The following is a 70,716-nucleotide window of genomic DNA, read 5'->3' as shown; positions in this document are numbered from 1 at the left end:
CCCCTGCGTGTGTGTGTGTGTGTGTGTGTGTGTGTGTGTGTGTGTGTGTGTGTGTGTGTGTGTGTATCTGCAATGCCCATTGCTAACCAAGTACTAACATGTGTTTCTAGCATTTACCTCAATATTTTCGTCTTCATCTTCTTCCTCACCACCAGAAGATTCTTCCTCTGCTTCCTTCAACCATTTAATAAATGGCTCTGCTTTGACACGAATCTCTTTGGCAAGTTCTTTTGAGACATATTTCTTAGAGGCCTGGAAAAGTCCAGAATTTTCTCAGTGAAGATTTGAAGAATTTAAATTACTCGTACAATTAATGAGCTCTCTAAAGAGCTTGGGTCATTCCCTAATTTTCAGTAGACAAGAGATTGTCAAAATAATCTTTGCTGCCTTAACTATAAAGGGACTTACAATTCAACTTAATGTAGACAAGACTAGGTATTTACTAGACACAACTTCTTCTGCCCCAATAGCTGTCTTGATGCTTCTGCAGTGCTGTAACTTATATGCTCCTCACCTTTTCTGACCAGCTGATAATGACCTCCTCCTCTAACAGGTCGGCATCATACATCTCCTTCAGGATGTGTGGGATCTTGGAGATCAGCTGAGCTTGATGCATTGCTACCACACATTCCAAACCATGAAGAAGGTACCGCTGAGCCTTTTTGTTGTTATGACAAAACTGCAGGTAGACAGCATCAACAATCATTTACAGCTCTACAATTCTGTATCTACTAAGCACGTTTACTTTCTCAAAGAATAGCCTATGAAACAATGGCTCAAAAAGGTCAATGTAGACACCCTTACCATTTAGAGATGCTCCCAGAATCGGTAAAAAGTGGGGGTTATCAATTTTCAGGAGGTAATATAATGGTCTGAATTTAAAGCTATAGCCCTAAGGTGACAATCATGGATAATAAACCTAAAAAATGTCTCTTACTCTTAGAAAATGGCGCCTGTATTTCTTGATTTGCTCTCTTATCTTCTCATCAAAGAGAACTTCTGTCAAAACAAGAGGACCCATGGCTTTTACATCCAGTCTTTCTGCCTCAGCCACAATTTCTTTATCAGATGAATCAATAATGCCCTCTTCTTTCTTTTTCTGAAAAAAAAATTTTTAATATAGCCATATTTTGCTATGCTTGAGAGCTGTCCTCCTTCTCTATGATTTCTACCCAATTTATCACTTGCCAAAGACAGTTCAACACCCACTGTAAATCTTCCAATACATTTCTTGAATAATAAGCAAGGACGTAAATGCAAGCCTTCTATTAATATTCAAAGAATGGTAGGGTGTGGTGACACATGCCTTTTATCTCAGCAAATTGGGGGTCTTCGTGAGTTTGAGGCTAGCCTGGTTTACTGGAGTCCAAGAAAACCAGGGCTTAGACAGAGACCCTGACTGAAAACAAAAGACACCCAAAAAATAAATTCAAAGATACCAGAGAAAAAGTTATCTATACAAATTTACCTTAACAAAATCAAACAGGATGTTAACACGCTCTTCTACAGTTCTTTCCAAATCATCACTAAGTGTCAGACCTTTTGCATGGTCACTGATTTCATCCATTCTGCGCCTTTGAGCTTCCTCAGTTGTATCCTCCCCCCAATCATCATCTTCCTCTTCTTCCTATTTACACAAAAGCCAAGATCATTAGGTACAGGAACTAGTCACATTGACAGAATCAAGCACCTCTGCCCACAGACCATGTCAAAAACTCACAAAATGTTACCTTTCACATTAGTGCAAACAAAAACAAATCAAAATGCTAAACAGGGAAAATGGATTCTAAAAATAGTCAGTTTAGTTCAACTCAACCCCCCACCACCCAATAAATAGCACACTGTTTTAATTAAGCGTTGTATATTAAGTTAAAAAGGAATTTTTTACTTTAATACCAGGTTTTTCACACTATTTTAATAGCATTATACTCACCACAGCATGTGGAGGACTAATTTCATTTGGTGGTGGAGGTGGTGGTGTCTCACTGGTAGATACAGAGCCATTTTCCTTGTCCTTGCCCTTTCTATTTTTCTTTTCCTTTTCTTTCTTTCCTGTACCAATGTCACTATTCTCTACAGGGAAATGAAGAGTTAATTTAGCCCTATGGTTCATGTATCACTATCAGACTGAAATCCTACCGTCTCACCTATCATAGTTCTCTCTCTGAAGAAAAAGCCAACATGATTAAAACAAAACGACATTTAGAATTCTGAATGGCGTGGTTGGTTAGCAACTAAGGACTTATTCTTGCAAAAGTTGTTCATTCAGATTCTCAGCAACCATATGGTGGTTCACAACTCTGGTCCCAGGGAATCCAATGCCCTCCCCTCTGGCCTCCAGGGCACTGCATGCATGTGGTACAGACATACATGTACACAGAACATCCACACAAAAAAATGCCTTCCATTCCAGCACTTGGGAGGCAGCAGCAGTTATTTCTGAGTTTGAGGCCAGCTTGGTCTACAAAGTGAGTTCCAGGCCAGCTAGGGATATTACATAGAAAAACCCTGTCTTGAAAAAAACACCCTAAGAATTCTGAGGGGATTCAGGGATCAAATACACTACTATATTTCACAGGTTATAAAATAAGGTGAAGTAGTACTGACACACAGTATTGGGGCTGAAGATTAGAAGGTTAGTATCAGGTAGTTTGCCCCATAAATTTAAACAATACCACATCCAAAACCTGATCAATTCAACAATTAAAAAGTTTGTTAGAGCCTATATAACGGCTTGTCTCATGGGGAAAGAGAACACCGGAATAGGTTAGACTTTCTTGCTATAGCAAGCTCAAATTGTGTCAGACGGTTTTGTTCATCTGCCACAGAGTGTTGCTTGCAATGCTTTAAAGTCACTGTAGCTTAATAGATAAGCCTTGACTCTTAACAACAGACATCTGGTTTAGCAGCCATTTTTCACCCTTATTGCTACATAAAACAGGACATTTTCCAATGTCTTACAGTCAAAGTCACAAAGTCCAGAGCTAGGCATGGTGGTGAATGCCTTTAATCCCTTTTAGATGCAGAGGGCAGCCTGATTCAGAGGTCTGGGATAGCCAGAGCTACAGAAAAATCCTGTCTTCAAAAACCCCATGCACAAACAAACAATAAAATTCACTTATGAGCTCATAGTGTATTCTTATATAGCAACAACAGAAAAAAAAATCTTCTTTTATTCTACTAGTCAATTTATTAAAAAGACTTACCAGGTGGGTTTTTGAGAATGAATGTACAGAGTTTATGATGTGTGTCAAGCATGCCTCGGTACCCACAGGCTTTACAAGAATTACCTATTGTTTGCTTCTTTGGATTGACATGCTATTAAGGAAAGTAAAAACAAGTGTCATCTACAGCCAAAAAGGAAAAGTGGATAGAAGTTTTTGTTACATTATAAAAGTGCCAGAAGACATCTAAAGTACTAATTTAACCCAATTTTCTTCATGATAGTCTTGAAAAAAAACCTAAAAGGCACTCACCAGATCTGTTTCAGGATTCTCACACTCAGGACAGAGAACAAATTTTTTAATGAATCCATCCAACATGTCTTGCAGCTTATTCGCCTCATGAGATCCATTGACAATGTAACGGTCATTCTTAACATCAAACTGGGTCTGTGCTCCCAGCTCACAACCAAAATATTTGGTGGGATCTGTATAAAGACAAGACATTCCATTATAGTTAACTAAAGCACTGGTTGCACGTGAATATACAAAAACTCACCGTGTTAAAATTACAGGGAAACTGAAATACAGCCAGGGTGGCTTAATGACACCCAATCAAGTAGGTCCGCAGTTCCAACTTGCTAATTAACATGATTGAGGAAAGATGTATAGCTCAAAGACTGTAAAAACTATAGCCATAATATACCTTTTCAGGCTTCTCCAAGCTTTACTTACACGTTGGAGGCCGATTAAGCGCCTTTGCAACGTCAACCATGTTGACTATAACTGTCTTGATTCCATTTCCTTTGCCCTCAACCTAAAGGAAATAAGAATTTCAATTTTGCACTGTCTTCCCTGTGAAATGTAATCTTTCAAAACCTATCAAGAGTGTGCGGACCAACAGGCTACTAAAATAAAAACCAGCATTACCTTAGCAATCAAACGGGGCATCTTGTAGCGATAGAACTGGTCTGACACGCTGCGGTTGACGTTGACAGACATTTTGGCTTATTAGTGACTTTATCAATAAGATGAAGAGATCTTTGATTGCAACTTTTTGGTATCTTCTGTCTGGAGAAGAAGGGATGACATAAACGACTGCAAGAGTTCTCGGTCTCTGACATGAAAAAATTTTCGCCACTGAGGCTGTAAGCTTCTTGCTTGTATGCTATGTTTCCCCAATACAGGTACCAATGGCTGCGCAACAGCTCTGAAAGAGAAAAGGAGAAAACACACAACAACCCTACAGGTTTAGCATCACTCCTCCCCGGGACAACTTCCCGTCCCCGAGTCCCTCACACAACTAACACTCCGAGCTCTAACAGCCCGAGTCCTTGTGAGAAAACAGCTGACATCCCCATGTAACAAAGCACAACTCCAGGAACCCAGGAGGCCACCATTTTGACACGGGTTGTGACTGGCAGGGAAACTGCTCGAAACGAGGAGGACAACACGGAACACAAACCCTGCTCCCTCAGCCGCCGGGAGATTGTCACATCAAAGGCCACCGGCGAGTCATGGGTTGCCCCGGCCGAGCGACAGCGTTGTAACTGCCGAAAAGGGGATCCGGGCCCTTTCTCTCCCTCACTTCAGGCCCGGGGGCCACCAACTTCGCCGATGGCGCCTCCCCCGGCTGCCATCGTGGTAAAACGGGAAACGTCGAGCCGGACCTGCCAACCGCCGAGGGGCGGCTTCGGCGACTCCGGGGGCTTCAGGGCGGCAAGTCCAGGCTGGGAGCCATTGGCTCCGTCGGAGCACGAGGACCACGGCCGAAGCCGCGCCCGGGCTCCCTCCCCTCGCTCCCTCGGCGCACGGCCGACCTTCGCCCTCGTCCCCATGGCTACGCGACGGTCGCAGCCCGTCGCCCGGCCTCCCCCTTCCGGCGGCCGGCGGGGCAGAGGTGCGGCCTCCCTGAGTCACAAACGCGCCCCGGGCCTGACTCAGCCACGGCGCGCGCGCGGGCGCGCTCCCGCACGGCCCGGCCCCCCCCAAACTGCGCCACACGCGCGGCGGGTCACGCGGCCGCGCCGCCATCTTGCCGCCGCCATGGCCCGCCGCCCGCGACTCACCGTTTTCGTCAAATAAAGACATAAACCCAACGCGGCTCGCCCGGGACTGGGAGGAAGAGGCGCTGGAAACCGGGTCCGGAGCGGCGGGGCCGGCGGCGAGCGGAGGGGCGGCTGGGCAGGTGCCGCCGCCGAGCAGCGGGAGGGACTGTCCCAGCGACGTCCGCGTCCACACCAGCAGCGCCGAGCCTGGCGACCTGGCGGGGACAAGGCAGTGAGCGGCGGGCGGCGCCTGCCCCCGCCGGCGGCCCGCGGGGTGGAGGGGCGGGAGCGCAGGGCAGGGGCGCGGGCCACCGCCCCCCGCGGACTCACCTCTGGAATGTTCTCGCTCTGACTGAACAACGCCGCCGCCGCGCTCAAGCTACCCTCGGCCCCGGAGCCCGCCCCTTGTACCGGGCAGCCACCGCTTATTGGCCGCAGGCCCTCCCAACTTCTCTTGTCATTGGCTCGCATGCACGTCGATCTCACGCTTCTCCGCCCTCCACTTCCTGGGGCTCCACTCGTGGTCTCGGCCCGCCTCCTGCCTGTCCCAGCTTCCTTCCCTTCCCTTCCCCCCCCCAACTCCGTCCTTCCCAGAGGCCTTCGCGGTCTCGCGATAGCCCGGCTCGCTCTGAGTTTATGCGTTCAGGCACTATGGCGCCTGCCTAGTCCTCTCTCGGGGCGGGGCCGGGCCGGCTATGTCCACGGTGCTTCTCTGTGGGCCACGCGTGATCTAACTGCTCATCTGGACCGCGCCAGGAGGCTCCCGACACTGCGGCTCCCCTTGCCTCTTTCCCACCACCCTTCCTGCTGCCTGGCCCGTGCCTGTCATCCCATATGGTGCCTCTCCCTGAGCTCGGGGAGCCAAGCCGCCGCCGAGCCGAGACTCCGCGGTTGTGGCTCTGAGGTTTCCCACGATAGAAACCTTTTTTTGTGTAGCTTGGGTCCCCGCGCAACTTAGGGTGGTCTCGACCCCAGTCAGGTCCGGCTGTGCCTCGAGGTTTGGCCATCCCCCCGCCTCGGGGCTCAGTCGCCACGTAGGGCCACCCCGTCCAGCCCAGCCCGGTCTGTAAAGGCCAGGCTGGTTGGTGACTGTGACTCCCTGCAGGTGCACCCGAGGAGGCAACAGTGTTTTATTTACTAACAATTTATGTTCGGAAGAGGAGCCCGGACTTTTTCTTTCCTAGACACTCTTCCATTATTTAAAAGAAAAAAAAAACTTCTTTTTTTGGTAAAAGTTTCGACTGAGAGTTGAAATCATCCCAGAGTCCAACTAATAATATAGAAATACCTGTTCCACCTTCCCAGGGCTTCTGAGAGCAGCAGCCTGGCTTAGTCAGCAGCTGCCTGGTTTCCTGGATGGGGAGAAAGAGCAGTGTTGTGGAAGAAGGGCTGCCCTTTGTTCTACGCCAGTAGAATTTGTAACAAGGTTAAAATGGAAAGATCAATTTTATTTTGCCCAAATCCAAGGTTATTTCCCCATGACTTAAAAGCTCTGTAAAGCTAATTGACCATGTCCGTGAGGGAGACTAAAGACAAGATGCAGAACTGAAAGATTTGTGTCTCTTCTGTAGCTTTTATTTCACAGTCCATGGCTCTACAGTTTTTACGGCTCTGTGCTTATCCAGGTTCCCCCTCGTTAAAGTGGAAAGATCTCAGGCAGTGCCTCTGTGAGCCATGGATCATGACTTGGCAGTATTGGAAAAGATTGAGTTTTTGCTTGGCTGAACTCAAATGGCAATATTTTAGAAACTCTCAGAAAAGGGTGTGAAACCAGTCCGAGGTAAGAGGCTTGTCTCACAAAAGTATTTTTGGTAACACTATACAAAGTGGTCTTTTCTGTATGTTCGATGGCCTGATGTTTAACTTCATTTTAAAAGTTTGTAGGAGCCAGGGGTGCTGACACCTTTAATCCTAGCACTCCAGAGGCAGAGGCAGGCTAGCCTAGCCTATATAACAAGTTCCAGGACAGCCACAAAGGAGATGAAAATATAAAAGCTTATGCTAGTGTTGCTTTTAATTTTTAGTGCTGTTATTATGGACAACTTCTAAGAATCACTTTGATGCCCTTTCAGTATGTAGCCCAGCCTGGCCCCAAACTCATAGCTAGCTTCATGCCTCAACCTCCCTAGTAGGGGCTTACAGACAGGTACTAGCACACCCAGCTAAGTGCTTTGTAAAAAATTTTAAATTAATTTTATTTATTTACAATAAGAAGTACTCGTAATCACGCCATTTATCAGATTCTAATATCCTACAGCTTTAAGAAGACCTTGAATACTGAGGAATTTTTACACCCATTTTACAAACAAGAAAACTGAAGCCTGAGGGTAGGGGGGGGGATGAAGCTGCTTTTCCAAGGTCATTTCCTCTGTAACTTACAGAACTAGCATGTGTGCCCAATTCTCTTGGCTCTCAGAGCTTTTCTGGGTCAGCGTATGACATAGCCCTCCCTAGTAAACAGAGGAGTCTAAGTGGGCAGTTTGTATGTAAGTGACTAATAGTCTGGTAAGGGGTGTGTTAGACCTGTGCTTTACAGGTGACAACAGCCCTTTAATATCCTGTAGGCAGCTTCTGAACGCAAGCTTGTGTGACACCAAGCTTATTGCATCATTTCCCTTGCTATTTCTGTCGCCACCTCATTTGGATGTTATTTCCGTCAGCCAGGTACTTACAGTTTGTTAAGCGATGGACACTTGGTGCTTATGAAATCCTTGTCCATGGGCTGTGCATTTTGGCCCTGGATAGCTGACATGAATAGTTGCTGCAGAGGTAAATGAGGAAATTGACTGGCTGGTTGCTTAGACATTGGTGTCTCTGAGTCTCTTTAGTTTGAATTGGTCCCCTGAGTTTTAAAACCAACTCTTCCTGAACTAGAAGTATGCGTTTCTGAGCAGTCAGACATTGTGGGCACTTAGGTAGAGCCACTTTGAGGAGCCCCCTGGTGGGTCAGCTGCTCCACACCCTTTATGACATTTGGGTCTCAGCTCTGAAGGCTGCACACAGTCACTTCAATCACTGGCTCGTGCTGGAGGAGGAGCTACAGGACACGAGCATGTTTTCTTCTGGCACACCAGCCTATACCTAAGTGCGCACAGAGAAGACAAGGTGTCAGAGATGCCAGAAGGGAGTGAGCGTTATCTGGTGAGTGCAGAAGCCTTGGCTGCCTTGAGGGCTGGTGCCCTAAATCACAGCTTCTTAAACTGCGGGTTTTGCAACCGTATGGGATTGTGTAACAGCATAAAAACTATGGCAATAGTGAAAGGCATTGATCCCTAAATGACCAAAAGTGAATTCAAAATCAAATGTAGAGTGAATTTGAAGTGTTGGTATAGCATTGCCCATGCTGCCAGTGACCGGCTACACTGCCACCAAGGCTCTGAGCATGTGACATGTGCAGAGTGCCTTGCATATGCTGACATACCATGCAATGTCAACACAAGTCACCTCTGCTCAGATTAGAGGACATGGTGAGTTATGAAGGGCAGTGTTTTCACTGTAAATACAAAGTTACTGCTCTGGAAACAATGGTTTCATTCTGGCAGAGGAACATTGATCTCCATCATGTGTCAAACTAGTCTATAAAGTCCTGCTCCTTCTGGAACTGACTACCAGGCTAGGCTGGCACTCAGAGAGATTTGACTGCCGCTTTGATTTCTGAGTGCTAGGATTAAATGTGTACACAACCACACCTGTCTAGAATGCTTGCTTTCTTTATTTTTTAACTGTTATCTGGGAGCTAGTGAGATGGCTTACTAGGTAAAGGTGCTTCCGGCAAAGACTAATGACAGAAGTTTGACCCCAAGGGCTCACCTGGTAGGAGAGAGGCTGGGTGTGGTAATTTCACCACTGGGTGTATGTGGTAGGGGAAGGCAGACAGAGCTCTGTGAGTTCAAGGCCAGCCTGGTCTACAGAGCAAGTTCCAGGGCACCCAGGGCTACACAGAGAAACCTTGTCTTGAACAAAACAAAACAATCCCAAAACCTGATTGAGTTGCTTATGTTTCATAAAGCACTGTATAATGAGGTGGCCCATACCTTTAATCCCAGCACTCAGGAGGTAGAGGCAGGTGGATCTCTGAGTTTGAGGTCAGCCTGGTCTACAGATCTCATTCTAGGACAGCTAGGGCTACACAGAGAAACCCTGTCTTGAAACTCCCCTTCCTGGCCCCCCCCCCAAAAAAATTCCAAAAAACAAAACAAAACTGCTTGGTGAATATGGGCTTGGGATTAGGACAAAATTTCCAATTTTTAAAATTCTTGTAAATGTGTTTCTGCTATTTTGTACTACAAATGTATGTAAAATAGCATTCTCTCTCTCTTTTTTTTTTGTTTTTTTTTTTGTTTTTTTGTTTTTTCGAGACAGGGTTTCTCTGTATAGCTCTGGCTGTCCTGGAACTCACTTTGTAGACCAGGCTAGCCCCGAACTCAGAAATCTGCCTGCCTCTGCCTCCCAAGTGCTGGGATTAAAGGCGTGCGCCACCACTGCCTGGCTAAAATAGCATTCTTAGCAATTATGGTTATCAAATCAAAATATTGTTTATCCAAATAAATGTTGATGATGCTCTATGTCCTACAATATCAAATATTTAGCTGAAATCTAGTTCCTTGTGCAAAAGTAGACAAGCATATCCATTCCCTTAGTATGCAAATTTGCTTTTCATTTCATGTATTTGATGTGTATGTATGTGTGTGTGCTCGATTGGCGAACACCCCACTGAAGCTTGTTTCTGACCCTCAAGCACAATGAGTGGCTCTCAACCTTCCTAATGATGCGACCCTGTAACCAGTTCCTCATGACGTGATGACCCCAACCATAAAGCTGTTCCTTCCATTGCTCCTTCTTGAGTGTAATTTTGCTACTGTTACAAATTGTAATTTAAATATCTGATGTGAGACCGCAAAGGGGTCACAGCCCATGGGTTGAGAACCGCTGCCCTAGCAGGCTGCCTCCTGCTTTATGACCTGTTTAGTCCGCCCTCCCCCATCCCACAACCGCTGGGCTGCACCTCATTTCACGGAAGGTTCCGTTCTGTTTACTGGTCCCTTCCACTTTTCAGTCCTCACAGTTTGAGGTCAGGGACCTTGCTTTTGAGAAGAACAAGATAATCTGGTTTTGTGGAGGCCTAGAGCAGGAAGCAGGAGTGTCTGGGGAAAGATGAGCATCCAGGTGAAGTGGTACCCTCCTCTCCCAAAGCCGTGCTCTGACTGCAGCGGAGCCTTGTCTGCCATTCCTGGAAAGAGGAAGAAGTGCAGAATCGTGTGAGTCAGCCCACATCTTCTCTCCCACAAGGATGCTGGGATTTCAGGAGTGAGAACCTTGCCTCTGCTCTTGCATTGGCTGTCTCAGGAACAAGGGAGGTTCCTGGCTTGGTAGTTGCTGCACACTAGGCCAGGTACTGCTGCAGGTGCAGGGTCCCTGGACTGAATCCCCACCCTCACACTGCTAGTGGCCACGGAATGCTTGGAATAAGTACTGTAAGTGCTTGTGGAGGTGTTGCACAGTTTGTTCTGCCTGCCTGAGACCCTGGGATTGCTACTCTATTCTGGGTCTGGCAGCCACCTGCAAGCGTCTAAGAGAGCAGCGTACTCATTCACTCCTATCGTTTCTAATAAGCTAGGAGTGTGGTGATTTGCCCACCCAGATGAAGGCACTGTTGGCCAATGGGTGACCCCTGATCCCTAATGATACATAAGAAGTAGGTCCCCGTCCCTGGAGTCCCTGGAGTATCAGGCTACACCCCCTGGGAATGTGTCTAGATAAATTTTTGCACTTAGGACTACCTGAGGTCTGGGGATCATCTCCATCTGATACTAAGTACCAAAGTGTATGTCTGGCTTCTGGGATCATCTCTCTCCCCACTCCCACCTCACCCCTGCATAGTGTGTGTGTGTGTGTGTTCTTTGCATGTGAATGTGCAGGTCTATGGGGAGGCCAGAAGTTGGAGATGAATGTCTTTTTTTTTTTTTTTTTTTTTTTTTCGTTTTTCAGAGACAGGGTTTCTCTGTGTAGCCCTGGCTATCCTGGAACTCACTTTGTAGACCAGGCTAGCCCCGAACTCAGAAATCTGCCTGCCTCTGCCTCCCAAGTGCTGGGATTAAAGGCGTGGGCCACCACCACCCAGCAAAGATGAATGTCTTTATCACTCTTTACTCTTGAGAGGAAGTCTCTTTCTCTGTCTTTTTCCTTTGGGGGATGGCATTGAGACGAGGTTTCTCTGTGTAGCCCTGGCCATCTTAGAACTCTGTAGACCAGGCTGGCCTCGAATGTACAGAGATTGACCAGCTTCTGCCTTTCTAGTGCCGGGATTAAAGGTGTGTCTCACCACCGCCCTATTGAGAGGAAGTCTCTTACTGAGCTTACCTGTTTCTGCCAGGCTGACCAGCTCTCAGTATCTGCCCATCTCTGCCCTCTAATGCTGGGCTACAGGCACATACACATACAGGCTTTTTATGTGGGTGCCTCGGACCAAACTCTGGTCCTCAGGCTTGCATAGAGCCCCGTTTATCACTGCACACTTCTTCAGCTTCTAGGGTCTTCCTTCCTTCCTTCCTTCCTTCCTTCCTTCCTTCCTTCCTTCCTTCCTTCCTTTCTTTCTTTCTTTCTTTCTTTCTTTCTTTCTTTCGACAGGGTTTCTCTGTATAGTCCTGGCTGTCCTGGAACTCACTCTGTAGACCAGGCTGGCCTCGAACTCAGAAATCTGCCTGCCTTTGCCTCCAGAGTGCTGGGATTAAAGGTGTGCGCCACCACCCCCAGCTCACTTACTTCTTAAAAGAAAGCTCTCCTGTTTGCCTTTGTGGGACTTGGTTTTTCTCAGGCCAAAGCTTATCAAACCACAGATTGGGGGCTAGCAAGGTGACTCAGTGGCAAAGCATCTTGGGCTTCCTGCAACTCAGTTCCTTCCAGTACCCAAATATTTGAAGTAGAGAACTGAATGGCTTGATCTGTCATCTGTAGTGCATCCCTCACAGGCGCATTGCAGCATGCACATGCCCACACATACTACTAAACAAATATAATTAAAAATATTTTTAAATCAACGAATTGGGCCTTGCAGAGGGTGTTTATCCTAGGCAGGATGGAAACTGAGATCTCTGGCAGTCTCCCAGAGGCTGCAGGTGTCATGCGGCCCAGGACAGCAAGAAAGCTCCGTGCATGAAGCTCCATGCATGAAGCTCCGTGGCCTTTAGCTTTGTACCCCAAAGACTACAGACTTAGGAGCTTTGTTTCCAGGTACCTGCTCAGGGCAGTCAGTGTGCAAAGGGAAGGAAGTGAAGGGGCAGGTCTGTGACTCAGGATGCTGTATAAGCAAGCCCCAGGGCCAGTAGTGCAGCGTGGGACTGGCCTATGTTTGTTAGGATTAGCGTGACCCTGAGGTGCTCTGGTCACCATGCCCGGTGAGGTCCGTGTGCACATTCTCCCTTCGCTGGCTCACGGTGTGCTTAACACACACCTGTGCAGGACTGCAGTGTTCTGCTGCCCACTCACTTTCCGGTTCGTCCCATGGTTAGGGACAGGCTGACCTCCTTGGTGCATCCAAGTCCTGGCACTGTTTCTCTTCCCTTACTCCTGATTTGATTGTTCTGATGTTCTGTTTGAGACAGACGAGAGGGAAGGCAGGATCTGGGTGCAGTCCTGGGAGGGGAGACTGGGTGCCTAGTGCCTTACAGTCTGCTACAGACCTGTGAGGATGCATATCCTGTGAGGGTACCACTGATTGTCACCCACCAGCCACTGTGCATCCTGTCCAGCAATACACACAGACATGAGAGGTTTGGGGGTTGGGGGAGGCTAACATGTAAGATTAGGAGGTTTGGGACTAGAGAGATGACTTAGTGGTTAAGAGTATGTATTGTTCTTGCAAGGTCCTGGGTTTGGTTTCTAGCACCTACACAGTGGCTCACAACTATTCTTAACTCCAGTTCCAGGGCATCGAATGCCTCTTCTAGCCTCTGAGGCAGTGCTTCTCAACCTGGGGGTCACGATCCCTTTGGCAAATCTCTATCTCCAAAAATATTTACAAAGCATAACAGTAGCAAAATTACAGTTAGAAAGTAGCAACAAAATAATTTTATGTTTGGGAGTCACTACAACATGAGGAGTTGTATTAAAGGGTCGTAGTGTTAGGAAAGTTGAGAACCACTACTCTAAAGGCAAGCATGTAGTACAATTACATACAGGCAAAAGCACCAATACACATAAAATAAAAAATAGAAATGGGGGAATTTACCTATATATCTAGATCTCTGGCACTTGGAAAATTTGAACCCTCAGCACAATGGACATTCTTATAAAACAACATGTGTAGTCTTGTCTTTTTTTGGGGGGGGTGGTTTTCAAGACAGGGCTTCTCTGTGTAGCCCTGGCTGTCCTGGAACTCACTCTGTAGAGAGACCAGGCTGGCCTTGAACTCAGAAATCCACCTGCCCCTGCCTCCCGAGTGCTGGGATTAAAGGCATACGCCACCACTGCCCGGCTGTGTAGTCTTGTCTTAACCAGATGGTCAGAGAGAGCCCTAGCTGAGGTGCTGAGTGTTTATGCAGGAGCACCACTGTCCCCGTGCAGGTGTGCATCCTGGCCCACACCTGCCTCATCATTCGCTGTTGCTTACTTTACCTTTGTTTATCTTTATTCATTCTATCCATACACTTACATGTCCTCTATGTTCCAGCCTTAGAGAATTTGAACATTCTACATATTATTTCAGTCTGTGAAATAGTATACTATATTCTTACTATAAAGAAATAGCTAAGGCAGGTTAGCTTTTCTTTCTTTCTTTTTAGGGTTAAGAGATCTATTTATTGTGTGGTGTTGGAAACTGAAAATACCAGTGGTCCCCCCAATTCAGCGTCATGAAGGCAACATGTATAAGAGATCACGTACATATATATATATACTGGGATTAGCAGATCACACCTCCGAACAGGAAAACAGAGAGACTGGAGCACCGCGTTAAATTCCTTTCCTGTTGCTGTGAGAAAATCTGACAGAAGCAATTTAAGGGAGGAAGGGTTTGCTTTGGCTCGAGGTTCAGGGTACAGTTTATCTGGTAGAGTGGACAGAATCACAGGAGTCTGCAGTGGGCGGGGCTTCTCATCCTATTAACCTAGTGAAGATGTTTGGGCAGAGGCTTGTATCCCAAGGGATTCTGCACCTCATCATCACGTGGTAAGTCTGCAGTGGGCGGGGCTTCTCGTATTGACCTAGTGAAGATGCTTGCCCAGAGGCGTTTCCCAAGGGATTCTGCACCTCATCATCACGTTGGCAGGTGAGATTAAGCATCACAGGTAAGGAGGCACCACGTGGTGCTGGAATTAAGGCATCAGAAGTGGACTTTCTCAGGCTGGAGCTACCTTAAATAAGTGGGAAGTTGGTCCTAGATCGCAAGGTTGGGATGTCCATCCTGCTTCCAGTAGACGCTGGCGATTTTTGGTGTCCCTTGCTTATATTTACAAAGCTCCTTTTTTCCAAGTTATATTTTATTTATTTACTTATTACATGCACACACACACACACACACACACACACACACAGAGCATCAAGTGAGAGCCAGAGGACAACTTGAGAGAGTTATTTCTCTCCTACTATGGGGATCCTGGGAATCAAACTCGGGTTATTAGGTCTGGTGGCAAGTACCATCTTGTGGACCTATGCAAGCTCTATTATTATTATTATTATCATCATCATTATTATTATTTAAGATAGAGTTTCACTATGTAGCCCTGGCTGGCCTGGAACTCACAGAGAACCACTTACCTCTGCTTCCCAAGTGCTGGGGTTAATGGCATACACCACCTCACACAGCTAAAGTTCTAATTTTGACAACGATGGTATATCCTATGATCCCAGCTCTAGGGAGGAAAGTCTAGCCTGTGCTACAAAGCAAGACTGTTTAAAAAAAAGAGATTAAATTATTGAAAAACCAGCTGTGATCTGCACTTAGGCTGTCACGCGGTTTGTGTGTCCTCGTGTCTGTGTCTTCACATGGTATTCCCTCTGAGTGAGCCTGTCTGTACCTGTCTGTACCTCGCCATCTTAAAGAATGCCCACGGGGCAAAGGCTTCCCCAGCAAGGATGCCCTGTATTTTGTTTAGATCAAGTTAAAAACACAACTAACCTCCAATTGGCTAGTGCCTCTGGGGGCAGCTCAGACTTGTCAAGCTTTCATGACAAGTCTGGTGAGCTCAGTGCTTTGTATGTGTTACCTCATATACTCCCTGCAACAGTCCTCCTAGAAATCCGCCTGCCTCTGCCCACCCCCACCACCCCAGTGCTGGGATTAAAGGCATGCGCCACCACGCCCAGCTGGTATAGATTCTCTTGTTAAAACTCTCTGCAGATAAGGAAACTGAAGCACAGAGATGTTACGAAGTTTGACAAAGATCACTTAGTGTGAACAAAGCGGGTGGCTGCTGAGTCTGAAGGTGAAACTTGGCAAGCTGCATCCTCTCCCATCACGCTTGTCCACAGTGGTAGTGACAGCAGGGAGCCATCCTCCAGTCTGGTGCTCCCACCCTCCAGGCTGGTGCTCACAGCAGGACCTGAAACTCATTTCCAAGCACCCTATGAGGTAAAGTGAGTCTCTTCTGGGCGCTGCAGCCTCCCGGGATCAAGCTGAAGGTGCACAAGCCATAGCTGACTCTCCACCTGGCCAGGGGTGCTGCTTGTAAACGTCCTCTCAGAGCCAGTTTCTGTGTGCCTGTGATAGTCTCTAGTGATGGAAGGACCTTTTGTAAGCTCTAACAACATGCTCTAAATAGCCTTTAGTTTTTGGTACAGCTCTGAATAAATATAGCAAGTACCAGATGGGACTGCAGAATTCTTAAGGAAAGAGTGGGTTCACTTTGAGTTTTCTTAAATTAGGTGAGCTCCCACGTCCAGCTCTCCCAGTGTGGCTTTCTGTGCTATTAAAGGGTGAGTGGAGCTTGAGGTGCTCAGAGCAGTTCTCTGGGTCAGTTCAGGAGGCTGCTGCTTTACTGGGCCTTTTGTTGCTTTTGCCAGGGGTTTACAAAGTCCATGGTTTTTTTTTTCTCAGTTCATGTATTATTATTTTTCAGTTAACATAGAGTCAGGGCTTTTATAATTTTCTTTTTAGTGTTTACCAATTGTATATGTGTGGGTGCCTGTGTGCTACGGTGCATGTGTGGAAGTCAGAGGACAACTTCTGAAAGTCTGTTCTCTCCTTCCACCATGTATGTCCCAGGAACGGAACTTAGGTCACCAGACCTGGTGGCAGGTGTCTTTACCCACTGGTCTTTACCCACCTTGGTGATCCATCATAACTATTTTTAACACATGCTTTGCTGCCTTAAAATCTCAGTTGAGGGGGCTGGTGAGATGGCTCAGCGGGTAAGAGCACTGACTGCTCTTCCAAAGGTCCTGAGTTCAAATCCCAGCAACCACATGGTGGCTCACAACCATCCGTAATAAGATCTGACACCCTCTTCTGGTGTGTCTGAAGACAGCTACAGTATACTTACTTATAATAATAAATAAACAAAAATCTTTTAAAAATTAAAAAAAAAAATCTCAGTTGATTGTAAAGCCATGACAGGCTGTGTCTCCTTAGCAGGTTATCTCCGAAGCTCATCTGTCATGCCAAGAAGTAAGGGATTATGAAAGGACAGAGAAATCTGTCTTGAAAAACTAAAAGCCTGTCTTGTTGAGACAAGACTCCTAAAACAGCAAACTTGTGCAGTATACAGGGCAGGACTGTCCTTTACAGGCTCAGAGCGTTGGTTTACAAGATGAAAAATGGTTCTGGGAAGGAAGGTGGTGCTTGCTGCATAGCTGCACTAACAAGGCAAACGGTGATAAGTACAGGTGGGTGTTATGCATCTATATCTCGATTTATCCCCATCAAAGACCCTGTCACAGCTTCGCAACCGGAGCCAGGATGACTGTAGCCACATCTGCACAGGATGGGAGGTGAGGCTCATCTTGCCACAGTTCACACGTGTACAGTGCAAAGATTGAACAAAATTTGCTTTCTGTCTTGTTTTTTTTTTTTTCAGATTAAATAACTGTTCTTTAAGGAACAGCAAAAAAGCTCCGACTTAGCTCTGTGATTGTGAGGAATCATGTTATTAACACATGCCAATGATATTACTCAAAAAACTTTTGTTTTTCTTTCTTTCTTTTTTTAGATTTATTTACTTATTTAATATATGAAAGTACACTCTTGCTCTCTTCAGACACACCAGAAGATGGCATCAGGTCCCATTACAGATGGTTGTAAGTCACCATGTGGTTGCTGGAAATTGAACTCAGGACCTCTGGGAGAGCAGTCAGTGCTCTTAACCTCTGAGCCATCTCTCCATCTCCCTTTTTTTGGTTTTCCAAGACAGGATTGCTCTGTGTAGCCCTGGCTGTTCTGGAAATTGCTTTGTAGACCAGGTTATCTGCCTGCCTCTGCCTCCTAAATGCTGGGATTAAAGGTATGCACTATGTACACCTCAATTTTTTAAAAAGTATGTATGTATGTATGTATGTATGTATGTATGTATGTATGTATGTATGTATGTATGTATCTATGCATGTATGTATGTGTAAATGAGTGCTCTATTTGCATGAGTGCTTGCATGGTAGAGGAGCGCATCAGATCCTTTTATAGATGTTTGTAAGTACCCATGTGGTTGCTGCAATTGAGCTCAGGACCTTTGGAAGAACAGCTAGTGCTCTTAACTCTTGAGCCATCTTTTTAGCCCCTCAAAACTTGTTTTTAAAGCCATGAAATTTGGTCCAGAGAGATGGCTCAGTGGTTGAAATTACTTGTTACTCTTGTAAAGGACCAGAGTTCAATTCCTAGCACCTACTTGGTGGCTCACAACCATCTATTGTAATCCCACCCAGTTCAAGGGGATTAAATGGGCATGCACATGATGCCCATACATGCACACAGGCAAGACATTCACACACAGAGTAAAACAAATCTAAAACAATGCCAGTAAATTTACTCAGCAACACAAGTAAAATACAAGTGAATTAAGATCAGTTGTAGTGGTATAGATGAGAAATGTCTCCCAAATGCTTAAGAATCTCAGCACTTACTTAGTATCACCTCCACATTGGTGGTGGTGTTTGAGGGAGGTCATGGAAGCCTTAGGTGGTAGAGTCTTGCTTACGGGAGGTGAGCCCCACTATCCGGTTGTTACTCTGCTTCCGATATATGTGTGTGTGAGATACGATCTCTCATCCTCCTGTCCCCACTGCCGCACCTTCCCTGTCATTATCAGGAACATCTGGCCTCCCAGAACTTAAGTTGCCTCTGGCCTTGGTGTTTATTACAACGACAGAAAGTGGCTGATGCATCATCGGTCTCCAGCAAGGCTTCAGTGAGGCTGAAAGAGGCTGAGCCCTGAGAGAGGTCTTACTGCACCCTGTGGTTACCTCACAAACACTCACTTGCTTTCTACAGTTACCAAGTAAAGCTGGCCTTCTTTTCTTAGCCTGAGTTTGGCCACTAGAGGAAGGGCTTGGTTAGTGGCCTCCTAACCTGCTCATTGCATAATATGTCAGGAACTGCGTGTGGGCAAACTATTTCATAATGAGAACAGCCCAAAGAAATAATGGCCTTTATTACTGAGAAGTGCAAAGCTGAGAAACATCTTGTGCCTTGGCCATCAGGGTCAGATGTGCATGACCGACTGAGAAGGCACTCTTCTGCAGGCATGCATTTTTCTCAACCTACTTTAATAGGGTTCAACTTCTCCTCTAGGCTACCACCCACCAGAGGTAGTGGAAGAGAAAAGTTATTAGGACACAGGGGAAGTAGACCTGTTTAGAAATAGTTCTTTGAGGGCAAGTCCAATCTTTGTTGTCAGGATGTCAGCAGTTCAGCACGAGTAGCAACACCAAATGCAGCAGCTGCACAGCCCAGTGCTCTCAGGAGACACCACACACAAACCAGAAGGTGTAGCCCAGTCTCTACTCTGCAGTCACCAAACATAAACCAGCAAGGGCAGCTCAATCCAGAAGAAACCACAAGGCTGGCCAACCTGCCTGAGGCCACAGAAGCAGCAAGAAGTTGCAGGAACCTCACAAGAAGTTCTTTGGTGAGTTCCCCTCTAAGGCATCACCACAAGCAGAGCTCAGCAATGCAATGTAAGGTGAACCAATACGTGAGTGTCATTAGTGAAGAGTGACAAGGCAAAGCCAACCAGTGCTCTAGCTCCCGTCTGTGGGGTCTGAACACCATGTCCTTTCACGTGTCTGCTATAGCAAAACATCTATGTCTGCTTTAGCAAGACATCCTTTCACCTATGTGCCCCAGCAAAACATCATTTGACGAAACTGACTTTCTAAAGAAACCAGAAGTTTCCACTTCACCCATCAGTCAGTGATCACTCAGAAAACATCTCTAGATCAGCTTCCTGGCAAGATGGCTCTTGAGGGGCGAGGATCCCTGCCATCACTGTCAGCTACTCCATTGCGAGATAAAGTTGACCATCAGAGCCTTGCTGCTGCTAACTGGCTTCCATCAGATGGAAAGCAGCAACTTCTTAGAGGGCAGATGCTGTAAACTCAAGTCCTTCCAGGTCTGGGTAGGTGGTGTCAGAGACAGAGAGAATGGGTGTAACAGTAAGCATGTCGGGACAGCAGCAAGCTGGAGGACAGATATAAAGGCGTTACACTTGCCAGGGCAAGGCAGCATATACCAGTAACCTCAGTGCATGGAGGCTGGCACAGGAGGGTCGAGGGTTAGCTGAGCTATGTAGTGACTCTAAAAACATCTAACCAAATAAAACATCACACTCAGGTACTGAAGATAAATCCTCAGATTAAAAATCCACAGACCAAACAAGGTGGGCAGTGTCTAACTGGTGGGTACCAGTTTGCAATTTCTGCTGTGAAATGGGGCACTTATATCTGGGAAGGGGAACAGGAGCCTTCAGTCCTAACTCCTACTTTCCAGAAGAGAAGCTCTACTAAGAGACAGCCTGCTGAGCCAGGGCTGGTGGGGAATCTCAATTTAGACAATTTAAGGGCTCTCTTCTACCTCATCCCTAGCTAGCATTCCCCACTAGATAAAAAATGCCTTCCAAGTTTGAATTTACATCTTTTAAAAACATAGATAAATTTATTTTACTTCATCTGACTGCCTATCATGAGCCTGATACTTTTCTATTTTATTAATAGCTGCCACTTCACAACTAAACCCCAGATTCTGTTTGGCAGACGCTTTGATCTGTATACTTGCTATATGTGTTTGCTAGCTTCTTAGAATTGTGTTTCTTCTTTCCTTCCTTCTCCTTCCTTCCTTCCTTCCTTTCCTCCTCCTCCTCCTTCCTTTTTTTTGGGGGGGGGGTTTCTCAAGACAAGGTTTCTCTGTGTAGCACAGGCTGCCCTGGAACTCACTCTGTAGACAGGTTGGCCTCAGATTCAGAGCTCTGCCTGCCTCTGCCTCTAAAGTTCTGGAATTAAAGGCGTGTCCAGACTTGCACTTATTTTCATTTGTTCTCTGGGTTAAAATGCCAAAGGGATTTGTTTGTCAGCATTATATCAAAATCACGATCCTGTTGCCACACCCACTCCAGTGAAGTCTGCAACACAAGCCCAAAAGCTTGACTGCAGTCCTGAGGCAAAAAGTTTCACTGAAATGAGTCTCCTGGAGTCTTGGCATCCCGTATCAGGAATGCTCCAAACATGTCCTTGTGTCAGTCGGTAAATGGATCTGTGTGCTTTCTTTCAGTATTGTTTTATTATAGGTGCCTCCAAGGAATGATTTGACAAATACCTAAGTTAGATTGAACTTTGCTTCCTGGCCTTCACCAATGTCTTAGGCAGTCCTTGAGCTGACCCTGGGCTTGGAATTTCATAAGAATGTTACTCATTCAGACGAAATGCTTCCAGTGTTGATAGTTAGAAATCAGGCATTGCAGTTTGCTGGACAGCAGGTAGAAAACTCAGGGCTAGTTCAAAATAGTAAACTTAGAATTCTCATTACAGATATGAATGGCAGCCTACATTACATAATAGTAGAAGGAAGGTGGGTGGTGGTTTTAGGAGGAACTGGAGTATTGTATTATTCATGAAAGGGTTAGTAGAAAGGAACTTCCCTTGTGCATGTTTTTCTCTAGGCCAGAGGAATAGCATAATTAGGTATTTACTAAGGGACCCCTGGTGGTGGGTTAGTGTTGCACCTGGGTGTATTAGCCCTTTCACCTGGCTCCTGTGAATAGCTGACTTTAGATAGGGCTGATCGTATCTTAGTTATAAACACTGCCTGGTTCCTGTCAGCTTTTATGTATGCATTTTCTGTGTTTTGTGTAAAGAGCCATTATGCATCTTGATGTACCTTGGCTGATGTATCACCTAGCTTCCTTGTTTTTCTTCTGTATTATAAGTCTGATGCTCACTTTGAGAAATTACACTCAGATCCAACACTCTATCTGGTGTTCATGTCTGTTTGTCACCTCACCAACTCCTTGCCAACCTGAGTACCGGGCCCCTGATTCTCCTGCAGATTGAGGGAGAGACTGAGTCTAGTCCATGGCATCCTGTGACCTTTTGTGAAATTCAACATGTCTTGAAGAAGTCAAAGGTTTCTTTGGCTCTCAGTTTAACATCTATTATGAGATTTGTAGTTAATAGAATTCTGACGTATTTGTGGGATTCAGTTTTGGTTTTGTATGTTCTGTGCAGAAGAGCACTGTTTTGTTTTGTTTTTGAAACAGGGTTTCTCTTTGTAGCCCTGGCTATTCTGGAACTAACTCTGTAGACCAGGCTGGCCTCAAACTCAGGAATCCTCTGCCTTTATCTTCTAAGTGCTGAGCTTAAAAGTGTGTACCACCACCACCTGGCTCAGAAGAGCATTTTCAAAAAAGATTTATTTATTTATATTATGTATGTGAGTGCACTGTCACTCTCTTCAGACATACCAGAAGAGGGTATCTGATCCCATCACAGATGGTTGTGAGCCACCATGTGGTTGCTGGGAATTGAACTCAGGACCTCTGGAAGAGCAGCCAGTGCTCTTAACCACTGAGCCATTTCTCCGGCCCCCAGAAGAGCATTTTTTTAAACAAATGAAATAGGCTAGACACAGTCAGTGTGTGCTCTGCATGTGGTTAGAGTATTGTCCTATAAAACCTTTGATTTAGACTGCCCATGAGACTTGGTGACAAGGAAAACTTCCTTCATTGTGGGTTGGGGGTGACAAAACATTTATGGACAGCTTGGCAGTCCAAGGGTTGGTGAGGGAGCTCTGAGACCTAGGAAGACAGAAGAAGGAGGGAGGAAGCCAAGGAAGGCCCAAGGGTACAGGGTGGGGGTTGTAGGACAGCAGGTATATGAAGGGCATGGGGGGATGGGCTGTGGGCAAGGGTGGGGGATGGGTGGCCGGTTCTTGGATTTCATTCTGTGATTTGATAGTTTATCTACACTGGTTTTGATTGGGTTGAGGGCTGAAGAGGAACTTGCTGAGGCTCCTTCTGGGTGTGTGTGTGTGTTTCCAGAGTTTAACCCATGGATGCATTAAAGTATAAGCGAACCTTTGGGAGGGGGTGGAACTGTGGCAGATGGGGTCTAGTTAGAGGGAGAGGGTTGTTGGGCTGACCCTCACTCCTCCCTCTTTCCTCTCTGCTTTCTGACTGCATGAGGTAAGCAATCTCTGCCATTTGCATCTGCTTCCATGATGCTCTCTGCTTCACCACTTGAGCCAAGAAGCAGAAATTCCAGATGACCTTGAACTCAACCGGGAGTCTTCCTCTGTGTGTGTGTGTGTGTGTGTGTGTGTGTGTGTTTGCTGTGGAGCCACGAGTCGGTTTGGAGGGCAGCTTTTCACTGACCCTAGCATATTGCTAAAGTCTAGTATAGAGGTGGGACAGCAGGAACCTACCTTGGCAAGCTGGTTTGAGCATCAGCGGAGTGAATTTCTGAAACCCTCAACACAGTGACTGACGGGGAAGAGGACACTGCAACTTTGCTCTTATTATGGTCTGGCCTCAGAGTGGCAGCCATCTATAGCCTAACTTTGGGAGGGCAGAGATGGGGTCCATTCAGAAGGATGGTTAGCCTGGGGTAGTAATTGGAAGATGTTGGAGAACTAGTTTTTACAGTGTTCCTTGCAAGGGACAACACCCACCCACTGTTGTACAGGACAACCCTTAAAGTCAGGCAGACACCATCTTCGGGAGGGCAGCTGGGCTTGCGTGAAAAAGATCATCACGGCTGGGCTTGTTTGACCGTAAGGGGTTCCCTCCTTAGAATTTCCCAGCCGGCTCTATGCAATTCTGCACTGATTGCACATGGTTGGGAGTTAGGGAAAGGGCTGAAGTGGAGGGAGGGAGGGAGGGATTAGAGTGTTTCCATGGGGGAGACATCATCCCTGCTGGCTACACCTTCCTGTGAGACCTCTTTAAAGCTTCCCTTCTTCTCTCTCCCCCCTCCCCCATGACCTTTGTGTAAGCCTAATAAAGCCACTCTTCCCAATTAGAATTGAACTTTGGTTTGTCACTGGGACCTTGTGAAGAGAGGGCTAGATGCTTTGTGTCCCTCCAATCCTCTGCACCTGGAGAGCGTTCCCGGACACCCACGGCACAGGGTGGGTGTTCGTGAGCCTGTCACTGGTGAGGGAAGAGGGGGCGGGACTGTGAATGCTTGTGGCCAGCTGGAAGACTCACCCTCCAGCTCCCTGGGTCTTCTGCCTGGCTGTAGACACTGACTGTGTCCTGTTTGGTTCTCAGGCCCCACTGCTGGATCAGAGTGCTGTCAGGAGCTGGGCTGCCTTCATGGCTTTAGGGAGCTCCCCACCATGTGCCTGACAGCGACCTGATACTCCTTTTGAAAACACAGATGTTGAAGTACTCCACCAACTGACCCATGGGAATGAGACCTTTTAGAAACCCAGACCTGTGAAACAGAAAAGTCAGTATCATGCTCTGGGGCAAGACATGGACTCCGTGAACCTGTTGACTAAAGAAAACAAGGCACTTTTCTCTGCCTTGGGTATGTGTGCCTCTGCCTTTGGACAAGTTGTTGGACCTTTTTGACTAGACACTGTATAAGAAGTGTACTCAGGATGGGTGTTTAGTCTTCCGGCTGCCTGGGCATGAGATGGAGTGTGAGGGAGACCAGGGCCCATGGGAAGACTCCCTGCTCACACTGTGCAATCCCACTAGTTGACTTCTGGCAACTGGGAGAGTTCATGTCTTGGGGTTAGCCATGAGGAGGGGATCTGTGGATGAGGAATGGAACTCTCTCTCTGGGGGGACATAGGCAAGCATCAACACCTTCCTTGTGTGGCATCAATGACAAGCCAATGTATAGTTCCACAAAATCTCACTTGGGAACAAGTGCGTTTACTGGGTTTACTTACAAAGCATGGGTGACCCCAAGTCACGTGCATCTGAAAGTCTCACTGAACACGACATAGCTGTGTGGATAGAGTAGTCACCTGCTCCCCAGAGTTCAACCTCCTACAGCCTGAACCTCCTAAGAGCACGAGGCCACATGCAATTAGGAAAGAAGTTATATGTAAATAATGAGTACCTTTAATCCCAGAACTTGGAAGGCAGAGACAGGCAGCTCTCTGTGAGTTTGAGGACAGCCTGGTCTACATAATGAGGTCAATCCCACAGATATCTGCCTGCCTCTGCCTCCCAAGGTTAAAGGCATGTGTTACCATGCCCAGCCTACATAATGTTACTAAATAGAAAATTTTCGAACAAGCTGCACAGTGCCTGGAGCCTGGGGGAGTTGAAAGGCATCAGGATGCAGCCACCAAGGCCTGAACTGTGAAGTTTCCTGGAGTGTGCTTGCCTATTGTGGATCCAGGAAGTACCCCTCACCCAAGACTGGGGTTATAAATGTGATTCTGAAACCCAAAGAGAGTAACAGGCATGAGTGAGGCATCATCGCATTCTGTTTGGCACAGACAACCTGGTGGCATCAGATTCCCCCAGGAGCTCACCTGGGCACAGAGAAGTCTCACGGTCATTTGTGGAGGCCTGTGTGGCCTGCACAGGAATGATAGGGCCTAAACTTGGTGCAGCAGGCAGGTGAGAAGGCTGGTTCTGTCCCTGAAAGAAAGCTGAGAGCCAGAGTCCAGAGCCGGCGGCTGTAGTCTGTAGGAAAGAGTAGTGTGAGCCTGCGAACCTCCATCAAGGTCTGAGTTCGTGGCCAGCGATGGGGCAGCTCTTGTGTTGGGACACGTTCGTTCATCCTGTGATATAAGTGGTGTTGTCATCCAAGGCCTCATTTTCACACCACACACAGCTTCTAATTGTTGATTTGTTCTGGGATAGGAGGAGGGACTTGATCAATGCACCTTGTTTAGAAAGAGGCTCGTTTGTTTATATGAACTGCTTCCAGTGATGGTCAGGACTGGAGCCTCTCTGGGCTATGAGTTCTGTGTACCTTGGAAGAGCCTCCAATGGGGACTACTTATCTTCTCATAACAAACATGTTCTGTTCCCAACCCCCAAACCACGCATATCAAAGCCACACATGCCAGAGGAGGTATCAGCGGGAGGGGTGGCTTTTCTGCTGCTAAGTGTGCATGAATAAACATTTTATCTATCTGCCACCTGGATGATTCCAGCGCACTCTCACTTGCTCAGAATGGAGCAAGCATTTCCAGTTGTACTTAGTAGCCTGGAACACAGGCTCTGTCCCAGGTCTCAGAGTAACAGTTAGGGGGGCTTCCCATGTCTGCATGTTAGTGTCTTTTCCTATCCTCTGCCCCCCCAGTGCTGGGATTAAAGGCATGCTCCACCCACTCTGCAGAGAGGGTTTTAAGTTCATCCGTTGTGTTAGGAACAGGTCTTATAATGGCAAATGGTCTGAGTTCATGTTCCCCATCAGATCTGCTCTCTGCAACGTGAGATCTACTTTTTGTGACTTGTTGAAGTCCAGGAAGCTCAGGGCAGGATTTTGACAGCACCTATTATGAGTGTTCCTTTGTGGATTATGAGATACCCTGGTGACAGACACTAAAGCACTGTGCTGTGCTTTACAGATCTAACTTCTCGACTATAATAAATATCCTGAGTCAGGGTCTCACTGTGTAGACCCTGGACTGGAACTCCCGGAGATCCTCCTGTCTCTGCTTCTTAAGATCTAAGATTAATGTGCTATATACCTTCAATGTTAGAATTAGGTGTAATGTTTGAATGATTGATATTTGAACATTATAGCCGAGTGCTGAATGTTTGCTTAGCATGTACAAAGCCATGGGTTTGAACCACAGCACCACATAACGAAGCCACTGTAGTATGACATGTTGGAATCTAAGCCAGGTAGAGTGAGTGGCTCACACCCATAATTCTCACATTCCAGAGGATGAGGCAGGAAGATTTCTTGAAGTTCAAAGCCATTCTGTGGCCACATGATGACTTCCAAGCCAGAATTGTATAACAAGACCAGGATCAGAAAACAAATAACAAAACCAACAACTTCCCACTAAGTGATGGCTGCGTCCTTGGGGCCTCTTGATATTCGTGTATCTGTGAGGCTGTAACCCTGGGCACATACTGATTTTAAATGACTGCATCATCTTGGGTGAGTTGCATCTGTCCCTAATCAAACTCTGCCAAGGTCTCCTTGAGCTGTCACTTCCTCCTCTGCTTAGCACCTGCTTCTTGCTGACTCAGAACTGTTCACTCCCCCGTACGCATCCTTTAGTGTTCTTCATGTGTGTCTGTGGCCAGTAGTGTTACTGCAGCGGGAGGTTAAAACACTCAGTGTGTCTGCGTCTGTCTGTGGCTTAGTCTACTACTGCAATTATTGAAATATTTCCACTTCTCTACCACATTAACTGTTAGAGCAGTTTGTTCCACCTTTTCTATATATTTTTTTTAATTTGGTTTGTTTTGTTTTTGAGACAGGGTCTCCCTACATAGCCCTGGCTGTTCTAGAGCTCTGTGTAGATCAGACTGACCAGCAACTCACAGAGATTCACCTGCCTCTGCTTCTTGGGATGCTGGGATTAAAGGCCTGTATTACCACAGTGGGCTTCTTTTTTGTTTGTTTTGAGGCTAACATAGCCCTGGCTGGCCTTGAATTCAGACATCCATCTGTCTCTGTCTCCTGAGTTCTGGGATTGCAGATGTGAACCATCATGTCCAACTCTTTTCTGTCGTTCTTCCTGGTCTTCTGGTGTTTAACACCCGTGGGATAACCCATGTAGAGCAAGAGAGACGCCTACCACAGCCTTCCTTTTCCCTCATTGCCTCAGCTTCTCAGTAACACCTAGATGTTTCTCTTTTTGGCCTTGGTCAGGGTTTTTCTATTTCTTCAGTTTAGTTTGTGGGTATGATGGTTAGTCTGTCAGCTTGGCTGAGCTAACAGGCACCTAGCATTAGTGAAACTCCCCTGTATGTCTGAGGGGGACTGATTCCAGAGAGGAGTACCCTGAAGGACAGTGACCGAGGACAGTCCCATAACGAATATGGGTGGCATCTTCCAGCCAGTGGCCCAGATAATGAGTTCTAAGGAGAAGCAGTGCTGAGGGTACCTCCCTTTGCTGCTTCCTGATTGGCTGGAGTGACCGACACCTGCTGACTCCAGACTCCAGCTTCTTCAGTGGTCCAAAGTGGACTCAAAACCAGCCGCTCTCCAGGGACTAAATTCTCTAGGCTTTAAGCACCTCTGTGGGAGCTCTGAGGCTCCCAACTTCCCAGGTTAAGAAGGTTCTGGGTCCTCCGCCTCTCCAGAGCACAGAGAGCCATTGTTGGACTCCAGTCATATTATATAAGTCAACTTCATTCATTCATTCATTCATTCATTTATTTGTTTATTTCAAGATCAGGTCTTACCTAACCTAGGCTGGCCTTAGTGTAAACTCATTTGGATGGCTTTAAATTTTTTTTTCTTTTTTTTTTTTTTTTTTTTTTTTTTCAATGCTGGCTGTGGTGGCTTACAACTTTTATCCCAGCACATGGGAGGCCAGCCTGGTCTACTTTGTGAGATCTTGTCTCAAAACAAAACAAACCAAACCAAACCAAAAATAAACAACAACAACAACAAATATTACAACATAAAATCTTTACCTTAGTGATTGGTAGACGCTTGGAGCAGTGGCTCAGTGGTTAAGCACTTGCTGCTCTTCCAGAGGACCCAAGTCCAGTTCTTAGCACCCATATTAGGCTCCCAGCTGCCTCTTAACTCCAGCTCCAAAGGATGCACTGCCCTCTTCTGGCTTTGGAGGGAATTTTCACATATCACACACACACACACACACACACACACACACACACACACACACACACACACACACACACACACATCTAAAAACCCAAAAGGATTGAGAGAAAGCCTCTATTCAAAGCAGTGTCTCCCAAATGCCAGCCAGGATGAGAGGTGCACGCCATCATGGCTGCCTGGGGCTTGTGTGCCTTCCCTACCACCTTTCCTAGCACTCCCTATGTCTTCTTGTGAGATGGGGCCACATGTAGGTCAAGCTGGCCTCAAGCTCCTCTATCACACCATGCCCCTCTGAGGACAACCTGGGTCACCATGTCTGGTTGGCGCTGCCCTTCTCTCTCCATCTCTTGCATCTGGCACTTTCAGTTTCAGTTTCTGTCTTCGTAGTCCTCCTCCTCCTCCTCCTCCTCTTCCTGTCTTAGTCCTCCTGTTCCTAGGAGGCTTCCTCCCTGCGATCCTCCCATCTGCTGATGTGTGCCTTGCTGTGCCCAGTCGGCCCTTTATTTATTGCATTCTGAATTTCCTGCTGTGTTTTCCGAGGCTGAGCTTTCTTGCTCGGTTCCTTTCTCCGGTCGCCCTCTTTCCTATTGTTATTTGTGGGTTGCTAGTATCTCCCCTCACCCTGCCTGCTCTGCTTAGTCGCCTGGTCCTAGCATTCCACTGCAGCCAGTACAGTGTGGAACACAGTCCATGCTCCATGTCCTTTAGACTAGTCCTGCCCTGTGTGGGCTGGGTACTTGGCTTTGCACACACTTGGAGACATCAGCTACTCTGCCAGGCTTGTTCAGTGGGGTGGGTGGTTGAACCCAGACTATGCCTGCAGGTCAAGGTCTGCTTTCCCTAGGGAGGGAGACTAGGTCAGCTTCCAAAGAAGGATAAAAGGTTGGCAGTATCCTCAGGAGGTCAAGCGGCCTCAACCAGGCCACCAATAAATTATGGGAACAGGATTGACCATCGTGACTCCTCACGGCTGCCAGCCTTAGTATTCTTGCCACACTAGGTCACTGGCTGTGGGAAGTGTGGATTTCCTGGACCATTTACATTCCCTGGAACTCGAGAGGAGGGAGGTGAAACTCATGCCAACACACACCCTTAGATTTGACTGGCCTGGGCCTGTCTGTGTTCCCGTTTCTGCGGTGGTAGATGAAAGGCCAAGGGGACAGTGACCTTGGCTGTTATGTCTGTCACAGCCTCCTTCCTACTTCCTGATGTGTCTGTCTTTTGCTTAAGGGTCATGCCCTCATTTGATGAGTGTTATGATTAAAACAGAAAATTCTCCTTCTACCTTGCAGGTCTCTGAGGATAGAAAAAAAATCAGGTCACGGGGACTGTATAAAATGCAGGATAATTAAGGTTTAAAGCATACATCCTTCTGCAGATGGCCTGGAGCTTGAAGGAGAGGCCATGAGCTGACTGGGTACTGCCAGCTTGGGGCTGTGGCCTTTGGAGAATGTTGGCACCGATCTCCTCACCCAACCCCCCGCCCTTGGGAAAAGCAGCCTGACCTTGCTATCCAGCCTTACTGCTTCAGAGAGTAACATTTAAATTCATCCCCACACTTCCCCAACTGCCCGGGAGATGTCCTCTGTCAAGTCGGGAATTTGGGTCAGCTGTTCCTCAAAGAAGTTCATAGCCCCAGCAGCAGTCAGTGGGTAATGTTTGAGGAGGGTTGTCAGGGGTGTGTTCGGTGGCAGGGGTAGGCCTGGAGAAGGATTGGGTCACAAGCTTAGCCTCTTTCTTCCTTCCTTTCTTTCTTTCTTTCTTTTTTTTTTTTCTTTTTTTTTTTTTTTTTTTTTTTTTTGTATTTTCAAGACAGGGTTTCTCTGTGTCATTCTGGCCATCCTAGAACTCGCCCTGGAGCCCAGGCTGGCCTTGAACTCAGAGCTCCACCTGCCTCTGCCTCCTGAGTGTTGGGATTAAAGGCGTGCGCCACCACGCCCGGCTAAATTTAGGCTTTTTTTTTTTTTTAAGATTTATTTATTTATTATATGTAAGTACACTGTAGCTGTCTTCAGACATACCAGAAGAGGGAGTCAGATCTCATTACGGATGGTTGTGAGCCACCATGTGGTTGCTGGGATTTGAACTCAGGACCTTTGGAAGAGCAGTCGGGTGCTCTTACCTGCTGAGCCATCTCACCAGCCCAAATTTAGGCTTTTGATATCTGCTTTTTAATTTTACTTTTTGGTGAGTTATATTGTTTATTTATTTATTTTTTGTTTTTGAGGTAGAGTCTCATGTAGCCCAGGCTGGCCTCAAATTCACTATGTAGCTGAGGGTGACCTTCAACTTCCTGACCTTCCTGTCACCCTCTCTAATATCGGGATTACAGTGTGCAGACAAACCTAGTCTATACGACCCAACCCAGGGACGCACACATGCTTGCTGAGCACTATCACCTGAGTTACAGCCCCAGCCCACTTTTTCTCAGGCGCTAAGACAAGGTCTCTCTATGAAGCCCAGGTTGTCCTTCAACTCCGGATGCTTCTTCTGCTTTTGCTCCTGAGAGCTCAGATTACAGCAGGCATTACAGGCAGCATTATCCCTTGTTTGTTCCAGCCTCAGCCCGAGGCAAGCATCTACCACTGAGCTCCAAAGACAGCTCTTGGCTTCCCGGCACGTGGTTGCTGTGGTTGCTAAACTATGTTGCCCAAGCTGGCCTTGAACTCTTGACTGCCCTTCCTCTACCTCCCAAGTGCCGGGTTTTTAGTTATGCACACCCATATGAGGCTTGGTATTTGCCCTCTCTGTAATGCTGTTATTGACCTCTCAGAGTGGCATGTTCTAAGCATTGCCATCGCCAGAGGATATAGAGAAAAAGGCCACGGTAAGCCGGGCGTGGTGGCACACGCCTTTAATCCCAGTACTCAGGAGGCAGAGGCAGGCAGATTTCTGAGTTCGAGGCCAGCCTGGTCTACAAAGTGAGTTCCAGGACAGCCAGAGCTATACAGAGAAACCCTGTCTCGAAAAACCAAAAAAAAAAAAAAAAAAAAAAAAAAAAGGCCACGGTAAGGTGTGGCATGTAGGGGGACTTCTGTGACAGTTACATGCCACACAGGTTACTTGACCAACATGTACAGCTCTGTGCTCTGTCTGCACCCCATAAGCTCACTCACGAGTCAAGGCCTTCATCCCCTGTGGAAGTTTCTTCAGCCCAGTGTGTCTTCCTTCCTGGATAAGGAATAGAGACTGAGCCTGGGTGCTAGATTTCCAAATTTCCAACTGACCTGCAAGAGGGGACCCCCCCAGAGGTCTAGGTGGGGAGGGTTGCTTGGCTCCCAATATCTTCCTTCCAGAAAATTGGCCCTATTCATAGGATGTCACTGTGCTGTTGTGCCTGGTAAGAGGCCCAGTTGTGTGACCTCAGACCCCTGTCTGCTACTGTCCTCAAGGCCTCAGTGTCTTCTGACGTGAGAGTGTGTACACGTGATTCTTGAGCGATATTGTAAAGTGTACATCTTACAGTGGGCCACACGCCTTTGAGAAAGCTTTAGAGGGGCACTGCCTTGGGCCCTTCTGTGTGTATGGTGAGGTGTATGGATGCACATCTGTTCTTCGGCAGAGACTTCTCAGGTGGGAAGAATCACTTGGGGCTCCTTGCTTATTGCACATTGCTCTTAGCTGGGTGCAGAGCTAGCTGGTGGCTCTAGAAGGGCCCGAGGCAGATCTCACCACGCTTCTCCAGGGCCAGGCCTCAGTCAGGGCCACCTAAAGGGAGAAGCAAAGCCAGCGGTACTGCTGCCTCAGGTCGGAGCCTTGATCTCAGAACTCCTGGAGGTTGCTCTCCTCCTGGAGGCTGACGTCAAGGAAGGGGCTCAGAGCGAGAACGGCTTAGCTCATTGTGGGCCTTACTGGGCATCCTTTCCTTGGTGGGAGGCGGTGAAGAAGGCTGTGAGGGGCCAAGGCTGGTGAATGGTGTAAACTCATGCTATGTGGGAGTGGGGGAATGGGGTGCTGTGTGTGGGGAGACCCACAAGTTCACATTCCTAGGTGTGTGACTTCCCAGCGCTGACTTAGTCTTTTGTTTTCTTTCTTTCTTTCTTTCTTTCTTTCTTTCTTTCTTTCTTTCTTTCTTTCTTTCTTTCTTTCTTTCTTTCTTTCTTTCTTTCTTTCTTTCTTTCTTTCTTTCTTCCTTCCTTCCTTCCTTCCTTCCTTCCTTCCTTCCTTCCTTCCTTCCTTCCTTCCTTCCTTCCTTCCTTCCTTCCTTCCTTCCTTTCTTTCTTTCTTTCTTTCTTTCTTTCTTTCTTTCTTTCTTTCTTTCTTTCTTTCTTTCTTTCTGATACAGTATCCCTCACTAAATTTAGAGCTTACTGATGGGATGAGCTTGCCTAGCCAGCAACACCCCAAAATCATCCTGTTGTGCGGAAAGAAAACGGTTTGTTTTGGAATTGTGCTGGACATTCACAGGAGCACAGTAAACAGTTGCACTGAGTCCTTTGGTTGTCAAGGTCACCTTTCCTTGGCCTGGCTTGTCATTGAGCCCTGGAGTTCCTGTAGTCCCAAATCTTCTTAAAACCAAGACAGAAGAATCAAATCCAATCTGCAGTTGGAGACTAGCTCGGAAACATAGTCTACCATACAACAAATTTTAAAATCAATATAAGTAAATAGGTGTAACTGCAAGAAAAGCCATTCTTTTAAGTAATGGCAGTGCTACAGTTGTACTTAGAACTTGCTCTGTAGACCAGGCTGGTCTCAGACTCAGAGATCGCCTGCCTCTGCCTTCTCAGTGCTGGGACAACCACCAGGCCACACTCTTCATTCTTAGCATCCCTCTGGCTACCTGGATTCAAATGATCCTTCATGTTTTTCATGGTCTAGCCATTTTAGAAACAATGTACATGGGCTATGGAGACAGCGTAGCAGTTAAGAACACTCACTGCGGCTGGGCGTAGTGGCGCATGCCTTTAATCCCAGCATTTGGGAGGCAGAGGCAGGCGGATTTCTGAGTTCGAGGCCAGCCTGGTCTACAGAGTGAGTTCCAGGACAGCCAGGGCTACACAGAGAAACCCTGTCTTGAAAAACCAAAAAAAAAGAGGAACACTCACTGCTCTCACAGACAACTTGGCTTGGGTTCTCATCACCTACAGGGGAGCTAACACCCCCTTGAACTTCTGTTTGAGGTATTCTTCTGTCCTACTGGCCTCCATGAGCATTGTACATATGTGGTACACCTACAGATATGCAGGTGACACATTCATACATGTGTGTACACACACACATATACACACACACATATATACACACATACATATATACACACATACACACATATACACACATATATACACATACACACATATATACACACATATATACACATACACACACATATATACACACATACACACACATATATACACATACATATATATATACACACACACATACATATATATATATACAAATATGTATACACACACATACATTATGTATATATTTTTCAAGACAAGGGGTTTTGTGTGTTTTGTGTGTGTGTGTGTGTGAGTGTGTATGTGTAGCTCTAGCTGTCCTGGAACTCACTTTGTTGACCAGGCTGGCATCAAACTCCCAGGGATCTGTAAGCTTCTGCCTCCTGAGTGCTTGGGATTAAAGGAATGTACTACGTGCCACCACCACCTGGAGATACACACACACACACACACACACACACACACACATATGTGTATATATATATTTCAATTTTTTAAACAAAGAAAACACAGAAGTAAAATGAAGGGAAGTGACCAGGGTCACTGATGTCTTACTAAGGATGTGAACATTTCAGGGGCTGGAGAGCTGGCTCAGAAGTTAAAAAGTCCTGGCTGTTCCTCCAGAGGCTCTGGGTCCAATTCCCAGTACCCACATCAGGCAGATCACGAGAAATCTGATATTTTCTTCTTCCTTCACTGACATGCACATATCCACACACATCTGCATGTAATTAAAATAAAGTCTTTTTAAAAATTACATTAAAATTAACGGTAAAAGAACCTCTCAAGCCTAGCGTCGTGATTCGCGTCTGTGGAGTCGACAGCAGGGACCTTTGGGCGACACCGTCTGCTCATCACTTGTCTTGTGTGAACCTGTGGTGCTCCATCCTCTGAGTGCTGATCCCAGGCCTCAACACACTTCTCTCTAGCTCCAGCCTTGTATTAGCACTGCCAAGATGGGACATCTGGGAGAAGCCTTTGGAGTCCTTGGGCTGTACTTCTGTTGGAGGCACTATTTTTCCTGCTTCATTTAATCAAAACATTTTTTTTTCCTTTTGAGGTTGTTTGTGCTATGATGTATTAATGATCACATATTAATTATTCTTAATCATGGGTTTACTATGAGATGTTAGCAGACATAGGTGATGCTTGTAATCACATTCACACACTGCATTACCCTTTATTATCCTTGCTCACTCCCACCAAGCCCCTGCTTGACACAAGCCAAGTCATCTGGGAAGAGAGAGCTTCACCTGAGCATGCCGCCATCAGATTGACTGTAGAGCCAAGTCTACAGGGCATCCTCTTGGTTAGTGGTGCGTGGGAGGGTCCCGTCCATTGTGAGCAGTGCCGCCCTGGGCAGGTGGTCCTGGGCTGTATAAAAAGCAAGCTGAGCGAGCTGAAAGAAGCAAGCAGTGAGCAGTATTTCTCCATGGCTCTGCTTTGGTTCCCGTCTCCGGGTTCCTGCCTCAGATTCCTGCTCTGACTCCCCTGTGATGAACAGTAAGATGTCAGGTGGGACAAACCCTTCCCCTCAAGTTGCTTTTGGTCGATGATATGGTATGTATATGCTTGGCCCAGGGAGTGGCACTATTAGGAGGTGTGGCCTTGTTAGAGTAGGTGTGTCACTGTGGGTGTGGGCTTTAAGACTCACTTTAGCTGCCTGGAAGTCAGTATTGTGCTAGCAGCTTTCAGATGAAGATGTAGAACTCTCAGCTCCTCCTGCACCATGCCTGCCTGGATGTTGCCATGTTCCCACCTTGATGATAATGGACTGAACCTCTGAACCTGTAAGCCAGCCCCAATTAAATGTTGTCCTTATGAGACTTGCCTTGGTCACAGTGTCTGTTCACAGCAGCAAAACCCTAACTAAGGCAAACGCTTATCCCAGAAGGCAAACTAGAACAGAACTGGTACAAACCTGACACAAACTCACACACACATATTAATTGGGATATTGCTGTGTTGTTCTGGGAGAGGCTTGTGGAAGGATTTCAGAGCTTAGGGCTGGAAAAGCCCTTGAGCACCCGAGCTCAGATGACAGCTCTGTGGAAGCCTGGAGATGATCTGTGGAGATCAGCACAGATGGAGGCCGGGCTTGTGGCGCTTCAGAGGGAAGCCTGAGCGTCCCGTAATGACTTTTATCAAGGTCGCTCCTATGATACTTTTGATTTAAGGATCTGTGGTTTCTAAGTCAGCTTGGGCAGAGCAATCGGCTGTGATTAACCTGAGACCAGCAGCACCGAAATGAAACCTTCGCCTCTTGTAGACCTGAAGCCCCATCCCTGGAACAGGGAGGTAAATGATCACGTTAGTTGGGTCTCATGTTTTTGTGACTTGAGGGATAGGAGAGAATTTGGACGTACGATCTATCCCGGCATCTCGAGAGATGGCTCAGAAGCTAAGAGTATGACCAAGCCAGCCCAGTCAGTCAACCGGGTCTCAAGCAAGGGAGTGAGGATTGAAAAAGAAAGACAGACAAAACTATAACCTGACTCCAGCCCGTGCTGACGATGAAGCAGCTTTAATCCTCTCCAGCCTGCTTCTATATCATTCTAGGTGCACCCAAAACTCATGGTCGGTTCTTAGATCACAGACAAAGTAATCAAGCGAAGTAGTGAACAAGGAGGTCACACAAGATGGTAACAAAGCACCACCGTAAACAAAGCCCGTGGACGCCATTTCTAATATTCTTGCCATAGCCTACTTCCTTGTCCGGCTCAGTGCCAAATTCCTAGAAGAGGCACCAAAAGCTCTCAACAGAGTGTCTACCGTTCTTGCCGAGGATCTGAGTTGGTCCTCACCACTCACCCATCTGGTACCCCACCATCCCACCACTGCATCTCCACCTCTAGGGAGAGCTGATACATCCGGCCTGTATGGACATTTACACTCAGGTGTACATATTCCACCCCAACACACACGTGAAATCATATAAATAAACATTTAAAATGGATTCTTCTGTAACTTTTATATGTGTGTGTTTTTCCTGTATGTGTGTTTGTCTACCATATGCTCGCAGTGGCCACAGAGGCCAGAAGAGGGCGTCAGATCCCCTAGGACTGGAGCTATAAGAGGTTGCGAGCTACTATGTAGATGCTGGGTATTAAACCTATAGAAGAGAATCCAGTGCTCTTAATCATCAAGCCAACTCCCCAGCCACAACAATAGATATTTTTGTTTGCTTTTTCAAGATAGTTTCTCTTTGTAGCCCTGGTTGTCCTGGAACTTGATCTGTAGACTGGCTGGCCTCAAACTCAATGATCTGCCTACCTCCACCTCCCACCTGGCTAAAATAAAATAAAAAAAAAAAAGACCTGTCTTACACACTAGAGAGTATTTTGTCAGCTGTTCAATTGTATTTAAAGTAATTACATATACAAAAAGATTTAAGGGTTTTTATTTAGAACAGCTGGCAAATGAGACTGAACTTATAAAATCAACTGAACTTGTTTTTAAAATTTATTTATTTTACATATATGAGTGCCCTGTCTGAATGTACATCTGTATACCAGAAATGGGCATCAGATCATATTACAGATGGTTGTGAGCCACCATGTGGTTGCTGGGAATTGAACTCAGGACCTCTGGAAGAACACACAGTGCTCTTAACCTCTAAGCCATCTCTCCAGCCCCTCAACTGAACTTATAAACAGAATAACAAATGTATTTTTTGAGACAGGGGCTTAAGACATGAAATCCTCCTGCCTCAGCTTCTAAGAGCTTGTGCTACAGGTTTGTATTACCTCATCAGCATAAATTATTTGTTTGTATGTGTGTGGCAGAGTTATATATATGTATATCAATGTTTCTCAACCTGTGGGTCAACACCCCCCTTGGGATCACATATCAGATATTTGTATAACAGTAATCACATCGAATTCATAACAGTAGCAAAATTAGTTATGAAGTAGCAATAAACTAATTTATGGTTGGGGTCACCACAACTCATGTGGTAACTGTATTAAAGGGTCACAGCTCAGGAAGGTTGAGAACCCACACTCTCATGGAGTCCCGAAGAGAGATGGTGTCCTCCAGCCCCCAAGAGAGATGGTGTCCTCCAGCCCCCATCACTTACCCTTTGTGGCAGAGTCTCTTTCTGAACGTGGGGTTTGAGTTTTCTTGGGTAGGCTGGAAGTCGGTAAACCCCACCAATCCTCCTCCCTTCTTCCATCTCGCAGACAGGGTTGCTGGCATGCATGGGACACCTAGCTTATCATATGGGTGCTGGAGTATGAACTCTGGTCTTCACGATCGCTCAGCAAGAGCTCTCAAACACTGACCTACCTCTCTGGGACCCTTCATAATTTGTATTTTTGAGACAGGGTCTCCACACATATCCCTGGCTGTCCTGGAACTCACTATGTAGACTAGGGTGGCCTCAAGCTCAGAGATTCCACCTGCCTCTGCCTCCTGAGTGCTGGGATTAAAGATGTGAGCAACCCCCATCACCCCCTACCACCTAGCAGTTATTTTAAAATGAGTACCATTATAGTTGTTGGATGGAACACACACTTAAAAACCTTCAGAAGAGGGCTAGAGAGATGGCTCAGTGGTTAAGAGCGCCGACTGCTCTTCCGAAGGTCCAGAGTTCAAATCTCAGCTACCACATGGTGGCTCACAACCATCTATAATGAAATCTGATGCCCTCTTCTGGAGTGTTTGAAGACAGCTACAGTGTACTTACATATAATAAAACAAAACAAAACAATCCTTCAGAAGGTCCATAAGGGTGGAGGTCTCATTCAAACTTGTGGGTGTGTATTGAATCGCAGTTGATAAATGTGTGCCTTGCTAAAGGTTAGAGTGAATGGTGAGAAGCCAACACACTAGTTGTCTGTGTGGGTTCTTGTGAGACTATGATGGCATCATTTTCTGAACCTTCACAGTGCCAGAAAGTGCTAAGAACTGTCATTTCTGTCTTTGTTCTTCCCCAGAGGGTTCTTCTGGAAAGAATTCCGAGTCTTTTGATGTCCACTGTCCTGTTTCCTTAAAAATGTTCCCTGCGGCTGTCCCTTCCCTCCAAGCCTAAGACACAGCCCAGCTTTCTGAGTTTCCCTGGACCAAGTCCCGGCCAGGTTGACAGTGAGCCAAACCCCACAGATGCTTCAACCCATCACCGCTAGGTGGCGAACCTGGCTGTGATCTCTGAGTGCTGGTGGTTTCTAGCTATTGCCAGCTGTTGGCTGCTCTGCTGGGAGATGGCGCTTCCCTGGGATTATCTTCCAGGAGTCGAGATCCAATTCTGTGGGTAGGTGTAAGAAGTCGTTCTGGGCTGGAGTGTGGGACCAGGGAACGAATTCCACGACAGTCGTCCTTCTGGCGAAATTGTTGCTGCATTCCGGAGACTTGCTTACCGCTAACTGGGGGGTTTCGTCATCCGGCTTGACTCCAGGACCCACATGCTTTGGTTTATGTATTTGCTTGACAGAATGGGCTTCAGGAGCTTTGGTTGATCGTGACTCCCCGCAGTGACTGTGGGAGGCTTAGGTATCCTTTGAGGAAGGAGCTGAACATCGCTCCCCTCCCTACCCCCACCACAACTAGAGCGTGCGCTTGTGAACCGATTTGTGATGATCTGTGAACAGTGGCCCAAACAAAGAGCGACTACAGGGAGAGCACCGCTGTACTTTCCTTTTTTAGATATTTAAATTTCATTTTATGTGAGTGTTTGCATGAGTGTCTGTGTACTACGTCCATGCTTGGTGCCACAGAGTTCAGAAGAAGGTATCTGATTCCCTCTGGATGCCAAGAACCAAAACCTGGGTCCTCCGCAGGAGCAACACGTGCTCTTAACCATTGAGTCATCTCTCCAGCTCCCAATGCCGTTATTGCTAAGTACACCAGAGTATTAGACCTTGCTATGACCGTCCCAGGTGATCAGGTTGGGAGTCTCAGATCTGCCTCATCTCTAGCACAGAGATGTCTGCACTGAACCTTGTTGGGACGCGCGTGGTCATAGCAGTTGTCATGTGAGTTCTGGGTGGTTGTGGGGAGACAGGGAAGGAGTAACCCCAGCAAAGCTGAAGTCCGGGCAGCTCTTTTCTCCCCATCAGGTAGTTTCTGGATAAGCCATCTTCTGCAGGGCTGCTTCTGTTGCCTGCTTCTGAGAGCGCTGACAGGTCTGCGCACATACCCCCTTCACTGTCTCAGTGGTGTGTATGTGTGTGTGTGTGTGTGTGTGTGTGTGTGTGTGTGTGTGTGTGATGACAGCGGAGGCTTCCCTTCAGTCCACACATGGGGAAGCAGGGATGCCCTGTAGACAAAGGATGGTTAGCAGGACTTGACAAAGCAGCTGACTTTGTGGAAGTCAGGCAAAGCTCTGGATGGTCCCCGGGGAGAGTGGACCCTGTGGGAGGGACCCTGAGTGTGGAGGACCTTAAGGCCAAGCCGACCTCAATGTGCTTCAGCTTGCTGTATAGCTGAGAACGACCTTGAACTCCTGACCTTCCTGCCTCTACCTCCTTAGTACTGGGATTGTGATGTGCCACCACCACACCTGGCTTTGTTTCCCCTTTCATTTCGTTTCCTTCCCTTCCCTTCCCTTTTTAGAAAGTGAACTCAGGAAGTACAAAGAAATCGAAATGACTTAGTCTTTCCCTGTCAGCAGCATATTGGCACCTAAGGGAAATCAATTCAATAGGGCAGAAAAGTCTAGAACAAAAAGTTCAGCCTTCCTTCTTGTCTTTACCCCAGAGCTAAGTTCTGTTCACGTACGAGTCTTTCCAGAAGGGTTCGTTGAAGACCACAGTGTGCACAAAGCTCATGGCTGTAACTTGCTTAGGGATTGGTCCGCCCACAGCCATCGGCAGTTCGGACTCAGCTCTCAGTGGCTGTTTCATCTGTGCTGGGGACACACTCCGTTGTGTGCAGAGGCCGTGTGTGAGCTGCCTTGAAGGCTGTAAACAATTCACTAGAGTCATTTCCTCCTGAAGTATTTTGGGCTTTGCCTTGCGTGAGCCTGGCTGGCAGAACTGGATCACTGGGCTTTGAAGCTTCAGGCCCCATGCTTCCTGCTTCCTGTTCTGTTGTGCTGTACAGAGCATCCTCCAAGCGTCAAGTGTCCTCCATGGGTCTTGCCTCAGCACGTGCGTTTGTCTCAGCTGACATCACTCTGCCAATCAGCCCAAGTCTGAGGAAGGGACAAGAAACTGCAGTACACCACCAGAAGTTTTTTTGGTGCATTCTCTCTATGGAGTCCTAACAAATGCAGCTCAACTATGCAATGTAAGGCAGACCAATACATGTGTGTTGTTAGCAAAGAATCCTTCATCGCGTGTCCTTTCATGTGCTTGCTTTAGCAGAACATCCTTTCTCCTGTGTCTGCTTCAGCTAAATGCTCCCTCATGAGTCTGTCTTAGCCTTTCACCTGTGTCCACTTCAGGAAAACACTCCTTCACGTGTTTGCCCCAGCAAAACACCATCTGACACAACTGACTTTCCAAAGAACCCTTAAGTTTCCACTTGTGTGTGTGTGTGTACCATATGCATGCCTGATGATTCCTAAGGAACTCAGAAGAGGGCATCAAATCCCTTGGAACTGCAGTTATTGATGGTTGTGAGCCACCATGTGGGTGCTGGGAACAGAACCAGGTTCTCTGAAACAGTAACAAATGCTTTTATCCCCGGAATTGCTTTTCAGCCCCACTGATCCACTGCTCAGAACATCGACTTGGAAGTTGAAAAATCTGTAGAGCCCCTGTCAGTCTCTACCTCCCGCTGCTGCTCTTCCCGTGTTCATGTGTGTGTTCACAGAGACAGAAGTCATTACACAATGTACACAGTTCCCGGGGCTTGAGCACAGCGTCAAAGTTGGCTATTGTTTGTCAGTAGAGTTAAGATAGAAAGGGGGCTGGGTGGTGGTGGTGCATACCTTTAATCTCAGCCCTGAGTTCTAGGCCAGCCTGGTCTTCAGAGCAAGTTCCAGGATAGGCAAGGCTGTACAGAGAAACCCTGTCTTGGGGGTCGGGGAGCAGAATAAAAGAAAGGGAGCCAGTGCCTAAACTTGTGGGGGGGTCAGTCTGGCATGCCAGGTTCTACTCCCTTTGCAGTCTGTGGCTTTATGGGGTCTCTAGGGTCCCCTTGGTGGCTCATGGTAGGGATGTTTGAATACCATAGTCACATGGGCATGAGGAGAGAAGGGCCTACCTGCAGGAGCATTGTGAGGCATGTACTCTGCACCGAGACTTACCTGGGACTTTTTTAAAGGCAGGTTCCTACTTTGTAGCCCTGGGTAGCCTAGAACTCACTATGTAGACCAGGGTGGCCTCACAGAGCTTTGTCTGCCTCTGACTCCTGAGTGCTAGGATTAGAGACATGGGCTATCATACCTGGTTACCTGTGCCTTTTTTTTTTTTTTTAATACCTGGGGCAGGAGAGACGACTTAGAGGTTAAGTGGGAGATACTGGTCTTCCAGAGGACCTGAGTTTAGTTCTCTGCACATACTTCTGTGCCACCCTGCATCTGCTTTCCCCTCAGGGTAGCTAGGCTCGTTCTGGAACCAGCTGGACTAGAGGGAGGGACGCTTAGCTGGGTGCAGGTGAGTGCAGTGCAGGATCTAGCTTGGGTAATGAACAGCTGGGAACAGCTTCAGAGAAATGGTTCCATTTACTGAGGGGTACTTATGCCCCTGGAGAGGTGGCCAGAGTCTCTGGGGCAAGGTTTATATGGCTGTGTGTGTACCAGGGCAGGGGTCAGGGCTGTTGGAAGATGCTTTATCTACATACTCAGGGGCTTTTAATGTGTGTGTGTGTGTGTGTGTGTGTGTGTGTGTGTGTGTGTGTGTGTGTGTGTGTGTGTGTGTAGGGACCCTATAAGGTCAAACAAGGAGTGAAGCTTGGTTACTGTCAGGGTAATAAATTCTTACTAGGGTTAGCGGGGCTGGTTTTATGGAACAGATTGGGAAGCAGGAGGGAGCCAACTCCTTCTGTCCTCAAGTTTGAGGTGTCTGGGTTTGAAGCTCCTCTGTAACCCTGGGCCATGAAGGTCCCACAGCTCCTCTCTCTTGCTTTATAAGAGGGCAGTATCATCAAAGTCAGCATCCATGTGGGGGATGGTTTGATACTGGACCAGAACCTGATTGGCAGTGGTTCGTGCACTGCTACTTATCTGTTGTTTTGGAAACTGGATGGGGCAAAGTACCAGGAGGAGAAGGGGAGGAGCCAAGCCATCAGGGTGGGTACCATGGGGTAGGGTGCTGGGTGCATAGCATGTCCTGAGGTCTCCCTGGAGATCTTTGAGCCTTTGTCAGTTTTGTTCCACCAGCCCCATTCATTGACAAAGGAGCCACATTCTTCCCCCAACACAATGCAAGCCACGCCCCTCCCTGCTCAGCAGCCAATAAGTCTAGAGTTCTGTAGAACAACCCTTGCTGGGGGGGGGAGGGGGGAGATCTGTCGATGGAGGGACTAGAGACTGTCCAAGGAGGAAGGTACAGCTGGGTAAAACTTATCCTGGAAATCGCCAGCCAGATGGTGTGTCTGGACGAGGGCTGCTCCAGCGGGGCTCATGACGCCCAGTTGAGATGGTGGACAGAGGGATGAAGACGTCCCTGGTCCCCTCCCAGCTGTAAAGTGCGTTCTTTGGGCTCATAGAGATAAACCTGGGGAACAATCGTTGCAGGGGTGCAGAAACTTTGAAAAGCGGGGTTTAATGCAGGAACTGGTTATGTTATTGCACCGGAGAAGAGCAAGGGGGAAGGGTAACACATACTGGCTTGGTGACCGTGATGTTACTGCAGTGTGTAGGATGGGACCTTGAAGAGGGCCTATGAGGCAAAGGGGGAGGATAGATTAAAAGAAGGAATGTTTTGTAAGTTTTGTGTGGGTAAGGCCCACAGGGTTCATGAATCGAGTCGTTAATGGGATCAGCTGCCAACAGTGGATGGGAGGGGGAAGTGCAAAAGAAAAGGCGTAGAGAGATGACCAAGCCAGCTCAGTCAGTCAACAGGTTCTCCAGCGCAGGAGCAAGGATCAAAAAGAAAAAAGACAACTAGACAACTTTCTAGCATGACCCCAGCTGGTTCTGAGGCTGAGTCAGGTTAATTTTTTTTTTCCAGTCTGCTTTTATACCACTTTAATTACATGCAAATAATAAGGTGAGTTCTAGGTTGAGGAAGAAACAAGACAATAAACACAAATAGTCAAGGAACAAGCAAGGCAATAAACAAAGCCCCATGATCACTTTATCTAAGGGCTGATCAGGATGACCAGGATATCTGAGCCTACGTCTTTTTTCTAGCTCAAAATGGTGGTAAGTGTTTTGTTTGTTTGTCTTTTTTTCTAGCTCCAAATCAGATTCCTGCCAGAGCTTACTTCCCTGTCCTGGGCCAATGTCAGATTTCTGCCAAGCGGGCCCCAAAAGCTGTCCACAAAGAGAGTTAGGGGGAGGGCTAGGGGGAGGGCTAGGGGGAGGAGGCCCGCTGTTTAATGGATACATTGTAGCCAGGAGAGGGTGGCTTGAATCTCCTTTGGAGTTTGATTCTGTTAAAGAATGGTAACTGGGTAAAGGCCAATTTGGAGGCAGGGAGGAGTTGTCGGGAGATGTGCAGGTCCCCTACTGGGTATTTGGCGTAACTGTAAGGGTAGAGCTTACCCACAAGTCCCATTCATCATCATTTGTCCCAGGGACCACCAATGGAAAGCTGAAAATGAGTATTAATGTTAGTGAGCATGGTGCCACCTTGGCCAGGGGCGTGGATTCCATTCAGCATCTCCAAGATCTGCAGCCTCCATCTATGGAGGCTTTCTGGAGGCAGTCACCTGCGTTGTGGTAAGGGAAGCAGAGGAAAGGGCTGGGGGTAGTGGAGGGAGATGGAATTAGGGTGTAGCGGAATCTCAATCCAGGTCCGGCACCCTTCAAGGAGGCAGTCCTGGGTTCCTGTGATCTTACTGTGTCCATTATACACCTCTCTAGCAAAGAGAGGGTCTCCATTGATGGGTATCAGGAGGGTTAGGAATGAAGAAAAAGAAAGGCAGCCATCAGAGCATCGGAGAGGGAAGCCTGTGGGGGGCACGTGGCCTAGGCAGCTGCCACTAGGTCATGCATGTCCTGCCAGGAGATCCTGATCTACCAGTGGTGGTACCTCCTCGGCCTCCTCAGTCCTTCATCTGTCAGGAGGGGTGGGCCATCTTCTTGGTTGGTGGGGTGGTGTCGAGCATTTCTGACTGGAACCCAAATAGGCCTGGGCTGGTCCCATGGAACGACACAAACAAAACTCTTTCTGGTTGTGAGAAGGGGATCTGGTCCCTTTTAAATCCCATCCAAGGGATCGCATCATTGTACCAGGATGAGAGGAGTTGACCTGGTGAGTGCCAATGGAGGAGATGGGGAGGGTGTTTGCCACTCTTGTAAATATTAAATGTGTTTTGAATAGTCAGAGCCATCACTAATTGTTTGTTGGGTGGTAAGTGTTTTTGTTTGTTTGTCTTTAAGTTGCGCTTTTAGGGTTTGATGTGTTCTTTCCACTTCCCCTTGGCTCTGGGGGTTGTAAGAAATCCTGTGTGGTGGGGGATTTCTCATTGTGAGCAGAAGGTTTGAATTGGGAACTGGTAAAGGCAGAGCTGTTTTCAGTTGTTATCTGTTGAGGAATGCCCGTTATGGTGAAGGTGGAAAGCATATGGTGGACTATGGCCATTAGGGTCCCACACTTCTGGCAGCACACAGTCACCCCCAACTCCAGTTTTAGGGATCTAATGCCCTTTTCTGATGTCTATGGTGTGTATGTCATCCCCCCCCCCCACACACACACATAGCGTGCACAGACACAGTCATACCCACAAATGCACAAATATAAAAACAAGTATTTGTTTGTTTGTTTATTGTTTTGGTTTGTTTTGTGACAGTGTTTTTGTTTGTTTGTTTTTGTTTTTTGTATAGCCCTGGCTGTCCTGAAATTCTCTCTGTTGACCAGGCTGACCTTGAACTTGGAGGATCACCTGCCTCTGCTTCTGCCTCCTGAGTCCTGGGATTAAAGGTATGTGCCTCCATTGCCTAGCTTTAAAACAAATCTTTAAGGAACATGCCAGGTTGCACGGGATTTGCCTACTTCTTGTCCTGTGGAGCATCTCAAGCCACTGCTCATGTCACTTTCCACGTAGCCCTCAGTACAAGGTGTTTGCCAAAGCCTTTGAATGGGGAGCAATGTTCTCTCAGGAGCTTAGTTTTCTCTAGAGTCAGTTCTCTTATTCCAGCATCATGAGGTTCTGGTGACTAAACTCAGGCTGTCAGGTTTGTGCAGCAAGTACCTTTACATGCTGAGCTATCTCAGTGTGTGTGTGTGTGTGTGTGTGTGTGTATGTGTGTGGGTATGTGTATGTATATGTGTGTGTACATGTGTGTTTGTGTGTGTATGTATGTGTGTGTACGTGTGTGCACGTGTGTGTTTGTGTGTGTGTATATGTGTGTGTACGTGTGTGTTTGTGTGTATGTGTGTGTATGTGTGTGTATGTGTGTGTATGTATGTGTGTGTATGTGTGTGTATGTTTGTGTGTGTATGTGTGTGTGTATGTGTGTGTATGTGTGTGTGTATGTTTGTGTGTGTATGTGTGTGTATGTGTGTATGTGTGTATGTGTGTGTTTGTGTGTGTATGTGTGTGTATGTGTGTGTTTGTGTGTATGTGTGTGTTTATGTGTGTGTGTGTGTGTATGTGTGTGTATTTAAGATTTAAAAATTTTAGTTATTTTTATTACATGTACATGAGTGTTTTGCTTGCATGTATGCATATCTGTCACATGCATGCAGTGTCCACAGAGACCAAAAGAGAATATCCAGTCTCCTAGAACAGGTGTTAGAGATGGTCCTGCAAGAGCATCAGGTGCTCATAACTACTGAGCTATCTCTCCAGCACCCCCCGATTTATGTATGTGTGTGTATGTTTGTTTTTACTTTGTGTTTAAGTGTGTATGCCTTTATGTATGTCTGTGCACCACATAGATGCAGTGCTTGAGAAGGCCAGCAGAGGGCGCTGGAACTGGAGTTACTGACACTTGTGAGCTGCCCTTTGGGTCCTGGGAACCAAACTCAGGTTCTCTTCAAGAACAGTTAAGAGCTTTAAGCCACTGAGCCATCTCTCCAGTGCTTCCAATTGTATTAAATTAATTCAGAAAATATCAGGTTTCTATTACAGGTTTCCACACACCCTCAATTTTGGTTATTTTCTAGTGTTCTAGGTTAGGCACAGCCAGGAATGTGTTGGTATAAAGTAAACTTGAACTAAAACCTGTTTGCAGTTAAAGAAAACACAAATAAAACCAAAGCCAATGGTTTCTCTGTGTAGCCCTGGCTGTCCTGGAACTCACCCTGTAGACCAGGCTGGCCTCGAACTCAGAACTCCACCTGCCTCTGCCTCCCAAGTGCTGGGATTAAAGGCATGCTCCACCATTGCCCGGCGCCAATGCCTTTTAAGATTCAGTTTTTAAAAGTTTTTCTTGGAAGTTCTCTGATATTATGGACAGTGGTTAATCAATTTTCAAAATTTAAATCCTGTGTGCGTGCCTGCCCAACCTCCAGAGGAGCGGAGATGGCAGCGGGCGGAACGAAGGGAGGATTGGAGGAGTCTGCGCAGAGCGATCAAGTTGGGAGTCCTGAGCGACAGGCCCTCCAGAGGACAGCACAGCGAGCGAGCTCGGGCACTGGTGATTTAGGATCCAATCCAGCAGGTTAAGGTCTAAGAAAACATGTTTAGGGGAAACGTTTGAGATTGGTAACGCAAATAGTGAAGGTTGGGGGTGTAAGAGAGCGTGGATGATGACGACTTAGAAAGAAAAACGCTTCCGATGAAAGACGTTTAAAGTTGGCAAATGCAAGTTCTAAGTGTTGGAGGGTCTGAGAAGATGTTTTATATCATATAAATGCAAATTACAGAGATGTGAGAAATGATTTAAGATATGAAAAGGGGGAAATGTTTCATATTCCCCCCTCATGCTATTGTTATTTCAAAGTTCAGAATTTTAACATTACTCAGTGGAGTTCTGATAAGCTAATGGAACATTTACAACTCAGTCACAAGCTTAAGATTTTAGTTTCCTTTTGGCTGCCTTCTGAATATAAACTTAGAGATGCTTCTCACCATGCTAAAACCATCTCTGTTCACTCTGTGTATCCAGCCCTCTGGACTGAGGGGAAATGTTCTGTGCCTTTTAACCGAAACTTAGAACTTTCACCAGGCCCCAAAGGCATGCGTCTACCCCTGTTGTCTAACAGATACCTCTTAACTATATTTCTAAAATACGGATTTCAATATAATGGTAAATATTAATGTACATCCTTTTGTAAACTAAAGTTCACATAAGCTTTAGGGAATCAAGAGTCCTAAGACCTGGACCTGCCTTTCACAGATCAAATGGACCACAGATAAGTACAGCTGCCTGTTTTGACCCAATCCAGCAGGTAATCCCAAATATAGATTATATAAAACATATATTATAAAGGTAGAATTTATATATATTGAAACATGAATGTAAAATGTGTATTTTATTCATGTGTCATCAGAAGATGACCCATCCCTAATAACTACATACATACTCCCATATGTATGCGTACTTATAAATTATCCACATTAAATTATACTAGTTAGATATAAATTATATTCACTGAATATGATTTAAATACATTAATGTATATTACTTACAATAAATATAAATAATATGCATTAGGTATTAATTATGTACTTTAAATGAAAATTATATATATTAAATATTAATTATATGTGTTAAATATGACTTAAATATGAGCTAAATCTATAAAATGTAAGTTATAATCTATAATATATATATATAATTTCACATGTCCTTAAGGACAGGGGATTATAGAATGAGCCCATGGAGCCCTAAAACAATCAGTTACAAAAGGGGGACATTGCTTGTTCCTTCACCACAACATTTTATTTTGAAGTTTTTGACCTTGGATGCCAAGGAACTCTCTGCTGCTGAGTGTCTATGGCACCCTACAACTCGGCATACTTATGCCCAAGTGAAATGGAAGGATCTGCTTACTGGCATATGGCATGGTCCTGACCCAGTATTAGTATGGGGACAAGGGCATGTTTGTGCTTTCCACAGGATGCTGAAGGGCACGGTGGCTGCCAGAGAGATTGGTGAGGCATGCTGATGCTGGGACAAAGAATGATGCTGACCGTGACCTTGCTGAGTGCCATGATGATTGCAATAGGGAAGCTGTAGAGGACATAAGTGCCTGACCCATCTTTGTTTCTTTCTTCTGTATGGTCGAGGCCAGAAATACTTGTGACTTCTAATAATTCTCAGCTGTTAGAATTCCCTTGGTCTGAGAGTAAGAAGTATTCCAAACTGGTGAATTACACTGCTATGGGTCAGGGCCTCCCCATTTGTTTTACTAGAAATAGTGCCAATGCTGGATGTGTTTCTGTGGACTCTCAGGCTTGGAAGAAGAATATCTCTAAGACTGTAGTGCGAGCATTGAGATGGGAATGCCTGTATCTCAGACTGGACAGGCTGCCTCGCCTCAGGCTTTTGGACATTGAAGGACAGAGAACATGGAGACTGTGGAGCCTGTCTTCAAAAAAAATCAATCAATCAAATGGAGAAGCTGTTTTAATGACTCTCCTCTTTCCTTTCATGTGACTGGTTATCCTGACTCAGTCGTGTACTGGTCTGGAAATTAATACAGTATTGGACAAAAGGAAATGACAGTGGGCATTTGGAGGGCTAATTCTGGAAAATTTCAGAGACATATTTGGAAATTGGCAGCTGTGTTGTATGATGTTACGTTTGCTGTGGATAAAAATGGAGCAGGTTCTGGTGTTAAGGTAAATGTAGCATCCTGCATTACCCCACCCAATCTTTTACTAATTGGGAAAGTTACCTTTGTTATTGGCTCTGATAATGAGTTCAGTGTTTCTTGTTTTAATTGTCTTTTGTCCAATTGTGTTTTTGCGCTCTGTGATGGACAATCTGTAATGATAGCACACCAACCAGCTTTTATTATGATTCCTATAAATTTATCTGAACCCTAGTATTCTGAAAAGGCTTACAAATATTGGGAGAATTAGGTCATCCTCTGGCAAGGAGCACACGTATGGTTGGGCTGATCACTGTTGGTGTTGTTGCTCTCACGACACAGCCAGTGCCACCACTTCTGCATTAGCTTTAATACAAGAGGTGCAAACAGCTAGTTTTGTTAATCATCTTGCAGGAAATGTGATGATGCCCTAAGTATACAAAAAGATTTAGATAGATGGCTAGAACAAAGAATTGACACATTATATGATATAGTGCAGATCATGGGAGGTGAGGTACAAGGAATGAAAGTCAGAAGCCCTTGGAATGCCATGCACAATGTCTATGGATTTGTATAACTCCAAAAATGTATAATGAAAGTCAGCCTAATTGGACCTGAGTAAAAAGGCACCTTTCAATGTATTTTTCAAAATGCGAATACTTCTTTAGCCCTGCATAAGGAGATTGTAAGTTTAAGAAGTGCAAAGTCTTTGTGTAGTATGGGTATTTTGACAGATCCTGGCATGGGGTTTCTTCCTCACCCTTGACCATTTATGTTCCCAGATGAAACACACACACACAGCCTTTAGATTTTAGTATGCCTTAAGCAGCACAACAGCCAGGCAACTGCCTAACTTCCATGCTGTTAGAATCCACCTCCCACCCATAACTCCGCGTTACTACTTACTAATTTCTATGTTCCAGCTTGGCTGCTCTTGACCAGTTGGGCCACATTCTTTTGGCTCTTTTACGTGGTGGCTTTGGTTCTCCCTCCTACACCTCTCCTGAGGCATGGCAGCTCCCTTTTCTCTCTTTCCTCATGGCCCCTAGCCTGAGAAACCAATCAGAATTCACTGGGGTTAGGTTCCTAGAAGCTATGTACTGACTTCAAATGTTGGAGGCCATAAGATAGCATTAGAATACAAGCAGCATTAGGCCAGCCTACTACACCTTTGTCTTTTGATGCTGCTAGCATTGCAAATGATATTTTGAAAAAGTTACAAACTGTTTTCCCTTCATGTTCCTTGTTACGTCTCTCTTATTGGCCATAGCATGACTTGGCTTTTTTATGGCATGTCTATTATCTGTTCTTTTGAGAGAAATCATCAGAGCTTTTATAGATGTCAAAGCAGAGTTACATAAATTCAGGCTCCAGTGTCTTCCCTAGTAGAAGTTGGTAGATAATGACCGGTAAGATTGTCTTGAAAAACCTTCTCAACCTAAGACAGGCCACGAATACAAGATTATTCATGTGCCAATGATTGTTAAGAGCTGAGTTTTCAGATGGCAATAGGCACAACTTTCTGCTTTGTGACTGATAAGGTGTGCTGTTCTTATAGATAAAAAAGACCAGTAAGATTTTCTCAGAGTTGGATCAACCTAAGACAGGGCATGAAACCTAGAATTCATATACCGATGATAGGTAAGGTCCACACTTCTTGAGGGGATGCCTAAAACAGGCATAATCTTTCTGTGCCAATAACTGAGACAGCTTTGGCTTGTATAGATAAATCGGGGGGGGCATGTGGGGGCCACATCCAGAGTTAACTTTGGATGACTTCTTGCTTGTGATTAATCATGAATGAGTCTGCTGACATCTGTCTTTGCTTTTAGTTAAGACGTGTGTTATACCCTGCCAAGTTCCTCCACTTATGTATACATCCTTGAGAGACTGTTCTAGCCCGAAGGAAATGGCCTTAGTGAAACATAGATGCTGTGTACCATAAACTCAACACATAAGCATTTGTGGGCATTGTTTATATTCCTGAAATTGGTCATATTTTCTGTTGCTTGTCTTTAAAAGACACTGAGAAAATACACTTGCATTTGGTTCGATATTGACCAGCAGTCCTCCCATATCTGTCTCTTGCATCTTCTTTCTTCCTTTTCTATAATCATCTTCACTCCCTGTCTTAGTTAGGGTTTTACTGCTGTGAACAGACACCATGACCAAAGCAACTCTTAGAAGGACAACATTTAATTGGGGCCGGCTTACATGTTCAAGAGGTTCAGTCCATTATCATCAAGGTGGGAGCATGGCAGCATCCAGGCAGGCATGGTACAGGAGGAGCTGAGAGTTCAACATCTTCATCTGAAGGGTACTAGTGGAAGACTGTCTTCCAGGCAGCTAGGATGAGGGTCTTAAAGCCCACACCCACAGTGACACACCTACTCCAACAAAGCCACACCTCCTAATAGTGCCATTCCTTGGGCCAAGCATACTCAAACTATGAATTGTGGTTCCTGCATTGACTGACTGGTAGGCTTTGGCAATTCCTAAAGAAATTATTGCCGCAAAATTCTTTTTAGCACGCATGGTGTGGACAATTTCTTCCTCCCACCAGGACAGGCTGTTTATCACAGGTCTTAAGATTCCTAAGGCTTTAGCTCTTAGAATACAAACTTGGTATCTGACCTAACATTCTGATGGTGGCTAGACTTTCTGTAGTGCGTGTTCCATTTACTCTCCCTTGATTCAACACAGCAGACCCTGCCTGCCTAGCTCCCCAGTAAGCAGGGATGGTGTCTCCACTGGGTGGTCAGAATCTCCTACCTCCTTAGCTGGCCTAAGGACCTGAGTCAGTCCCCCCACTGCTTCTATGTAGCCAGAGTTGGCCTGGAGCTTGCTATCTAGACCAGGCTGTCCTTGAACTCATGGAGACCCACCTGCCTCTAAATCTCGAGTAAAGGGACTAAATGCATGTACCAGCATGCCCACCCTATCTAAGTCTCTTTATGCATTCCATGGCTGTACTGACGCCTTGTCTGTGAGAGTTGTTATAATTCTTTCTTTAGAGTCTGTACTCCTGAACCTGTGTCAGTTATATTGGGTTAATAATAAGATATTTTATTTTTTAACACTGTGAGTGTGCATGTGCGTGCATGTGTGTGTGTGCACGCCCTTGTCCTCCCATTAAGTTCAGAGGACAGTTGTGGCAGCCGGTCCTCACCTTCTGCCATGTGGATCCCCAGATTGAACTCAGGTTGTGAGGCTTGCTGTCTTTGCTCACTGAGCCATCTTGTCCCAGACTAAGGTTGTTTCCTTTAAAACTACTCATTTTCCCATGGAGAGCAGCAACATTAACAGGTCAATAGAGGAAGTCTGAGCAAAGAGGGAGACCGGATGGCCAGCGCTGGCTTGTGCTAACATTTTCAGGTTGAAGGCACTGCACAGACTGGACACCCTGGACAGACAGACTGCCTCCATTCCCAGGCAGGAAGTGCAAGATCAGGGTGCCGACAGGGCCCTCCAGAGCCTTCCCGGAGCACCAGCTTTGATTGCTTGTGACTGCTGGTGCCACCGGTTCTTCTCCGTTCTGTGAAAGCTGACTCCACCTTCGTCTTGGGCTTCACTTGCTGGTCTCCACTCAGGCATGTCTGTGTCCAGATTTCTCTCCTGTATGTGTATGCGTGTGTGAGGGTTTGTGTACATGTAGGTGTACATGTTCACATACATGTCTTTGCATGTAGAAGATAGAGGACAATTTGAACATTGTTCCTCAAGCACTGGACACATTTCTTTGTTTCTTTTCTCTCTCTCTCTCTCTCTCTCTCTCTCTCTCTCTCTCTCTCTCTCTCTCTCTCTCTCTCTTTATTCTTTTGAGATAGGGTTCCCCAATGCTCTGGAACTTGCTAAGTAGGTCAGTCTGGCTGGCCTTCAAGACCCAAGAATCTGCTGTCTTGGAATCCTGAGAGCTGAGACTTCCAGTGCAGGCCACCACACCCAGCTTGTGTTATGTAGGTTCTGGGTGTTGAACTTGGGTCCTCTTGCTTTCAAGGCAAGCACTTTACTGATCGAGCCATGATGCCCCCGCCCTTATCAAACCCTAGTTATCTTGGAATAGGGATCCTTCTTCTCCAGTCTGAGCTCGTTTTAATATATCTGCACCAATTCTGCATTCAAAGTTTATATCTGCAGTGTCACCTGAGATCCTGAGGGCTAGAATTTCAGCATATGAATTACAGGAAGACACAGTCCACATGTAACAGTCGGCATGGGAGGATCACGGCATGCCAGAGACAGTGCAGCAAGAAACCTTAATTCAGCGAGCAAGCAAATCATGCAGGCTCCTGAGGGAACAGCACTCCAAAGGAGGGACCAGTGTGTAAGGTGTAAGACAGCCACAGCCAATCACAGTTAAAACAAAACAAAACAAAACAAAACAAAACAAAACAAAACAAAACACCCAGAAGACTGTCTGGATGGCAGAGGTGAGAGAAGTGCTATTCAGTAGTTGGGATTTCACTCCTACAAATCACAACGTTAGCTGTGGGACACTCTTACTTAACTTATTGATTATAAAAACCAAATGCTCATTCCTAATAAAACCTCTGATTTAGAAGTATGCAGTAACACGGTCTTGGGCTGTAGGTACCTTGGTCAGGGAGCAACAATTCGCATCAAATCCACTGCAGTGCAGGAGCATTTCCATCCTCCAGCAGAACATAGGTGCTTGGTTTTGTTTTAGACTCCAGTTAAAGCTGGAAGTTACATCTCCTGTTACTGTGTAACTAAGTGCCCCGACATAAGCACCCGACAGAGAAAGTTACATCTCCTGTTACTATGTAACTAAGTGCCCTAACATAAGCTCCCTGACAGAGACGTCTCCTTTTATACAGCCCACGGCATCCACAGCCATCCCACAGGCCTGTCTCCAGGTGATTCCACATCTCATCACACTGGCAAGTCACACGGTACTCGGCACACCCCCAAATGATGGGGTACTTTTAAAGCACAAGCACTGGCTCAGCCACTTCTATTCTCTTGTGCATTGTATTTGCTCTTGTGGCCAGGTCATGGCTGCAGGAGCCAGCCAACCGTGCAGGTGTGGCCTGCCTGCTCCAACCCAGACTCTCTGCAGCCACTACCCAGACGTTTGTTCTCCATCTCACCCAATGAGTGTAGACTGTATGTGGATGCTTCGAGCAAGCGTGCTCCATTCCTGGGTGTGCAGTGGCAATTTTAAGGTACATTTTACTCTAGTGCCCAACTCAGCATGCATGCTGGCATTGGATTCTCTGTGCCATGCTCCTGACTTGCCCAGGGTCTCCATTCCTGGTCCCTGAATCCACTTCTAAAGACCAATGACTTGTACCCAGCTCACACTCCATGCTGTGAATTCAGGGAGCTCTGACTGGGGAGCCGAGGTCAGGGCAGGGTTGTGGCCAACCGCATGTCTGGATGCTACCTTGTGAAGCCCACTTTGCTGGTGTTGGGTGAAGGATCTGAGGGGAACCTTATCCTGTTAAACAGGTGCAGTGGTGCGCCCAGGTGCACTCAGATGGAATTGCAAGGTGAAGCCTGTGTCTTTATGGCGGGGTTACGGTTTCATTTCATCAGTAACGAGTACCAATAGTAATAGGAATGACTGGGGTGGGCTGGCTTTTATCAGCGGTCTTCAAAGCCTCAGCAACAACAAACCCTTAAACAGCCACCTGAAAATTCAAGACCTTTTCTGCTGCTGCAGGGAGGGCCTTCCTTCCGTCCCCCAGGATGGGGCAGCTGCCGATGTTCCCATCATCCCAGCATCATCCATAACTTCAAGTGATGTTTCATCTCGTCGGCTGTGTTCATGAGACTCCTGTTACAGAAACAGCCGCTCACAGCACTTCCACTGTGGGTGGGGGGTTTCCATACCAAGCAACTCCCCACATACCAGTGAATGAGGAGCTGTTATTTAATTCTGATCCCAGACACTGCAGTTGCTGACTCTGCAAGCTGGGGGACCAGGCCACGACACTGCCTCCAGTTCAGAACCAGTGGCAATCCTGGGCCTCCCACACTTCACAGGGGAGCATCTACAAATACACTCTCAAGGTTCATGGAAACTAGGGAGCACTCTCCATGCGTTTACCTCCTGCCTTAGGAAGTGTGGAGGTGCAGAGGCGAGGTCTCGGAGGATCCTTATTGCAGATGGGCATCCCACTTTCAGCTCAGAAGTTCTTCAAATCCCTTGTGATAAGACTTTCACGGTGGTCCTGTTCCAGTGCCTTGATTAATAAGTCAGTGATCATTAACAGGACTCAATCGCCAGCCCCATAAACACTCTGAGCCTCACATGGGTCTGGGATTCCCAGACTTCTACTCACAGATGGTTCCCTCTCCAGCCATTCAGTTCAAGAACCAGTGAAAGGAGGTGCATTTAACACAGGGACCTCCAAGGCAGCCGGCTGCTGCTGCTGCATGTCTTTGATCCTTGCACTTGATGGTGTTCAAAGCCAGCCTGGTGTAAAGAGTGAGTTCCAGGACAATCTGAAGTGCTCTAGTGAATCTCTGGCGAAAAGTTCATATGTAAATCTCTTTCAAGTTCATGTCTTTGTGTGCTAATAATTCACTCGTGTTTTGGGAGCTCTTCCTGGAGAGGCATAGGCTGTCCACCCCTTCCTTTTCTGTTGCTGTTGGTTTTGCCTTATTTATTTATTTATTTATTTATTTATTTATAGACAGGGTTTCTCTGTGTAGTCCTGGCTGTCCTGGAACTCAGTCTTTACACCAGGCTGGCCTCAAATTCTAGAGATTCACCTGCCTCTGCCTCCTGAGTGCTGGGATAAAAGGTGTGCCACCATCACCCAGCCGTCTACCCCTTCCTTATAGGGCATTAATCACAAACCAAAGCATGATTCCACCAAAGTCAAACCTGGGGAACCAATGAGGTTCACTGACAGAGCCCGGTGAAGGGTTACTTAGAAGAGAGTGTGACCCTAAATCAGCCACCGAGCATAGATAGTAACTTCTCCATAGATGGGGTCCTCCCCTACTTTCTGTTAACCTTCTATACGCTATTTACTTAAGCACCTCCCAAGACCACAAGGCCATGTGCAATTACTGCAGGCTGACAGGCGCAGAAGTGTGTGGCTGGAATCCTATGAAGGAATACCAACAGTCAGCAGGGCAGGATAGATCTTAGCGCTCTTGTGAGCAGTCTCTGATGCACAGATAAAGACGGCTGTTATGTTCAAGGGTGGGGACTGTGGGGGAGTTGGTATCCTCCCTGGAAACTCCTTTGGTGCTGAACCCTGTAAAAGTGGGCTCCTGGGAGAATGAGCTCCACGTCTTTAATCTCTAGCTTCCAGACCCCTCCTAGGCAAAGATCCTGCAAGATATGTATTTCTTATACCACGATATCGTACCTATTGGTTTCCATACTAAAACAAAAAGCTGTATTTTTTGCTTCTACAGAGTTCTTGTGGAATCTTTCCCAAACTAGTCCCCTGAGAATCCCTGTTATTTATTTTATTTCTTCAGACTAAAATGTCATTATTTTGTTCCTGACGATGCCAGGGTCCCAGATTTGGGTGTGGCTGTGCTGTGTGGGGTTTCCTCCCCTGTTCTGTGAGGTTGTAAATTGCTCTGTATTCCTTCAAAAGTTATCTGCAGGAAGCTTTTGAACCTGTATGGAGCTCAAGTGTCTCAGGGGATGTTTAGTTACTTAGTTTTCTTCTTAGTCTCTATATGCCGTCTCAGAATGCCCCATAAGATCTCTTTTTGGGAATCATTGTACGTTAAGGATGTAATTACCGCATAGTTTGTAGAAAAGCGCCTTCCTCGGGTGAACCGCTTCAAGTTCACCAGAGCAGGGCAGGCAGCCTAGGCAGCTGGTTCCCCCACCTCCCCCGGGAGGCAGAAGAGAGTTCACTCAGGGAAACAAATGGGACCCAGAAATGGGACCCAGGCTTTCTCCTCTGCAGCCGGCGAAGGAGCCAGGAGTGGAAGGGGACTGAGAAGGTAGCTATGGGCTTTGCCTGGCGCTTCCCAGTTTCTACGTGCTGTTCGGTGAGTTTTCATTTCTACCAAGTGACACAGTTGTATGGATGGCTGAAGTGAGGCGTCTTCCCCAGGATGGGAAACCACGAAGGAGGGAAGTGGGGGAGGCTGTGTGGTTTGCACTGTACAAAGTTCAGGGAGAAGGGACCAGAGTGAGCGATCACAGCGCCCAAGAGGGAATTGGGGTCCTCTCTGACCAGCTTCATCTGTCCCCCTCCACGCCCGTCCTCCAGAGCGTGGGGTCTTCCCAGCCTGGCGGGGCCAGCGGTAGGGAGCAGAGGCCGTGAGCGGGCACGTCTGCATCTGGAATGCTGCGGAAATCCCTGTCTTTCTTCGGTTGGCCAGGAAGGGATCAGATTACCTTCTGCTCTGTCAACCGAGGGGCTCCCTCATTAGGATAGCCAGCTCAGGACTGACTGAGGGGCCCCAGCTGGTCTGCGGGGTGTGGGAGGGAGGCCGGGCAGGGCTGGGAACCTAGGGGAGAGAGGAGGCTCGGGCGAGGTGCTAGTAGGGCAGGCGCAGCGTGGGGCGGTGGGATCCGGAGCAGCGCGCTCGGCTAGGCGAAGAGACTCGTGGGGCCGAGACCCAGGGACCCTGGGCGGCGACGGGGCCTCTCCTCTCGGGCGCCACGGGGACGCGCGCGTGCCCTCCGCCTCGCGCCCCGCCCTCCGGTCCTCCCCAAGCTGCCTCCCAGCGCCATTCCCCGCGTCCCCTTGTCCGGGCCATGGAGGGCTTAGTGCTGCGCCCCGCCAAAGACTACCGGGTGGTGGTGCTGGGCAGCGTGGCGGTGGGTAAGACGGCGCTGGCCACGCAGTTCGCGTGCGGCCGCTTCCCCGAGCGCTGCGAGCCGTCGGTGGAGGAGCTGTTCAGCAAGGTGATCGAGGTGAACCGGGCTCCCGCGCTGCTGGAAATCGTGGACACGGTGGGCGCCGAGCATCTGGTCACCCTCAAAGACCTGTACATCAGGAACAGCGACGGCTTCGTGGTGCTCTACAGCGTGTGCGACGAGGCCTCGTTCCAGGCCGTGCGGCCGCTGCGGGAGCGCATGGGCCGGCTGCGGGGCTCGCGCGCGGTCCCGCTCGTGCTGGTGGGCACCAAGGCCGACCTAGATGCCGAGCGCCAGGTTCTGACGGCCCAGGGCCGCGCGCTGGCCCGCGAGTGGCGTTGCCCGTTCCTGGAAATCACGACCAAGAGCAAAACGATGGTGGACCACGTGTTCACGCAGGTGGTGCGCGAGATGGAGGCCCTGGCCCCGCCGGGACAGGAGGCTCCCCGCATCCCCGCCAACGCCCTGGAGACGTGGCCCGCCGAGAGGTTCATTGGCTAGCGCGCCACGGTCCGCCGGCTCAGTGCCTTTTCCCAGAAACGTATCCAACAGTGGCTGCTTTTCTGTGTATTCACCGCAAAGGGTGATGGTGCTTCAATCTGCCTGCCTGTCTTTCTTCAATGTTAGGCAAAAACTTTGCAACATCCCCTCTGTTGACCTCCGACTGTGCTACAAGAAGAAACCAAAATTTACATTTTACCGTAGAGAAAATTTACAGCCCTGTTCAATCTGTTTCGGACTCCCACCCACCCGTCTAATTTTTGTAAATAGCAACTCGGGAACTTTTGATTGGTTGGGTAGTGTGCACTGATGAAAGGTTTTCTTCAGCTTTAGGACGGTTTTCTCTCCTTTACAGCCTTGAATCCAGCAGTGAGATTTTCCTCAACATGAATTCCTAAATATAGTTATGACTTATGTCATGTTGGTTTGAAAGGGGATACTGGACGGGAGACAACTGTGCACGCACACTAAGATAGCTCGGCCCTACCTTGTAATTGACATTTAGTTGGTTTCCACATCCTCTGCATTGGGAATAAAATTAGAAGTTGGTGATTTTTAACATGTGCCTTTCTAGCTTGTGTGTAAACCAGTTATTGCTAAAGCTTTACTTTTAAAAAAAAAGTTTCGTTGTGTGCATGTGTGCTGTGAGTGCATTGTGTGTGGGCACGCCCGTGTAAACGGACAGCCAGGCTTTGGTCCTCCCCTCTTGTTTGAGACAGGGTGTCTGTTTTTTGTTGTTCATGGGCTCCTGGGTTCACCTGTCATACCTTGTTGAAGGAGAACTGGAATTATAGACATGGGCTGAGATTTGAACTCAGGGCCTTGGCTTTGCGAAACAAGTGAATTCCCCAGTGAGCCACCTCCCAGCCACTAACTCCTGAAGTGTTTGCATACCTTCTCTTTGGTTATTTTCCAGGAAATGAATGTTTGTAAGGAGGAGGGGAGCAGGCCCCCTGTCTTCTGGTGTATTCCTGCAGTGTTGCTGCCAAGAACCAAAGGGGTTTGTTTTGTTTTTTAGATTCAGATTTTTTGCTGTTGTTGTCTGAATACCTAGCAGGAGATTGGGCAGACATGTAAGGGTCATTCAGCGGTGTTTTCCTGTGACAGAAGTTCCTTTTTTTTTTTTTTTTTTTTTTTTTTTTTGGTTTTTTTGGTTTTTTTGGTTTTTTAAGACAGGGTTTCTCGGTATAGCCCTGGCTGTCCTGGAACTCACAAAAGTTCTTAGTGCATTGGTTTAGTAGTGCAGGATAAGCTTTAAAAACTGACCTTTGAGATATGTGCATGAGTTAAGAAGTCCTCTCTAAGGATGTGCCTCACAGAGACTTGATGTGCCAGCGTGGGGGGAATACCCAAGGGGTCCCCACCCACTCAGGGGAGAAGGAGATGGAGAATGGGAGAAGGCTTGTGGGAGGAGGTGGACAGTGAGCAGAATGTAAAGTGAATAAGTAAATAATGATGATGATAATAATAATAAGTCCTCTTTAGCTGCAACATAGTGTTTTTGTTTTTGTTTTGTTTTGTTTTTCCAGACAGGGTTTCTCTGTGTAGCCCTGGCTGTCCTGGAACTCACTCTATAGACTAGGCTGGCCTCAAACTCAGAAATCCACCTGCTTCTGCCTCCCAAGTGCTGGGATTAAAGGCGTGTGCCACCACTGCCCGGCATGCAACGTCATTGTTGTTAATAATAATAATAATAATAATAATAATCCTCTTTAGCTGCAGCATAGTTTTCGGTTTGCAGCCTCACCCAATTAAATAACCTAACACAAACAAGAAAGCCTAGATCCCACCTCTTCCCTGAAACGGTTAACTTTGTGAACAGAAAGTTCTGTGACCAATGAGGTGACAGGGTCTGTTCACTTTTATTTATATGATATGTAATACTTCCAAAGAGGGAAGTTTTCCCCTTAATGCAAAGAGTATGTTGCAGAACCCACCTACAGATCCGCCTAGAGAGGGTCCACTGGCCACGCTGTCCTGCCTCCACACTCTCGCTCTTTTTCCCCATCCTGAGACAGGGTGGGTCAGGATGCTCACTCTGCAAGGCTTAAAACCCATCACACAGATGTGTGTGTGTGTGTGTGTGTGTGTGTGTGTGTGTGTGTGTGTGTGTATGCACATCTTGTTGGCCCACCCTCCTGCCAGACTTCAACCATCTCTCTAAGGCTCTGTTTCAGAGATGAGGAGGAGTTTGTGGGAACAGTGGGAACACTTTCCTGGCCTCCACATTGTGATCAAAGCCAGCCATGCTGCTGGAGCAGATGAACAATAAGATTCTCCCTGCATTGGACAGGGGCTCTGCAGAGAAAAGATTCCCAGCCTGAGCAGTTGGCCACAGGAGCAAGCAGGGTGACCCCTTCCAACTATCCATCGGCTGGTGCTGAAGCCTTCACAGATTGCTTATAGTCCCTGGGTCCTAGTCCCTATGAATATCAGGCCTTGATCCAATGAAACGTTCCCAGCCATGCTTTTCTGCCCGTGGACTTCTGGGATGACCTCAGATACCCCCAGTTAGATCCAAGTTTCCAGTTGAGCATCCAGGGCTCTTCCTGACTGGCTGGTGGGCCAGACTGAAGGAGCAGAGTGTGAGGCTCACTCCTCTATCAGGAGTGAGAAGGAAGCAGCTTGCTGGGGGACACACAGACATACAGGATTGCACACACAGACACGCACACACAAATTAAAGACATCCATACAGGATTACACAAACACACAGACACATACACACACATATGTATATGGTTAAAGACACACACACAGAATTATATACAAACACAGACATTCCACAGAATTACATATACATATACACAATTAAAGGCATACATACAGGACTACACACACACACACACACACACATTCATGTAGAGATACAAATGCATGTGCACACAGTTAAAGACATACACACAGGATTTTCCTTTGCATATTTCTTTCTTTCTTTTAAGATTTATTTATTTATTTTATGTATGGGAGTACACTGTAGCTGCTTGCTCTGGTTGGCCCTGCTCGCTCAGTCCCTGCTTGCTCCAGCCCAAGATTTATTTATTATATATAAGTACATTGTAGCTGACTTCAGAAGCACCAGAAGAGGACGTCCGATCCTATTACAGATGGTTGTGAGCCACCATGTGGTTGCTGGGATTTGAACTCAGGACCTTCGGAAGAGCAGTCAGTGCTCTTACCTGCTGAGCCATCTCGCCAGCCCCCTTTGTATATATATTTTTAAAGATTTATTTATTTATTATATGTAAGCACACTGTAGCTGTCTTCAGACACTCCAGAAGAGGGCATCAGATCTCATTACGGGTGGTTGTGATCCACCATGTGGTTGCTGGGATTTGAACTTCGGACCTTCGGAAGAGCAGTCGGGTGCTCTTACCCACTGAGCCATCTCACCAGCCCCCTTTGTATATTTCTAACATCTGTAATGTCAGGTATAAGTTGCCTGTGTCCCTTTGGTGACAAGAGTGGCTGGCCTAAATGACTCCAAAGTGAGTGTGCAAGGGGCGGATAGCACTGTCAGGGTGCTTGGTCCTTGCAGGTACTGTTCAGTGGAGTGGAAAGAGGGGAAGAGAGGGAGGTAGTGAGTAGCCTGTCCCTGGGCTTGGCAGAGCTGTTTGAGTGCCTGTGATTAAGGCCATTGTGGTGCTGAGGATCATTTGGGGGAGGGGGAAGAGGAGAGGGGGAGGTGCTAAAATGACATCACTTTCCTCTTCTGAGAAATACCCATTCCTTTCTCCAGTGTTGCATTGCATGCTCTGCCTTGTTAACACAGGACCTCAATGTCATCTTGTAGTGGAAGTTCCCTGTGTTTCTGTCACTTGGTGACCTGAGCTCTGAAGGCTGATCTGCCCTATTAGAGCTCTTTATTTCAGAGACATAATATGTCCTAAGTGATGGGATGCTCCTTTCAAAATCACAAAAGGGTCACCGTCTGCCATGCTTGTCCCCTGAGAAGTGCATATATTCACTGACAGGCCCCATGAGCACAGCAGGGAACTGATGTCTCCAGCCAGCAGCAGCTGCTCAGGCGAGCCTGCAAGCGAGTCCTTCCCAGGTAGGTGAGCATGAACATGATGGAGCTCTGATGACATCTCCAGAGACCAAAGTGAACCAGATGAGACCCAGCACAGCGGGCTCAGCTCAGCATGCCAGGCTCCTAAGCCCCGCAGAGCATGGAGAACCCACACTTACTGTTCACAGCCCGGAGATTGAGACAGTTCTGGTTTGGGTTTATTAGTAAATATCCAAGATTGCCGTGAGTCTGGAAGGGGTTCTGATTGCAAACCTCTGAAAATGTCGACCTGGCTCTGTTCCCTGAGCAGTGTGGTGACTGAAGGCAAAAACTCTCCAGGCAGGCAGGCCATCGTGAGACAGGGCCTTGAGGATGCCAGGGGAAGGCTGCTCAGAAGGAAGGGAAAGGTTTGTTACTGGAATTGCAGAATCATGAACACACAGTTTAGCCCTGTCACCACTCAGTGGGAAGCTGAAGGTGACCCACAGTAGCCAGTGGCCTGGTGGGGTGTCCCAGTAGAAGGCTGAAGGTGCGTCTTGGCTTCTTTTTACCGTGAGAAAAGGAAGAAAAAAGAAGGAAGGAAAGAGAAGCCTGCTAAAGAAGGTCAGACAGACTCCGTAAGTTGTCCCACTGACCTCCATGTGAGCTTGCACACATTTCTAGCGTGTCTCTGGCGGTCCACTCTTTCATTCTAGTGTGCCCTTTCTGTAGTCCACGCTGGTCATGTCTGTGCTGATGTGACTCTTCCAGAACCTTTCCCCACTCCCGTGATTTGAGGTCAACCCATTAAAGGAAAGATACCCCTAAAAGTCTGTGAAATTATCCCTTTTCTAACTCGGGCTTCTGCTAGCTTGGTGGGGACTTGCACCCCTGGCTTTCTACAGAGCCTACTGATTGGGTACACAATCTTTCTAAAGGACCTTTGAAGTTTTAAAAAATATTCATTAACATATATATTTAAAGATTATTTTATTTGTGTGACTGTTTTCCCTCTGTGTACTAAATGAGTGCAGTGCCCATGGAGGCCAGAAGGGGGCATCAGAGCCACTCTATGGAGGTTTGGAATTGAACTTAGGTCCTCTGCAAGAGTGCTGGACTGTGTTAGGTCCTACATGGGTGCTGTTAACCATGCCACATCACACCCCCACCACACACACACACACACACACACACACACACACACACACACACGAATTCTTTGTATGTGTGTGCATTTGTCATTGTGTGTACGTGGAGGTCAGAGGAAATCTTTCAGGAGCTGATCCTCCTTCTACTGTGAGTACCGGGGACTGAACTTCGGTTTGGCAGGTTTGGCGACAGGCATGACCTTTTGTATGACTGAGAACTGTTGAGGCCAGAGCTCCAGTCAGCCAGTGTGAGAGGTGGGAGGAGGGACGGCAGGTAAAGTCATCTCAGCTTCATGGATCTGCAGACCGGAGGACATTGCTCACATCCGGATACATACTGCAGGTGCCGTCTCCTTTTCCGGTATTTTATAGAATTGTGAGGGCTAAAGTTTAGGATTTTGTTTCCAGGCCACAGCACATTCAGCTGACACTGCTTTGGCTCGTGGAGTGATGAATATAGTCTGGAAACTGATTATCAGAGCCCAGGAATGGCTGCAGCGACCACTGGGACCTTGAGCCTCTCTCCACAGTGGAAGAAAACAAGAGCGAGTTCAACTGAGGGAAAAAATTACCTTGTAGGTGCAGACTGCTCATTGAGTTATGAGAAGAAGATGATGTACTCAGGGGCTTAGCAGAGCAAAGCGCTCGCTCTAATCATCCTCCACCTCACCAACTGCTCCTGGATCTGGTGGGCGTGAGGGTGGGACTTCACTTCTTTGTGAAATTAACTCCTTCACCAGAGAACTGGAGAAGCCTGGGGTCAAACACACTGTCTCTAAGGCACTTTCCCAAGGAGGAGACTGGGCAAGCTTAGCTGAGAGTGAAGCCCCGCTTTGCAAGGAGGCCAGACAGGTGAGCTACAAAAGGACCTGGAGCCAGCACTCGGGGTTCTGTCTACTGAGGCTTTCATTGAAGTGGAATGAAAAATGCATTGTGTCCCAGGCGACATGAGCCCTGGCAGGAAACCTGAGCTCTACTTCCTCAGGCCAGCCAAGGAAAGCCTAGTCTTTCATTGTATTTTTCACGTGTGCCCGGCTCTCATCCCTGCTTCTTCTGTTTCAGTTGAGATGAGTGTGCTTGGCCCCTTCATTCTGAGTTCCATTGCTGTCCTTCAGCTGTGCAGTCAGGTAAAGGCTGACCTGTGTGGCTCTAGGCTCCTGATGGATGTCAGGCAGGATGACAGCTGAGTGAACTCGATCAGTTCACTCGAAGCGTTTGTCAGCGTTGGCCCAGGAAGGCACGGCTGACTGTATAAACTGTTATCAGTTCACCCTTTAGCTCCATGGCTACTTCAGGGGCCCAAGCTGCACTTTTGGTCCGTTCAGTTGTACAGCAACAATCGGGTGAGGTTGCTGGTTCAGAGTCAGTGCATGAAGACAAGGCGGTCTGCAATCGTTAATTTTCATTGGAGTAAGAAACGCCTAGAGCGTCAGTAAGGCACACCTTTGGGCTTGTCCGTGAGGTTTCCAGAGAGGGTTAACCGAGGAAGGAGGAGCGTCTCTGGATCGAGTGGTACCATTTAATCGGGCCCAGAGCAGACAGAATAAAATGGGGGAAAGGAGTGCAAGAGCCCCTCTTTCTGTTTCCTAATCGACAAGACAGGAGAAAGCACCCTCAGGCTCTGGCTACCATGTCTTCCTCACCAGGATGGATCCTCCCAGCCTGTGAGCCAGAATCCTCTCACTTTTAAGTTGCTCTCTACCAAGTATTTTGCCATGATGGGGAAACAAACTAATAGACTACATCTTTGAGAATTTGCCTCCTGTAATGGTTTGTATATGCCAGGGAGTAGCACTATTAGAAGGTGTGGCTTTCTTGGAATAGGTGTGTCACTGTGTCTTTAAGACCCTCATCCTGGCTGTCTGGAAGCCAGTATTCTGTTAGCAGCCTTCAGATGAAAATGTAGAACTCTCTGCTCCTCCTGTGTCATGCCTGCCTGGATGCTGCCATGCTCCCACCTTGATGATAATGGACTGAACATCTGAACCAGTAAGCCAGTCCCAATTAAATGTTGTCCTTTATAAGACTTGCTTTGGTCATGGTGTCTGTTCACAGCAGTAAAACCCTGACTAAGACACCTCCCTTCTGGTTCCCTAATGCCTTACCCGATGGAACAGCACCATGGAAAGTGCCTGGGGCACGGAATGGGCCTTTGGATGCTGATGTTAGAGAAAACATGGTAGTAGTAAGGCAAGTCTTCCCACCAAGGAGCTGGCTGTTACACAAGAGAGCCACATAAGAGCTCAGCATTGCTGCCTGCTTTTGGCAGTGAACACTCAACAGTGTAGACACCAGCTTGGTGAGGCCATTTGTGCTGAGTCCAGGCTAAGCCTCCCTCCTGGCTGGGTCCTCCATACAGGCCCTCAATGGCTGGGCACAGGCTCACTGCACAGGAAGGACTGTCTCACACATCTTGTTATTGGCTTCCTCTTCTGCAATAGATGCCCTTGGGGTAACAATTGTGACAAATGTAGTCACCGCTACACCAGTGAAAGACTCTCATCCTCTCTCCCTCTTCTCTGCATACCTCAGCAATCTTCCAATTTTGTTTTAAGTTTTAGCAACTATAGTAAACCTGTACAGGCCTACCATATTCTCAGCTCGGATGTGAAGTGGAAACTTAAGGGTCCTTTAAAAAGTCAGTTATATTGAATGGTGTTTTGTTGGGACAAACATGGGAAGGAATGTTTTCTTGAAGTGGTCGCAGGTAAAAGACTAAGATAGTCTCATATAAGAACATTTAACTAAAATAAACACAGGTGAAAGGATGTTCTGCTGAAGCAAGCCTGTGAAAGGACAGTGATGAAGGAGTCTTTACCAATGACATACGTGTATTGGTCTGGTCTGTCTTAACACTGCGTAGTTGAGCTCCACATGTCAGGACTCCATAGAAAGAAACACACCAAATGAGTTCTGGTGCTGTGCTGCGGTTTCCTGCAGCTCCCTCAGACTAGGGCTGATTGGCAGAGTGATGTCAGCTGAGACAGACTCACGTGCTGAGGCAAGACCCATGGAAAGACTCTGGTATCCACCTGGTAGACACAGATATCATAGTTCACCACTCAAAGTGACAGAGCAAGACAAGATCAGGGTCTCCCTCCAGTACTGTCTGCAGAGAGATGAGGTGGGAACACCAACTGCCCACTCCACAGAAGACCAACATGCAGTGGCAGCCTCTCTCGTCCCTCTCTTCTAGATAAGCCTCATGATGACCCTCAGGGCTTACTCTCCCTGAGCATCCTCTTGAGACTGAAGGCACAGGGGACCACAGAGGTCTGAGAGCACCGTGGCAAGGGCCGTTGGGTACAAAGGAAAGCACAGGGAAGACCAAGGCAGGTGTCCTCCAACATCCTAAACTGTGTGATGTCATTCTCTATTTTTCTGTCTCTCCCTAACCCCCAACCAGGAGTAGCCAGCATGTCTACAGGCTCAACGGATGCTCCGGGATCAGGCGGTGTGGTTTCTCAGATCAAGGTCTCACGTTCTAAGAGGCTAGAGTCCTGGAACCTCGGATAACCCCCAGGCGATTCAGAAGCTCAGACAAAATGGTTGATGGGGGAGCACTAAGCAATGACCGAGGTTTTTAATGCATTTGCAGGAAGCAAGATGCCTCATGCTGGGAATTCAGCAAGCCCCCAGGAGGCAGAGGCAGGATTGTCTCAAGTTCGAGACCAGCCTGGGGGTACATAGTCAGATTTTATCTAAAAAAAAAAATACTAGTTATAGTAATAAAAATAGAATTCACTTGCAGTGTTGGCTATTTCCCGCCTTTCTATATGGATTTTTGTCCCTATTCTGAACTGGCTTTCTTTCTCTTTCTTTCTTCCTTTCTTTCTTTCTTTCTTTCTTTCTTTCTTTCTTTCTTTCTCTCTCTCTCTCTCTCTCTCTCTCTCTCTCTCTCTCCCTCCCTTCCTTCCTTCCTTCCTTCCTTCCTTTCTTTCTTTCTTTCTTTCTCTCTCGGTCTCTCTCTCTTTCTTTCTTCCTTCCTTCTTTCCCCTCCCTCTCTCTTTCTTTCTTTCTTTCTTCCTTTCTTTCTTTCTTTCTTTCTTTCTTTCTTTCTTTCTTTCTCTCTCTCTCTCTCTCTCTCTCTCTCTCTCTCTTTCTTTCTTTCTTTCTTTCTTTCTTGTCGTCGTTTGAGTCCTACCCTGGGTGTGAACATTATTATGCTGTAATTTTAGGGACCGTTTGTTTACATTCTTTTTGGTACATCTGTATATCTTCCCTGCACATACATAGAGGGTGATGGATGCACACTCGTAGTGTCAGAAAAAAACAATTTCAGCGTCAAACAAAGAAACACACGAATGATGTGGAAGTAACTTGGCAAGGCCATTTCTTTTTATAAAACGGGTACATGGGCCAGAGCCCAGACCAGGCTAGCAGCACACATGACTGGGGTGGCCTCTGTCCCTTACCCCAGCACTGGTGATAACCGTGTCTCATTCCTTAGGTGGGAACTCTACTTCACAGTCAGTTGGCTAATCAGTGAGAAGGGTTAGAGGGAAGATACAGGCCCCTGTTGAACTACCCCTTAAGGGGGAAAAAGTCATCTTCCATATACGTGCCAGTGCCTGCCAAGGCCAGAAGAGGGCGTCAGAGCCGCTGGAGCTGGAGTTCTAGGTGGTTGGGAGCCATCAGATGTGGGCACCCTGAACTGGACTCTGGAAGAGAGGCTGATGCTGCTAAAGGCTGAGGCGTCTCTCCAGCCCTCTATCTCCCTCTTCACTGAACCTGGCCTCACGCTCTAGCTAGCCATCTCCCAACCCTGTTTTTATTTTTCTTGGGTAACGCTCCAGTTGTACAGGCCAAGAGTAAGCTCCTGGCTGTCCTCCCAAGTGGCAAGCCTCCCAGCTTCTTGGTTTACAGTCATGAACCACCACAGCAGACTGCAACATGCCCCACCCCCACCCAGGAGTCTCTGTCATTCCTGTTACCAATTAATTCTACAGAGTACTTCAACAGGGTGCAACATCTGCTGAGCCCACACATTGTCAGATGGCACAGTCCCCACCCCACCCCCACACAGGTGTCTTCTCTCAGACCCTTCTGTGAACCCATGAGACTGACTGTTCCCACGAGTCAGACAGGAGCTGCCATTGATCTGTGTCCCTTAGTCACCTGGGTGACATCCAGCATCCATTTCTGGTTCTCCTTTGAGTCTTTGTCCATTCACAAAAGAGGACAAGTTAATATGCTCTCATGAGACTGAGAATTGCTGAGAGCACTCTGGAGGAGCAGGAGTGGAGGCCATTGAGCATGCTTTCTGTGGCTTACACCAAGGAACAATGTGGAGTCCACTGCCAGGGTGGCATGTGTGTGAGTGTGTGTATATGCATATGTGTGTGCACATGTGTGTATGCATGTGTGTGTGCACATGTGTGTGTGCATGGATGTGTATGCATGTGTGCAAGCATAGGTGTGTATGTGTGCATGCATATGTGTGTGTGCATCTGTGTGTGCATTTGTGTGTGCATGTGTGCGTGCATGTGTGTGCATATGTGTGTGTGTGTGCAAGCATATATGTGTGCATGTGTGCGTGCATATGTGTGTGCATGTGTGCAAGCATATATGTATGTGCATGTGTGTGTGTGAAGCCGGAGGCCACTCCCACCAAGGGAAGACAGGGCTTGTGGGCAGTTTCTAGAAGGAGAAAAGTCCAGTGGTCACTGTCCTTGTCATCACACAAACATAGGGTCCTTTCTGCTGTAGGGTTCTCATCCTGGCTCTGCTGCAAGAAATTGGAGTTCAGACCCACTGCTGAACTGCAGGCTCTCCTGACTTTGAACTCAGCAAATATAGCTTTCTCTTGTCTTGCCTGTGCATGCCAGGGCAGGGTGCACAAGCAGAGATATTTCCTGAAAACCTTCTGGTTTTTAACTGACAGGTGTCCTACAAGCAGAAATCCCTGTGTTTGATGGAGGAGACCTGGGCAGGCAGGGCATTTGGCCACATCTTTAGCTGTACATTCTATGAAGAGAGGCAAGGGCAGACGACTACTGGAAATGGGCATAGAGTTATCACTATGTCCCTGAGCTCTGTCCCCACAGGCTTCCCAGATCCAACCTCTTAGGTAGGCTGTGCATTAGAAACCCCCATGGTTGATCACTTTACCATGCCTCAGAGTCCATAAAGCTGATTCACTCCACAATGATGGCTAGACCTCTCTGGATCTGCAGAGATCCTACCAGATCTCTCCACTGACACGTAGATGGTCACTGAGGTCTGTTGGTGAAAAACAGGCCCAGATCAACGGCCTTGCGCACAAGCCGTTATCACTGCCCAGTGGGGCCGTGGATCTCTGTATGTCTGAGCTCTATTAGCTCATCCATCGGATGCAAGCAGAGCCTACACAGAGTTTTCTGAGATTGCCCATTTGGCTTGGCTTCCACTTACCAAAGAGGCAGAGACAGGGCCCTTTCATCTCTGGGAAACAAGAGGTCAACCCACCAGGGCTCTGAAGTTATGGTCTAAAGCACTCATGACGTAGGAGTCTTCCATCTCTACCGCACCTTGCAGGGCCGACCATGCTGCACGCGGGTGGATGGCTCAGGAGAACCCCTCCTTGCTTCTCAGATCATTGAGACCGTACATCAGGAGCCTCCATCCATTCACACATGTTTAGAGAGGCATAGTCCTAACCGGCACTTTTGTTTCATTTGTTACAGTGCCACTTTGGCCCTTGAACATTTTCCTTTGGTGTTAGAGGGTACTTTCAGGCGTGGGACCATGTCAGGCTCCACCTCTGAGGCCCTTACTGAAGGTTGATTCACCAGGAAGACTGAGCCGCACTATTCCAAACTATTGTTTTAATTCAATGGTTTTCAAAGTGGGGTTATTAAAGCGGTTCCCCTACCCCCTTCCTTTCTTCCTTGTTCTGTTCCTTTAACGGTGATCTTCATGCACTTCTGTTCCACATGATGACTCTTGGCTCCAGGCCTTGTGGGAGCAGCTGTGCTTTGCATGCAA

At 47.2% G+C, this 70,716-nt stretch overlaps 2 protein-coding genes, 1 long non-coding RNA gene and 1 other non-coding gene across 7 annotated transcripts in view; 2 read left to right on the top strand and 2 right to left on the bottom strand.

Moving 5' to 3' along the window:
* The window catches only part of Eif5 (eukaryotic translation initiation factor 5), an 8,653-nt gene extending 2,975 nt beyond the window's left edge, over positions 1-5,678 (bottom strand). Inside the window, exons 1-11 of one of the 2 annotated variants that reach the window (NM_173363.5) lie at positions 5,540-5,678; positions 5,231-5,424; positions 4,092-4,371; positions 3,897-3,978; positions 3,477-3,649; positions 3,207-3,318; positions 1,934-2,073; positions 1,469-1,627; positions 938-1,099; positions 515-679; positions 118-252 (exon numbers count right to left, since the gene is read on the bottom strand). In NM_173363.5, the coding sequence (NP_775539.1) occupies positions 118-252; positions 515-679; positions 938-1,099; positions 1,469-1,627; positions 1,934-2,073; positions 3,207-3,318; positions 3,477-3,649; positions 3,897-3,978; positions 4,092-4,163 (1,200 nt within the window). In that variant the 5' untranslated portion in view covers positions 4,164-4,371; positions 5,231-5,424; positions 5,540-5,678. The remainder of the gene's footprint in view (positions 1-117; positions 253-514; positions 680-937; positions 1,100-1,468; positions 1,628-1,933; positions 2,074-3,206; positions 3,319-3,476; positions 3,650-3,896; positions 3,979-4,091; positions 4,372-5,230; positions 5,425-5,539) is intronic. The other variant, NM_178041.2, reaches the window with a different exon arrangement.
* On the bottom strand, positions 2,712-2,833 carry Snora28 (small nucleolar RNA, H/ACA box 28). The gene has a single exon (NR_033168.1). It is a non-coding gene; the product is annotated as a small nucleolar RNA, H/ACA box 28 (small nucleolar RNA).
* Positions 5,679-41,069: 35,391 nt separating the features above from the next.
* On the top strand, positions 41,070-67,602 carry Gm40578. Of its 3 annotated transcripts, XR_001780709.2 has the most exons (5): positions 41,070-44,314; positions 45,422-45,518; positions 47,055-47,933; positions 48,605-57,293; positions 67,157-67,602. It is a non-coding gene; the product is annotated as a predicted gene, 40578 (long non-coding RNA). The 3 variants fall into 3 exon arrangements; XR_003950152.1 differs by lacking the exon at positions 48,605-57,293 and having other exon boundaries at positions 47,055-47,203; XR_003950153.1 differs by lacking the exons at positions 47,055-47,933; positions 48,605-57,293.
* On the top strand, positions 57,956-59,170 carry Gm266 (predicted gene 266). The gene has a single exon (NM_001033248.3). It carries the CDS (start codon positions 58,009-58,011, stop codon positions 58,609-58,611), a length of 603 nt encoding a protein of 200 aa, NP_001028420.2. The 5' UTR covers positions 57,956-58,008; the 3' UTR covers positions 58,612-59,170.
* Positions 67,603-70,716: the final 3,114 nt, after the last annotated feature.

This window comes from Mus musculus, chromosome 12 (genome assembly GCF_000001635.26).
Source record: "Mus musculus strain C57BL/6J chromosome 12, GRCm38.p6 C57BL/6J".
NCBI lineage: Eukaryota > Metazoa > Chordata > Mammalia > Rodentia > Muridae > Mus > Mus musculus.
This window is presented reverse-complemented; position numbering and strand designations above follow the sequence as displayed.

What these genes read in the sequence shown, in the direction of transcription:
- Gm266 (NM_001033248.3), top strand. Translation starts at nt 58,009, where the DNA reads ATGGAGGGCTTAGTGCTGCGCCCCGCCAAAGACTACCGGGTGGTGGTG.